The sequence below is a fragment of the Gallinula chloropus genome, assembly GCF_964237585.1.
Source record: "Gallinula chloropus genome assembly, chromosome: 3".
NCBI lineage: Eukaryota > Metazoa > Chordata > Aves > Gruiformes > Rallidae > Gallinula > Gallinula chloropus.
In genome coordinates this window covers 61051985-61123561 of record NC_140087.1, presented here as the reverse complement: position 1 = coordinate 61123561, position 71577 = coordinate 61051985, and the positions used below count along the sequence as shown (strand labels likewise).

The 71577-nt window shown below is 43.2% G+C and overlaps 2 protein-coding genes across 4 annotated transcripts; one reads left to right on the top strand and one right to left on the bottom strand.

Annotated features, from left to right (window-relative positions):
• Window positions 1–22382: 22382 nt before the first annotated feature.
• On the bottom strand, window positions 22383–44046 carry DTL (denticleless E3 ubiquitin protein ligase homolog; the record flags this gene model as incomplete). The annotated part of the gene is made up of 15 exons (XM_084261017.1): window positions 22383–22451; window positions 23954–24816; window positions 28857–28995; window positions 30743–30832; window positions 34453–34565; window positions 36552–36656; window positions 37648–37751; window positions 38692–38765; window positions 39432–39544; window positions 41125–41190; window positions 41655–41775; window positions 41867–41928; window positions 42252–42350; window positions 43628–43753; window positions 44001–44046. 15 exons carry the CDS (start codon window positions 44044–44046, stop codon window positions 22383–22385), a joined length of 2190 nt encoding a protein of 729 aa, XP_084117143.1.
• Window positions 44047–44418: 372 nt separating this feature from the next.
• Window positions 44419–68484, top strand: INTS7 (integrator complex subunit 7; the record flags this gene model as incomplete). Of its 3 annotated transcripts, none has more annotated exons than XM_084261251.1 (20): window positions 44419–44509; window positions 44749–44878; window positions 46150–46296; window positions 49152–49289; window positions 49739–49785; window positions 50280–50479; window positions 51918–52040; window positions 54480–54597; window positions 55149–55283; window positions 55813–55910; window positions 56525–56764; window positions 57466–57603; window positions 58295–58501; window positions 61775–61969; window positions 62702–62805; window positions 63181–63249; window positions 64325–64415; window positions 65628–65726; window positions 66559–66744; window positions 67588–68484. In XM_084261251.1, the coding sequence occupies 20 exons, from the start codon at window positions 44419–44421 to the stop codon at window positions 67873–67875; spliced, it is 2844 nt and encodes a 947-aa protein (XP_084117377.1). In that variant the 3' UTR covers window positions 67876–68484. The 3 variants fall into 3 exon arrangements, with proteins under 3 accessions (XP_084117377.1, XP_084117378.1, XP_084117376.1); XM_084261252.1 differs by having other exon boundaries at window positions 64325–64445; window positions 65670–65726; XM_084261250.1 differs by having other exon boundaries at window positions 64325–64457.
• Between the last annotated feature and the right edge of the window lie 3093 nt (window positions 68485–71577).

Below are 71577 nucleotides of genomic sequence, written 5' to 3'. Positions count from 1 at the left end.
CAGACACCGTTGCAAGGCCGCTCACTGCAGACCTTTCCCTCTTCGTGTACAATAAAAAGGTGAAATTGCTGAAGGATGAAGCCTTTTGCTAATTTCAGTTTCCAGGCATCTCTGAGTTAGGAAATGAGTCAGATGGTTATTATTTACACATCTGCTCTGCAGTTTCTGCTGTCTTAATCGTTTCGTTTGTAGCTGGCAGTGTTACCTTCAAAATAAAGGCTTGAAAGATGAGCGGCTGATTGCAGCCCTCACTCCTTTGACTACAAAACAACAGGTACAAGGCTGGCAACCATATTAAGGTGTAGGATGATGTACTTTTCTGCAGTGTTTAGAGGGATTCCTCAAGTGTTCAGTTGATGAGGAGAGTTAGAAGAGATGCATTTAGTAATGTAGGAAAATTCTACAGCAAGACCATGTCCCAAGACCTCCTACAGCCCCTGTGCGTGGATGGACCCTGAGCCCTGCCAGCTTCTGTGCTTGTGGAGCTCAGGAGGAGTCAGAGCTGGCCCACAGAAGTGGTCCAAAACTGCTACTCTGTCTCCCAAGGGTTGGAGAGCCCTGCTGTAATGCATCCATTCCATGACTGTCTCTTCCTAAACAAAACTGAAAAAAACCACACCATCCTCTTTTCTGGTACTTTAATGGGCTCTAATTTGGACAAGTGGACTCTCCCACAGCATGATATCCTTTACAGTCCAGTCCCACTCATGGAAAAATAGAAAGAGCATTTCACAGTGGCAACCATCTATGAAATATTTCCTTAGTATTCATAGGTCTGTGGCAGCCATCACCATGGTATCTGAATACCACAAACTCTGTGCAAGCCAAGCCATAGGTTTAGAAAGCGTGGTGTATTTGGGGGCTATCTGACATTCAAAGTGACTCACAATGATGCTCAACTTGCTTGTATCATCTCCTTTCTTTATGCAGCAGTTTAGTAGCTCAGCGACTTCTTTGCTTGTGCTATCAAGTTTTCCGTGATAGAGGTGCAGGCTTTCCTACAGAGATTTCACGTTCACCCACAGCTGCTGGTGCTGTAATTGTTCCTTTGATAACACGTGCTATTAGTGCCTTGTTTTCTCTCTCTCTCTCTCTCTCTCTCTCCCATAACTGTACTAGATGTCACCTTTCACTGGACTACTGCCCTTTCTATATGTGGTTTACTTCAGTAACCACTAGACATTCTGACTGCACATATCTGTATGATTTTTTTATTATGCTTTTTTTTTTGTATCAGCTGCTAACAGGCCCAGTGAAATACAGGAGCTGGGGTTTGAATCCAGCATGAAAATCCGTAAAAATAAGTTGTCCCTGCCCTAGTTAAACAGCTTACAGTGTAAATAATAAAAAAAAAGGAGCAGCTGATGGGAGAAAGTTAAGCCATTTCTGTACCACTACATTTCTGATGCTACTAGCATTTAGTGTCCCTTTCAGAATAGCTGGCATGATGAGACTATGAGAGTGTAAGGGCTGGTTCCAGGTAGGCTGAGAAAAAGGTGGAAAAATAAATTAATCAGTTAGCCAAAGAGCTTCTCTTTATTGCAGCATGTACACAAACTGTAACCCAAGTGTCACACCATCATTAAGCCCTAGCCACTTACCTACTTCATTAGTTCAAGGATTGTGGTGCTTTTAATCTTTGTGATCTGGGTCATCGTGGGATTCAGGTTAATGTCTGAGTCAATGTGGGGCTTTAGTTTCCTACTCCTGCCACTGTGTGTTTTGCAGTCTGGCTGTTCTCACTCGAGTCCAGCAAATACTAAGGAAGTCAGATTTTGAAGTTTGGCTTTTTTTCCTTCTCTATTAGTCACAGCAGTTAGATTCTTTCATTGGTTTGTCTCTAGGTTGTTTAAATGACCAATATCAAGTCATCAGGGGTCAGAATCCCACCATACTCAGCACCACACAGCCCGTTCCTTCCCCAGCTCCCAAAGACAAAAGCTTGAAGTGTTTCAGGTAAAAGTGAGTTTACTTGGCTGGGGTTGCGGATTAGTTCCCTGAGCAATGTTTTAGAGCAGCCTGGTACCTACCCCATCTGCAGGGAGGACATTGGTGAAGTGCAGGCAGCTCTCCAGTGCCCTTCTCATGCTTCCCCTCTGAAAATCCAACTGCTCGTGCAGCTGACACAACCAGCAGAGATATAATCCTCAAGTTTACCAGCCCAAAGAATTGCAGGAGATCTCCCTGGAGAGTCAGACTGTAGTTAACATATACAGACAGTTCTTCATACTTATTTTTAATAGAAGAGCTTGGGCTTTCAGGTCCCTCTTCAAACTACTGGTGCCAAGTGTGGCATGAAGATATACTCAGAGGTGGCAGCAGTCTTTGCTTCAGATGGAAGGTTCTCCCCCTTTTTCGCCTCCAGCTTGTGACTGCCTCAAAGCAGAATGTGTTGATGTGTGTACAGGGGATGAGGAGATGCTGACTCCCATCAGGAAGTGTGGAGGAGTTATTCTAGTAGTGAACTCCTGCAGTCAGGAGTGATCATGTGGCTGTTCCTAGAGAAGCAGTAGGGAAGATAGATGTATGCACCTAAGTACCTTATCCAGTTTTGTGGGGTGGCTCTTCATTTCTAATTCAAATATCTGATACATCTAAATGTGCAAGAGCCTCCCCACTTGCATGGGGAAAAAAATATGGTCTGTACTTATGAAAACCTCTTTGCAATGGAAAATAGGCTGGTGAGGCAGTCTGGTGATAAACCAAAAAATTATACCTCTCTCAAAGTGTATTCATTCCCTATCTTCCTATAGGAAAATGCAGGAATAAGCAGCTAACAGTATTGCCTAACACCCACCTGTCCTGCTGGAATAACTGGGCTCATGTTGGTGATCTGCTGTAGCCGGTTTGTTAACCCATCTGATGGGAAAGAAGAGGAAGTGCCTGTTGGAAGGAAAAGTGGAATTTAGGTGATCGTACCCATAGGTTCAATCTGAAAGTCTGCAAGAGGACTGGGAAGAGTCCAGCTTGGAATCAAACTTGGGAAGAGATTTGGAAGCTGTGGAAGCACACACAGAAGTGCAGCAGGGAAGGCAAAGCAGGGAGGGGGTGATGTGATAAAGAGATCCCCAAGGAAAAGTCATGGAAGAAGTGATAGAAGAAGTCACAGAGAAATAAGTTCAAGTAAAGGTGACTTTAGTTGGGAGTTATACCTAGTGGACACTGAGGTTTTATTAACAAGAATATTATTTTTGGGTTTATATATACACACACACACACCCACACACACATATTCTGCACCCTGCATACAGAGCTATAAAAAATGTATGCCAATATACCCTGGATTCCTGGGTGCAACTGGACTAAACCATACCAGTATAATTGCTTCCGTGCCAGAAAGGCATTATGCTGCTCTGTGTTAGCATGACTAAAGTAGCAGAACTGGAAAGCATGGATGAATCCTTGAAGACCTTGGAATCTCGTTTGGAGTCAGGCGGAGCTGCTGGTCTCGTTTGTATTGCATTGCTTTTCGGGAATGGTTTTCTGGTTGGGTTTTTGCACAGGGATGTTTCCTTGCTGCTGTATAATCCCTCTCAGAGAACCGCTTGCACTTAGCAGTGTATGCTGGTTTCTTTCCGAAGGTTTTCTTCTTTAATGTGCAGGGCTGCTGAAGCTTTGAAGATAAAGCCTGGATCACTTTTTTAATGAGGTGTGGAAAGCAAGCTGTGGGAATAAGTGGACTTGGCTGGACTGTAACTTCCCTTGATCCCTGGAGAGTTTTGACTGTCCAAGGGATGCGACAGTTTGATGTTAAGAATATCCCAGAAACATGAAGTTCCTGAAGGAAATACTAATCAACATCACATGCATCTTAAACCCCAGCAGCTCCTGAGATTTCAAGCATTTACACCGTCCCCCTCATTTCAAAGGAAGTAAGCCTGAAGAGAGCAGTCAGATGATTCACAATAAAGTCCATAAACATTGTAAGGCAGTAAAAATATGTTCTGAGCCAATTAAGAGTGTGAACACTCATAACCTGTCTGAAATACTGTAACTTCACCAAAATGTATGGGGGAAGATTCTGAACTCTCTCATCCTCTGGGAGAGGCAGAATGACCGCTCTAAATACCAGGGAAAAGAATAGCAAAGGAACGTCAGCCCTTGGGAACGACGAGCTAGATCCAGAAAATATGAGAGGCATTTCTACACACATCAGTAGACGTTTCTCTGAAGCACTTGAAATGCTGCGTCTGTTTAAGAGTTACCTCAACAGCAGTCAATGAGATATTGGTGTTGAAATTTGGGAATTACTTGGGAGGATTTTAGATGGCGGGGGGTGTGGAGAATCCCTGGGGACTTGAACATATATGTGCAACCATCTTTCTTTGAAGTGAATGAGAAATGGCCTTGTTCTGTGGTCCAAACACTGCTAAAAGTGAGTGGACCTTCTCTTTGCTCAAAGTGAGAGGCTCCTGCTTCTCTAAACAGGACAATTTGGATTCTGCCTGGGAGACGCGGTACGGCTTTGCATGCTCGGTGTCTGCTGAGTGCGCAGCTGGATACCTGCAGAATGCTGGGTGACCACAGACTCATTTCCATGTATACTATAGCATTCCTCCGGGAGGAGAGGCTCTTAATAGGTCTGTTCATAATGGACATGTAAGCATGCAAGCTTTATTACCTCTGCCAACTCACCAGGAAAGTATGCCATTCCTGCACTGACGGATATGTAACCAGGGCTGTTTAATTATCATGTGGCTGCGCTGCCAGAAGTGCTGGCTCACACTGTCCTTGGGCTTTCACTGATAAACACAAAGCAGGAGACTCTTGCTCCTCTGAATTACTACTGGTATTATTGCAGCTGCTGAAGAAAGGGAAGGGCAGGCCGGGAAAGAGTTAGGCTCTTTGCTCATGAAGAAAGTTGAGGAGGCACTGATTTTAGTGCAAATCTGTGATTTATGAATTCTGTGCTGCAGCACGTATGACATCTGAGATAACACGATGCTTACACAAAACCCCACATTTAAAGGATTTTCTGTAAAGACTGTCCATTATAATAGTTTAAATGGTAGGATTTAGACATGGAGTGTTTTTCTCCACCTCTTCCCATGCTTGCAAACTAATGCTCTGAGACAGGCCTGCAGTGTTGCCATTTCAGTGCTGTGCAGAAGTCTGATTACAGAAAAGCTATTACCAGCTTGAGAGAAAAAAAAAAAAAACAACCAAAAAAAAATCAGCAAAAGAAAGTTGAGGGATTAAGAAGGGAAAAAAGAGCACAAACCCCAGCCAAACCAAAGCCACAGGAAATGGAGTCTGAATGCAAGAGCAGGATCTAGACAGAAAGGGATTTGGCAGGAGAGGAATCATTGCAAGGACTTCAAGGAGAAATACAAGGCCCAGTCCTATAAAAACTTGTGCTCGTGGTGAGTCTGTACCCCATGAATGAACACATTTGCATGATGCTACAGTAGTTTGTAGGTCTAGGATGTTAGAAATATACCATCTATTAAAAAAGGGGTTGCAGCACTGGAGAAGGAAAAGTCTGGAGCAGTGTAGCGCACTGGGAAGAGGGATTGCTTGCTTTAATCTCTCTTCAGCTGGGCAGCAAGGCTCATATCCACATAAACAGGTAGCATCTGTTCTTTTCCAACTGGGTAGGGTGTTTGTTGGGAAAACAGTGCCTCTGGTTGTGACAAAAAGAGGTACGTTTCACATATGCTTTTTTGCCAGTTCTTCTGTTTCCATCAGGATACTCCTTGTGATGCTGGAATGCTTCCCAGCCTCCTGGAGATTTTGGAAAGCCTCCCATTCAGCTGCCATGTAGAAGGCTTTGAACTTAAAATGGGAACAGCTGAAATGCACCCAGCACTGGGGAAGGAACACCCTGACAACCCTCTCCCCCATTCTTTCTTCTCCATCAGGACCACCAGGAAGCTGGCAGTAGCTGTACTGGGACCAGCAGCACTGGCAGGAGCTTTACTGGGACTAGCAGCATTGGCAGCAAGGAGAGTGAGGTTTGCAGCGCAAGGTGGAAACTTTTGAAGACAGAGGCTTGGATGTTTAATTGGAAGCCAGTGTCTGAGTAGGTTTTAGGATGGAATTTAATCTCTTTGTGGAAAGGGAGGCACTTGCCCACAGGAGGGGTTTAGCTGTGCTGGATGTGATGAAGTCACTGGTCCCAGAGGCATAAAAGTATGTGGGAAGGCTGCAAAGAGATGTAGTCCATTACTGTGGAAAACCAGGTAACATTAGGTAACCTTTTCTTTGTAAAAAAATCAACAAACTACTTCCCCTTCAAGGAACAGAAACACAGATGAAGAAAATGCCACCTGTGCATCAGCTCTCCTCTGGCTAAAGAGTGTCTTAAGTCAGGAGAAAAAGAACTGCAAAGCACTTAATTGCTCGTGTTTTATCAGCTAATTTAGCTGTGGCACACAGTAGGTAAGTCTTATATCAGTGTGGGCTGTGTGCAGCTAAATCTGGCTCATAAAACAAACATAACTTTGGGCAGCTACTCAGCAAAGTCCTGTCCTGCTTCATCCCATTTGGAAGCCTAATCAAGGCACTGCTATGGGACCTGTTTATTTGTTGATACGTCTGATGTTTGCATATAGGGTCTGAACGAGAAAGACAAAGAAATACCCTGGGATATGGTTAATATTGCACTTGATACACCCAGTGCTATGTTTACCTATCACATTTGAGATCCCCTCCTCACTACCCTTGGGAGCTGCAGAAAGTTACTGGTGTGGCTGAGCACGATAACCCACTTTCTTCACTTCCTTCCTTATGCTCTTGCGTAAAGCTGTGGTCCCAGCACAGAAGAAAAAAGAAGGCATTCTTTTGTTTTCTCCTTCTTTTTAAAGGCTTTATCAGGCTTCTTCCCTGCTGTAACAAAGTTGTGCTTTAGTTCTGTGGGAGAGACCGTCGTGGTTGCATGGACACCAGTGGGCTGCAGCAGAGGGTGCAAAGCATGGAGCCTCACAAGCCGGCATGTAGACGGTCCCATACATACCCCCTCCTCAGGATGGAGGTTAGGAAGGCAGATTTCAGTGGCCATGTAGAAATGTATCCCATCAGCTTATGGGGATTTCCTGGAACTTCAAAAGTGGCTGCTCTGTAATAAAGGGTATCTTGCTAACAAGGGGCTTGAGCCACACAGGAAACTGAGGTGTCACAGGGCTGAGTACTGTATTGTTGGTGGGTTTGTGGGATTTAAAGCATCCAAGATGAGAGATTTGTTCCTCTATAAAATACAAGGGGGAGAGTGGAAACATCTGAGTGCACAACTGTGGCAATTTAAGCAGTTACTTTTCCAGTTTTTACACAAATACAGCTACCCACACTTTTCCCCTACAGCGAATTTGAGAAATGAATTATTCTAGTTTCATTTTTAAATCAGCTTGGTTCTCCTGGTCAGAAAAATGCCTTGTTACTAAAAATTTAGACCTTGCACAGACATAATGAACTAATTTACAGATGGGAGGTACTGATCTTTAAAAACTCATCCTTAAAAGTATATCAAGCTTACTGACTGAAGCCTAGTTTAGGGAATCGTGCTCTAATCTGTCTTTTCCTTCAATAATGTGGAAAAAAAGAGTAGATTTTTAGACTTTTGAAAAGTTTGACTTTTACTTTACTTGATAACACCCAGTGGATCCTGTCCCAAATATCTGAGTATGGGAAGATTATTTCATAAGTATATTGCATAACTTGGCCAGTCCCAATGCACTGCCCTGTTTGTATCTCACCCTCATTAGCATATAGATGTTCCTGAAAGAGCACACACACCTCCAGCCAGGGGCTGTACCGCTGAGCTGACAAACGCAAGGCTATCCAGGAAAGTCGTGGACTCACCTTCCGCTGTGCATCTTGAGGATGCATCTTGCTCCATATCATTTAGGAAATATTTAGGTACTTGTTCCACCTCACCCACCCTGGTCAAGCAACTCTGGCACGGTTCAGATTCTAAAGCAACTCAGGAAAGGAATAAAAAATTCAGTAAAGTAAATAAGTTCAGCAGATTATCTGGATTGTCTTTTTTTTCCCCTCTGGAATCTCCTTTTCTAGTTATTCATATTTGTGTAGGTATACAGCACTCAGGAGGAGCAAAAACCCAACTCTGCACTGAAGAGACCTCTGAAAGAGAGCAGAAGGCAAGGTAATTCACTAGGAGCAGCCCCCAGCAGAAGCTGCAATGTAGTGCTCTAGCTTACTGGTGTTTAACTGTCAACAATGTGCACAGGCCAGGTCCTGATAGCTGTAAGGATATCCTTCTGCTACACCGAACCAGGAACTGTTTGAGTCAGTGGCACTGATTATGCTTTACGTAAATGCAGTAATACCGCCCAATATATCGTGAGGGAGAGGACGATCTATTGAAGCAAACGATGCAAAAGGAGTATTTTTGGGCTATTACCCAAAGAGGAGAGCCCAGCTGTTGCCACCTCTGGACAGATGTGCCAGAAGTGCCCTTTGCTCCTCCAGCACATCTGCCCAGGCCATCATGCTGTAGACCAGCTAACCTCACCCCCTCTCGAGGCTTTGTCTTGAAAACAAGTATTAGTGAGGTGAGAGGTCTGAATTCTTGTATTGGAAAACCTGCATAGTTAAGGACTTTCTAAAGCATGTGTTCTATCAGTTTCAAAGCATCTGAAAGATCAGTGATAATGGATTTATGAAATTATATATTGTGCCAGTGACCACTTAGCTACTTCATATCAATGGATTGTTTTTCTCTGTCACAGGAAGAACATTTGTTTTTATCCAGAGCCAAAACCTGAAGTCATTATTCATGTTATTACTTAGGCAAAATTCTCATTAAAGACTTAAGTGTTTGGCTCAAGGCTCAGTATTTCAAGGGAGAATGTATTTAGAACAAAAAACAGCAGAAATGTCTTGTAAACACCCGACCATCTCTTTAAACTGATTCTACAAACACATTAAGTCCATAGTGATGCAAAGAGAGAAAGTTAATTCAGTCATAATTCCCACCCTTCTTCCGTGCCAAGAGATGGATCTGTTTACTTCTCCTCAGGATGACTCTGTTTACGCTCTCCCAAGCTCTCCTTAGCACCTCCCCTCTTACCACCTTCACCAGAGGTGAGCCCTGAGCCCTGATAGCCTGCTTTGCAAGCCTGCTGCGATGCTTAGTGCCCTGGCTTCTGAGAAGATCTTGGATACCCTGTAAGTAAAACCAAAGCAGAGCGATAGACCCTTTCAAGTGTGCCATCAGCGAACAAACAATGTGGTCAATGAGGGAGCCTAAAATGAAAATAAGCAGCATACAGATTTTAAATTGGCCTGAGGGTCCCCAGAGAGATGTTGAAGGGATATAGAGCTACCAGTAAGCACCGCTGATGTGCACTGGGCATACATATTCTTTGCTAACTCAATTAGAGAAGTCGTATCTGTATAAATACAAGCTGCCAGATGATTCTGCAGGTATGTTTTCAAATTTAATTGGATATTTAAAAATATGAAAGTGACTTACTTGTAATATATTATACTTTCACCAGCCTGTAACTATATGACACAATTCCTTAGGGTGGGAATTATTTTTGCTTGTGGTGCACATGTGGATGACAATTAAAAATTTAGTAATGTATATGAGAAGAACTGGAAACAGCTGTTTTGTGCTTTGCTTTTCTGAAGAGTCTTAAAACTTGCTTCTGCAGACTGAGACTACAGTAGTTCTACATTTGTACAGGGGCAAGCTATCCAATTTCAGAGGTCAGTTTTCAGTGTTAGAGTTTCCTCATGTAAGTTACACCACCTTCCACCCTGAAAACACATTTTCCCCTCTTCATCCATAAATCACAGTGTAAGAATGACGTTATTCTCTGAATTCTCAAAATTAAAGTGGTGATTAGGAAGAGCCAAGGAAGGAGCAACCTAAGTTTCACTTACTCCAGCTTCTCGATAGCAAAACCAGAGAATGGTTTCCCTGAATGTCCAAACCAGCAGGAGGAGGAAGCAGCCTAACTCACCTTTACACATACAGCCTTAAGATTCTGAATTCACATCATCCAATACGATCTATTGCCCAATAGCACAAAAAGGTGCGTTACTATTCCATGGTGTAGCCCCTATGTCAAAACACCACTAGCTGAAATGACACTCTTGCCTGTTCAACCACAGATAAATGTTTATAAATACTCATCTAACTTCAACTGTACGAATACGAGCAGATATCAACCAGTGGTGCACAGATGTGAGGCAGATTCGTCGTTCACATAAAAAGTGCATTTGTTAGATAATCTCCTACTCAGAACCATGTAAAGGCCATCAGCTACGGTCAGATGAGATTTTTTTTCCTTTCCCGTGTTCACCAAACAGTAGTTTCACATCTGGACAATTGATTTGCCCATAATTTATTAACTCAGACAACCCTTGCATATTTCAGGTGTTTCAAAATAAGTTTTTTCTATGTGAGCTGGGGTGATTGGGTACCAGAGAGAGATTAATGGCCTTCAATACACGATTGCCATATCTCACATACACCACATGTGGAGTACATAATGTCCTTTTAGTCCCTTTTTTAAGTCACAAAGACAAGTGCTCAGGGCTGTTAAAATGTTAAAAATCCCTGCCCATAACACATAACTCTGTCTCTTTGTGGAGCTGTTTGCAGAGTCTCCAGTTGCTAGGTTTGGTAACAGATTGGTGCTATTTGCAACATCCAGATCCATGGAAAGGGATTTTCCCAGTTGAGCCAAGATGAGCCTTTTGGAAATGGGGCACTCGCTGCTGGGGCTGCACAACTACTGCACAACAGTGCCGGGCTCCTGGCTTCGCTTGGCCTGGGAGGACAGTGCCAACGGCAAGCGGTAGGCCTCTGGATGTGGAGAAGGCAGATGAGTCCAGAGTCGTCCCACCTCAGCTGGGTCTATACCACCCAGGCAGCAGGCAGCCAGCCTATAGCTCCTCAGCATGCTGTGCTCAGCCTTCTGCTCTCTGTCCTCGCCGCTGCCAGAACTTGTGGAGCCTGTGCAAGCACCACCAGCTCATCCAGGAACAAACGCGGCTGGCATGCTTGGGCACCGGCTGTACCCCAGATACTTTTGCAAGCTTGCAGGAGAGATAGTAAGTGAATTTAGCTTCCAGGGCAGCCTCTAGGTCACCCATAATAGGTCACTCTTAACAAACAGTGTTGACACCGAGCTGGAACGGCAGCGAGTGAATGAAATTTAGCTCTCTCCTATTTGAGCAATGGAATTTATTCCCAGCTCTGACCTTGTGCAAACTCTGTTACCATATTTATCACACGGAAAGAATGACCATGGTCACTGCCGGCAGCACAGGCAGGAGGCCTCCTCAGCAACAGAGGCTCCGAGCGCCGTCTGCACACCGACGACCTGAAATCACCCGGGGGTGCTGGACGAAGGAGGGAAGAGTGATGTCCTCTGCTCTCCCACCTGAAGAGGAGATGCCACGCAAGGCTGCTGAACCCCTGGGTGCCTCTGGGTACAGCAGCGCACTACCCAGAGCTTCGCCTCAAGGAAGGGGTGAGGAGAACTGGCCTGCAGCGCTGCTCTCTCAAGCAGTGCCATTGCAGGCAAATATGGTGGGCCAAGGAGCCTGTAACCTTCTGTTAACCTTCATGCTTGAAATCAACAGCTGCATCTCTGACACATGGGTTTGTGGTGAGAGATGCTGTGTGTTCACTCTGTCAGATTCTCAGGGGGCCAGAAGGAAGGGGGATTTCTGCATGAAAAAAAAAAAATCTTCTTTTCAAATCCATATCTCCTCCTGCATGGGCAGGGGTGAATTAGCTATTTGTACAGAAACAGCCTGTTCCTGCCCTCCCTTCTCTCCTGTGTGCCCCACTCAGCTGGGAACGTACTTCACTAGAACTAGTGACTGACTTCCCCGAGCATACAGGAAGCATCATGCTAAAAAAAGAAAAACAGATCGTGCGAACAGAACTAAACTTCCCACAAGGTGTAACTTTTCTCCCTTTGTTACTTTTAAATGCAGATACATCACGTTAAAAAGACGCAGAGGAGGTATGAGCGAGCAGGAGAGTGAGCCCTTGGGACCTGTCTGCTTTGCATTCGGATATCCTGAGCCTAGAGAGACATTTGTGCTAAAGGTTATGTCAAAGTAGCTCAAAGGAGAGGCTTATTCTTACTTAAGGATTTTTGTTAATCAGCTGTGGCACACCTCAAAACATTCACCTCCCTGGGCTTTATCTGAAATAAGTCTGTGCTTTTCCAAGCGCCGTGTTGGGAGGAAGGACACCCCTATTTTGGTCAAAGGGTAGGTTCTGGTAGTAGCAGTGTGAATAAAGGCAAAGCCCAATGTGGAGGCACAGCGCTGCTTGGCAATGCGCAGGGAGCCAGACCAAGTCAAATGGCCTCCCAGGAACGCCTGGATGGGATTTGCTGCGGGGAGGGATTCCGTGGCCCAAGCCCACTTCTTTTGGGTGGCTTGTAGCAGTGCCACAAGAACACGCAAAGAGCAAGAGGGGTTTTTTTACTGATTAAGCACATGTTCATATAGAAGGTATGATTATTCTCTTTTCTGGGTAGCTTCAGCAGTATAATAAAATGTCCACCATATAGAAACCATACTGCGAAAGCAAACTCCTTTTTATGGCCTAAAGATGTTGAGTGGATGAAATATTATTGAAAGGTGCTATTGTCCTGATCCTTCGTTTCTCCTCCCTTCTCCCACAGTGAGACGTCAGAAAGGAGAGTTCACAGTGAAGCATTTTTTTGGCATTCCCAGCTCTGAGACAAGATGCCTGTGGTTACATTAACTCTTCGGATTTGAGGGGGCAATACACTTTCTTTTCACCAGTTAGCCTGGAACTCTGAAGTACATCTTTGTAGATGGCCCTCTGCACAATGGTTTTCAAAGCGTTTTGCAAGTGGGAGATGCCACTAGCATTAGTTGAAATAGAGAGGAATAATTTCATTACAAACACCAAAATGCCAAATAACCTGCGGAGAACTTGCTGCTGGCAAGAACGGGGTTCATTCAACTCAAGCTTCGTGTCCTGCCGGCATCTGCAGGTATAGGGCCACCCTGCTGCCTCAGCTCCTTGGGGCAAGCTGGGCACAAACCAGTACACAGTGCCCGAGCTGGAAGACCTAATGACTCATCTGCTGGCTCGCAAAGCAAAACTCATTATCTGCGATAGGTCTGAAGGCAGCCCATCGCTTCCCGCTATTCGCGATAGATACAGGAACCCAAGAGGCTACCAACAAACTGCAACCACGGTAGTGGAAAATTTTGTTGTATATCATGGCCCGGTGAGAAGACAGTCTGGTGGTTTTTTCTGTGGATGTTTCAGTCTTTCTGTTTCAAGGTGGGGCTGTGTGATGCTGCTGTGCTGGCTAGCTGGCTGCTTGCATCGCGACTGTGTCGAAGCTGCCCAGAGAAAGCAGACCTGCCGCTGAGATACAGCTGAGCAAGATTAAACTGCTCTTTTTGTTTGCACTGTTTATCTTTTCCCTTGCCAGCATACTTCCCCGCATTCCTCTGGTGCACTTTAGAACAAGTAAATCTTTTGAAATGATTTTCCAGCACAGAGAGACACCACCTCAGGCAGTCATCAAAAAAGCCAGGATCAATTTAAGTGAGGCACGCTGGCAAGGAAGAACAAAGGTGAAGCTTTTTGCCTCGAAAAAGTGTGAAGCTGACTTTCTCAGTCTGATACAGAGGGGGATTTTATGTAGAAACACACACTCAAGCACAGTTGTGTAAAAAAACACAGAAGATGTTCAGACTCCACAGGCAGCACTTTCCTGCTAATGATGTGGTACAAAGGGTTTGAGGCTTAAATCTGACAAGAACGTAAGAAAATTTATCAACTGCTTTCCTGCCTTTCTGTTGGCTCCACACAACACTGCCATCTTCACCCCTCTTGGCACCGATTCCCCCCCTACATAATGTGGGCCTTCCCCCTTACTCTGGCCCTTAAAAATGCTTTCATAAGAGGTGTTGTAGGTCTCTAGTATTTAAAGATGAATATTGATTGTAGAGGTATAAAAAATACATTGGTACTTAGAACTGAGCTGGAAAAATATGCTTCTAAGGTATCATTATTTTGCCATGATGGGATACTGCAGAGACTTACACATTAATGTTTGATTTACCACAGCACAACCTCAGTGGCAGAAAATAAGCAATGTGCAAGTGCATCAGCACAGGGCACTGAGAAAAGAGCGAACGCTTTCATGCATTGATCTTTCTGATGATTTGATAAGTCAGCAAGTTCTGCCTTTAAAATAACATAGAAGAGTTTCAGAGGCTTCAATTTTTAGATGGCAGTCCTTCCTGAGGTGAAACTTCTCATTAACTCAGCCTTCATAGTTTCCTTTGGTGAAGAAAGTTTCCAGTTTGATGACGACAATGCCTGTACTGGATGCCCGGCCAGGAAGGCAGGTGACAGCAATGGAAACCCAGGAACTGCCATCAGTGGTACCTGGGCTTACAAAGACCCTCTGAGGAAACGAGGGCTCCACTTACCAAACCTGTTTGGAAATAAGTGTGTGGAAAATAAACAGCTTTGGTCATGCCAGGTTTGGTTGGGAATGCTTCCCCTTTCAACAGCTATTCAAATGCCAATCTATTTTTAGCATTCCAGATATTTTTACAGCACAGTTTTGGCATGCATTTTCATACCATAATTTGGAAGGACTGAGGTTTTGCTTTTACTTTTTAAAATGAAACCAGAGGCATAATGCAATGCCCTCTTCAGCCAAGAGCCTGACAATGAGTGTGATTTGCCTTGTAGTGTGGGAGACAGTAAATACAATTAGAATCTAACACCTGAAATACAGTGGGCAACACCTTCCGTTAGTGTAAATGAGCAGAGCTGCGATGTTGGTGGAGCCTGTCTGATTTATATCTGTGGGAGCCTGGCCCTTTGCCTGTGCAAGTCATGTTGGCTGTGGCTGGCACCTCCAAAACCAGCCTCATTTTCTGCTCCTGGATAGAGACCTTCCCCTGGCTGCCCCACAGGATTCAGCGGATACATGTCCCAGGCTCAGAGCTAACCCATCAGGGATGTGCTTTCCCCTTCTGTATGAGCCCATTCCTAGCAGGTCAGCATGAAAAATCGCTTGTCTCTGCAGCTCTGTGCAGGGCCAGATCATAATTTTGGCTCCCTACAATTACCCCCGCTCTATTTAGTGACGTAAGCCTTAATGTTGAAACGTTCACTGGTGCCAAAGGTCCTTGGAAGACAAACTCCTGCTTTCAGACATCACGGCAGAGCCTGGCTGGAAGCTGAGGGGATGAAGGCTCTTCAAGGATTCAGGCACTCCTGAAGGTGGGAACCAAAAGCGCTGATTTCTGATCCTCTCTCGTCCAGCTCAGGCTGCTGTGGCTGATGCTCCCCTACTCAGTTCAGTAGGAAGATTATAATTTTAGGGTTTTTTTAGTCTTTTTTTTTTTTTTAAATTCACCAGGATATAATGTGAAACAGGCAATTTGGATTGTGAGCTGTTGGTAGGCTGCCTGTCAGTCACGAGGGATGTGTTCTTCTGCGGTCACTGTCAGCTGAGCAATTGCAATGGTTTATTTGTGTTGTATCACAGCACCTCATCCCAAAATGGGAGGCTCTGTGCTCATGTTGACATGTTGGGTGAGCCACAGTGATTTGATGGCAACTCTTAAACCTGGTCAAATTGAATTAATCTTGCTGTGGTAGCGGGGTTCGCAGCACTGGCGGATGTCAGAGCAGAAAGGTGCTTTTCTATAAGGGATAAATCATTAGCAGTGTCAGACCACACTTGGTAAACAGACGAAGAAGTTGAGGCACAGCTAAAGATACCGCTGTACGACCAGAGGTGTTCAGGAAACCACTGCGTGCTCTTGCTTCGTATAATTAAATAGCTGCCCTGCTTCAACCAGAGGTGGTTAATCTCCAGAAGCAGATGAGCCGCTTTGTTTGTAAAGGCAGCCTGCAAAGGGCTTCGGGTAGATGCAGAAATCACACTGCGTCAACAAGAATAATACTCGAATCCTAAGAGCTGGAGTCCTGGCCAGGAACAACACATCCTCAAGTGCACGCCCTTATGATCAGGAGGATAATCTATTGATAATCCAGTTTTTAGGAAGAGCAGCTGGAAAAGCAGCCTGAGAGCAGCAGAGGCTGCATTCTGCTGGGCCGGGTTGGTGAAAGGATGTATTATCACAGCCCTCGGCACTTCATCGTTGAGTGGGATACACAAAAATAACCAGGAAAGTTGCAGGCTGTGCTGAATGGGTTGAAAGGTTGTGGGAACATGTTCTGGCACACCCTCGTGCTGTGGTGAGACACACAAGAAGGGGGAAGGGGAGGGAGCAGTTTGGCAGGCCCGGGCAAAGGGGAATATACTCTTGTTTCCATATAAACCCTCATCTCTCTTTCCCTCGGCGTCATTTTTGCTTCCTGGAGTAGAAATATTTTCCATTGGTCATTTAGGGTAACACTTTCCTAATGCATATAATGTGGAAATGGCTCAGCTGCAAATCTATGGCCCTGCTCAAATACTGGGAAAAAGGCTTTAGCGTGTTACACAATAAAGTATTTGTAAACACAGATGACTTGAGTTTAAGAGGAACTTTGGTCAGCTGAAACATAAACCAGTACAGCATGACAACAAATGAGCCAGGCAGGCAACCTGCCCATGGCTCTTAATAAAACCACCAACAGCTCATGAAAAAAAAACCCCAACCACCGAGCCCCGTCGCTGGAGTGGGTAGGAGAGGGGGTAGCCCAAGAAAATTGGGATAAAGGGCCACTTGATTGGCTACCTGTGATATATAGTAAGAAAAGGCCCATAAAACCCAGTCATTGTGCCCCAGTTCATATCAAGTTAGCTGCCTTGCTGCCAGAGCAGCCAAGCCATGAATACTAATGTTGCCCTCAGCTGCCACAGAAATTGTCTCTTTACATAAGAGCAGCGAAGACCTTTTGTCCTTAACTCGCTTGTGCCGGGTCTAAGCCAGGAGCTCCAGCTGCATCTGCAGTCACACAGGCTCTGCTTTAGTAGCGCCGAACTCCCAGCACTGTGTTTAAAACTCACTCTTCTCTGCCTCCCTGGGGAGAAAATGAAAAAGGAGGCTGCACACAGGTTTCTGGTAGGGGCGGTCCCAGGGTGGTGTCCCTGCTGGGCGCACAGCAAGCAGATCAAAGCACAGCCAGAACTGTGTTTCTCTGAGCACTTTGGGCTGTGTGAGCACAGTGGGGCGACACACCAGTCCTCCCCGAGGGGTCGTGGGGCAGCGATGGGGACAGGAGGTGGTGGGAGATGGTACATGCAACGCGGGGCTGTGCTGACGCTGGCGGAGGCACGGGGATGCAGGCACCACCTGAGAGACCCGCTGGGGTTAGGGATGCAGTGATGGTGGGACGTACACCCTGTTACCAGGGGCCTCTGTGTGGTGGGAAAGCGGAGCAGCAGTTTTGTACAAACGGAAGTTTTTCTCACTTGGCAGGAAGGTGAGGGCTCTGCCACCAAGCACCAGTTCCTTCAGCCTGGGACGGGCAACGGCAGCCTGTCAACAGCCAAACCACAAGTTGTGGTACGTGCTGCTAGAGCCGTTCTCAACACCGCTGTTTGCTGTCTGGTATGGCTGAGGGTGCTGAGACAAAAAAAAACCTTAAGAGACAAAAAAAACCCTTAAGAAATTAATTTTCATGTAGAAAAGTTTCCCTGCTGCCTTCGTGCTCAAGAGTATCCCTGGGTTTATGTAACACCATTCACTCAACATTCTTGCATCACTTTCTTGAAGGTTCGCCTACGTGGTGGAGGTACTGCAGAGCTGTTGCTTCACAATAGCTGCTTCTGAGCAACTGCTTCTGAGCAACCCTGTGCAAAACCAGGCTTACTCTGAAACAAGGAACCCTTACTGCAGATGATCAGTCAAAACTGACTCCTTTCCACAAATGGATTAGGTTAAATCAGACAGGGTGAAAGAAGGGTGTTCACAGAGACAAGGATCAGCAAAAGCCTTCGAATTCCGATCAGCAACAGCCTTCAAACTCACACCTCCTCTTCCTCAGGGTGAACTGGCAAGCATGGACAACTGTCTCATGGCACAGAGGAAAAAAACCTAGAGTATATAGATAGGAGCCTGATCATAAGGTGCAGGATAGGCTTCCCAAGCCCTACTTTTTCTTCTAAGTATGTAGTATGCCTGTCAAGTTTAGTTTCTCCTGTCGGTTGCATCTCTTATGCAATGTACTTTGTTAATTTAGTTTTATTCTTTCATTGATTATTTTTTCCACTGTTTACTTATGCACTCATCAGCTTTATCTCTCCAGTCCTGCTTCTTACAAAATCAGATTCCTTGCAACACAACACTTCCAAGTTTCACGTAGCCACCTTGCTGTGAACTACCTGCAGCACATCAGCCTGTTCAAGCAAACCAGGGCTCACTGCATTTACTGGTTACATGGCGTTTTCAAGAATCCAGTGGATCTCTTGATCTCACAGTTATCCACACTGTCACTTCCTCCATCAGTAAATCCAGGAAAATCAGCAGAACAAAAATAATGGTGACACTGAATAATTCAGTAATACACTCCGACCATAATTGCTGAACTCCTGTCAACACAGCCTACTTTGCTGTCGTTGCAGCTTACAGCCTAACTGGCTTTACAGTACTACAGACTATTATTATCCTGTTTTTTGGACACTTAGCACCTTTTGCAAGAACAGGAATTGAACAATAAGGTGAGATTTTACTATAATGACATTAAAACCAGAAGGGTAAAACCCCACCCAGAGTATACTGATATTTTGTCACACTTATAGGTACGTCAATGCAAGAATGATTTGCTCTACACAGTCAGCTTAGACTTTGCTGCTTGTGTCCATCTCCTCCTCTGCTGTGCTCACAATGGGATGTGAGAGCACACTTAGATGGCAAAGAGGCATTTAGGTAACTCACGAGCCAAATAAAAAATCCAGATGTGGTGCAGAAGTGGATGCCTGAATATACTGTACCTAACAATTCAGCCATTCTTCTTTAAACAAAAGGGGAGAAGTTAAGTCACAAAGCCAAGACCTTGAGGTGAAGGAAACACACAGATGGGCTTTGCTTTAATATGAGTGGAGCTCCTGTGGCACCTTAATTTGAAGGAATGAAGTAGATACTTAGCTGAGTCAGGGAACTGAGTCAACTGGATTTTGGTTTTCTTTGTAGTTAGTTTCCCCAAGGGATTCTTAAGTCAGTGCTGTTACCAGAGGAAATGCTCGCCAAGGCTCGCTGACCATGCAACCATACAGATCCGGGGAGTGCCCCTTCAGTTTTGCCAACCCAGGTTAGCTCAAATCACTGTCAAACCACTTTGTGCTAAGTTGGCCCACTGCTCATAGCTGAACAGTGAGGGGCAAAGCTTTCAACAAAGCAGCAGTAACAACTATTGGGAACAGAATCCCAGGATCACAGACTGGTTTGGGTTGGAAGGGACCTCAACGTTTGCCTGGTCTAAAGTCCCCTGCCATGGGCAGGGACACTCTCTACTAGCCCAGGCTGCCCAAAGCCCCATCCAACCTGGCCTTGAACACTGCCAGGGATGGGGCAGCCACAGCTTCTCTGAGCAGCCTGTGCCAGGGCCTCACCAGCCTCACAGGGAAGAATTTCTTCCTAATGTCTAATCTAAATCTCCTCTCCTTCAGCTTAAACCCATTGCCCCTTGTCCTGTCACTGCACTCCCTGAGAAGTAGCCTCTCTCCAGCTTTCCTGCAGATCCCCCTTTTGGCATTGAAAGGCTGCTATAAAGTCTCTTCTCTTCTCCAGGCTGAACAAGCCCAACCTGTTCCGTTATAAACTGCTGTGGTCATTCCTAAGTCCCACTTGGCAATTGGAGGGCAAACACTGAGGACAGACCCTGGGAAGTAGCAGCATCTGCATGGACAAACCTGCAAGATACAACAGGCAGGATTTACATATATACATAGGATTTGGGAAGAATACTTCAAAAAGCTTAATTTGACCATAAAACACAGCAGCACAGAGTGCAGCTTCTGTAAATCCTTTAGAAGAAATGGTGATTCAGAGGTATAGCTTCCTGGCTCAAACCAAGAGCTCAGTTCTTCGAATGCCGAGTTCAGAAAGTGTCTCCGGTAAAGACAGCACTGATGACCTTAAACCACTCAACATACGATTTTAATCGGGAATCCTTCTATGCATTTGCAATCATGATTCTATCACAGTAAGGTCAAGGCAGTTGGACACAGAAGAATCTAAGTTTCAGTTAATTCTCCTAGGCTCTGAACTAGGTTGGCGTCAGTTTAAGATGAAAGAAATTATGCCTGGTTGTCTATAAAACAAGTTGTTCCACTACACAAATACTCTTTGAAATGAGAAAATCTCATATCCCTACGGGATGTTATTCATCCAACTAGTAACCCATTAATGTAAATCATCACTGGGTAGCCATTTACATGATACAGGAGATAATGGTTTGGCTGCAGAACATTCCTGGAGGATGAAAATATTGTGAAAGAAGTGGAGGAACACGAAATCCTGTTGTTGAAATGTCTGACAACTGTCATGTACTTCAGGAGTGTCCACATCTCCTTATTCCTCAACCTGTTAATTTACAAACTGTGTGTGAGAATCCTGTATGAAAAACTGGCTGTAGCTAAGGCAGGTTGTACCCTACACAGTTGCTCTAATAATTAAGACAGAATTCAACCCCAAATCTAATTTAGGTTGTGTTTCTACTACTTCCATCTACCTCAGTATCCAGAAGTAGGTTAAACTAAACCAGACTTTTTTATATTCCTGTCTTACCTAAGATACTAGGTCTATTCAGATAATCACATTTTAAAATCCTCTTTTTTTAAAAAAAACCAAACACCCAAGAACTATTAAAAACAAAATGCCTGAAGCACTACAATACTTTTCCTGCTTTCCTAAAGGCATCTTCCCTAAGCTCAAGGGATGGTGGCCTGTATATGGTGTTCAGTAAGCAGGAGAAAGTTGTTCTGGCCCTTATGCATACCTGAGTGCTCCTGCTGAAAAATGCAACTTGAGGATGACTGCTTTTCTTCTCTTGCTAAAGCACACTACACATTTGCTTTGTAGCTGTAAGAGACCTCTCACAAAAGCCAGTTTCTCTTATGTGTTTATTCCTCAAAAAATACAATCTACAACATAGAATACAAATCAGCATGTTTTCCTCTAATCCCTTTCAGCTACTCAATGCTGCTGTAAAGTCGGGGTGAAAATTTCAGCCGGAAAGCATGAGTTAGCTGCATCACATCCCCTTCAAAAACCTCAGTTCTGTTGCAGTAGAATAAAAAAACAAACCCTAACGGGGATTCAGAGGTTTGGTTTGGTCGTTGTAGTGGTTTTTATACAGTTCATAGGAACTGTTATATCAGAAGACGGAGTAAATGCTCTAACCTAAGATACAATCTTCTACTAGCTCCCCCTGGGGAGAGCTTGACCGAGGAGTTAGTATCCCTGTCCAGCAGGACTGTGATCTCTTTTTGGTGACCTTGTTCTTTCAGCATCAGTGACAACTTAAAACGCCAAAATATTTAATATTATTATGGAAACTCCGTCAAGTGCTTTCTAAAATGTCAAGTGCCCCTTCCTCAATTTACAAACTACTACTTTATAGATACTGTACTACAGAAGTGTTATAAAGTTGTGTTATAAAGCCTGTATTACAGGAGTGTGATAAAGCAGTTATTCATGCCTTCACTACAGGCTGAATCTGTAAGAGGTCACCGAGCAGCCAGCCGTGACAGGACACCTATTTGGGACAGATCTAAGTAGCTTTTCCAATGCACCTTGCCAGTATTTCGGAGAAGTGACAAGCTGTTGGCCTCAACAGCTGTAGTGCTGATGGTGCAAGGAAGCCAGGTAAGTTGGCAAATACACAAGTTTTCAGAGCGGGAGAGGCAAGGGGATGGCAAGAGGAGTACAGGCCTAATGTACTTGATTACACTTTGTCACCTCTTAAGGCCATAATCACCATTGGGTATTTTACATCCGTAGTAGTCATTGTGGTAGAAGAGTAACCACTGAAGTGCCATTCAGCACGAAGATGCCCAGATCTACCTCCAGGAAGTTTCTCCACACACATTCCAACGCTTGCTTTCCAGGAGAGCATACTGATTTACACATTATTCTTAAGTAGAGGAAGTTACAACGGCAGATTAGTCACATAAAGGGAGAAGCTGTACGTGCCTGTCAATGCACAGTGGAGCTGTTGCTGTCTTTGCACCATAGCAATTGCCATGTAAAAAACTACGTTTCTCTTTGTTAAAAAACAAAGAAGATAAAAAAAGCATCATGCAAAGTCAGTGAGAGACCGTGAGTAAGATGACTGCAACTGTTGACAGCTTTAAAAACAGAAGGATAACCCCCCAAGTTTATGAACAATAAACTTTGTAATCCCAGCACATCGTCAGCGTTGCTCAACCTGGTCTTGATACCACAGTGTCAACATCCATCAGGTGCAGCCGCGGCACGCCGCTTCAGTCGTTCTGTGGCTTTCTGTGGAAGTATGTGCAGATCTTCCTCATGGAAACTGAAGTGGTTGCAGCCTAGAAAGAAACAAACCAAACCCAAACACAAATCAAAACCAACAAGAAAGGTTTCTAGCTTAACAGCTCATATCCTGCAGGAGTCTTAGAGTCGCCCCTCCATCATGGCTCCAGTTTGTTTAGCTTCCCAAATAAGATAGTAAATGAAAGGTTCTTTGCTATAATCTGTTTGTCTCACAGATAAGAGGCTTAACTACCTACAGGAAACACTGGCTAAAACCTAGGGCAGTCTTACTGCCGTAGGAAAAGCACTCTGGCTGCAGGTTCAGTTTCCCTACAGCAGATAAGAGGGCTGCAGATTTCCAGGTTATAGCAGATCAACAGATGCTGCTGGTTATTCCAGGCACCTCCTCAGGCTTTGAGGACAACACAGGAGCATCCTGAAATCTGAACTAGAGCATACTGTGTAGGAAACGCAATTGTTCTTTAGTAATCTTTCTTCAGGGCAAATCTTTCTGTCTTGTGTTTAGACATGCACAGCATAAAGCACAAGAAGATTTAGGTTTACTATAACCAAGATTTCTTGGTACAGCCGCAATCTGAAGAGCGCAGCTGCTGTGTGTAACTTAAGTGGTGGCTTGCCTGCTTCACCTGTGAGAAAAGTGCTACAAGAGCTGAAATCAGGTAAGATATGGGATCCTTTTCCAAAGTAAGCCACAACAACTTCTAGCATCAGATATTCAATTGAGAGTACAACTGAAATTTGATGAATGAAAACTTACCTAATGTTTCCTGAAATAAGACTCAAAGACACTGTAGGACTCAGAATCCAGTTTCAGACACGAGTAGAATTTGGTTTGTTTTAAAAAAACATTGTTACTCAGTTTGCATGTTAAACCCTCATGACCACTTTTCTAGCTGCTTTATAAGCTTAACTTTCAGATCCTAGGATGAGCTCTGTGCCAAGGCTTCTCATACATCAGAAGTAGGATTATGTAGGCCAAGTCCTGTCCTCTGACTCTTTCACAGTTCCTTTGTTTCCTGCTAGTTTTCAACCAAAGGAACCAAAGGCGTTATTTAGCCCCATGGTTCTAACATGGGTAACAAGCTCTTTTGCTACCTGAGCTAGAATAAAATGTCATTCTTTCTTCCTATGCTAAAGTAGCTTTCCAGTAACATAAACAGGTGGAAGTGATGGTGAACACATAAACAGTAGATTTGCCAGGAAAGGTGCTGTCATTATTATGTTTCTCAGAGTAGAGCTGTATTTCAGATGATGGCTACATCCTTTGAATACCTGACCTGGGACTGGGAGGATCTCTGAGCTCCTGCATGCCCTAAGTCCCTTTAAAGTGAGGGACATCAACATCCTAAAAATTCTCTTCCTGCATGGAGGGGATTAGTAGATAACAGCATTAATGCAGCTGCCTTATTAGGCTAGAAATCATCCCTTTTGCCCATAACCAATTCTTGGAATGTCCAAGCAGGAGAGAGCAAACAAGGGGAGAGTGGTGACTAGGGTAACTTCTTTCATGACCACTGTCACCGACTGTCCTACTTACCGTTTTCAGCGCAGTGGCCGCTGCCACAGCCTCTTGTCGTTTGGCACTGGGACTGCAAGATGATGGGGGGCTGTTTGATGCGCTCTGGCTGCCAGCTCTGCCGGTCCGGATCTTCTCTCCCAGAGCAGATAACCAGTTTTTTCTTTTAGGTGAACTATTCTCTTTATCTATTACCTCAGTGTCTTTCCTGCACGGAGATCTGAAAAGATGGGGGGGGCTCTGAATTCCTGGTGGATTAATAGAGCTTCCAGGAAAGGAAGGTTCTTCTGGGCTGCGGCTGGAGCCTTCCTGGTCATTATCCAAGTCAGTCAGGATGAGAACACCTTCATCACAAGGTTTTTGGTCTGCAGCCAAGTGACACAAATTCAGCTTGGATTTCTTAGTCGCACGGTCCAGTTCAGTCACACAGCTACAGGCCTGCAGACACTTCTGCCCCGCACCATCCTCCTTGCTGCAGTCAAGCCTTCTCTTGGCACGCTTTTCAAACTGTGAGTGTGGGGCTTTGGGAGAACAAGTGGCTTCCAGGAGACCTTGCGTGACTTCTGCCAGGGCTTTTCTAGGAGAAGGAGCCTTTTTCCCCACTTCTGGAGGAGAAGAGCACGGGGTCCTTGTAACCCAATGTTTAATGGACATATTGGAGGAAGGGATCAGTCTGGGAGAAGTGCATGGGCTGGCTCCACTCTGCTTGGCTGGGGTGCAGAATGTGGCTGTCTGGGTTTTGAGAATGCCTGTCGGAGTGTTTGTAGACAGAGGAAGGTCTCCAGAATAAATGGGAGCACAGGCAGCCAGCCGTGGTGAGGAAATGCATGGGCTGCCCACTGTGAAGGCCTTGGCAGGAGTAGTCTGTGGGCTGGATAGAGGTCCTGGTACAGGAGAAATAAGTGGTCTGATGAGGAACACAGAACAGCAGAGTAAAGACAGCTCTTTTATAAACACCCTTTGCAACTAGGAGATGAATTCAGCGCTGCCCCTGCTTCGCAGACATACCCTTTTGAATTAAGAAACTGCATAAATCCCTCTAATTTCAGTTCAACTCATTAAGTACAATACAGTACAGTCATGCAGTGTCTGACATGCATCCCTCCTGTCATGTGCACGCTTCCATGAGCTACAGCCAAGGGACTGACAGACAGACAAACTAGATCTGGAATCTCCCAAGTTTACCTAGCCTGGCTGGGAGCCTTGCAGTGTCTCGCTCAGTCAGGTCTGCACTGAGACGCTGCCCGAGAGCAATGCTGGTCCCCACCAGCACCACTACTTTAACAGGCAAGTAACCGAGCTGAGGGACAAAGGGAGCGTAAGCAGGTCCTGCAGCCAATTACAATACCAAAGAAGCCTTATGCTACATGCTATAATGCCCTGCTCTATGAACAATGCTCCTAGCCAGATGTCAACAGTCGCATATTTTGAACGTGAGGAACAACAAAAAGTGAGAGCAGGGAAGGACACACTCTCATTCTCTTGCTTTCTTGCTGGAGGATTTTCTGTGATGCTCTGTTAGTATGGTAGGTATTTACCACACCCAGGGCAACGTGAGAAATCCTTCTCCTCCTGAGCAAGGACTTAAATTCCACAGAAAATAAAATCTGTTACTGTAGTAAGTTATTTCTTGAAAACAGACTATTCCAATACAGATATCCTACAGTGGCTTTTGAGCTCACTAGCCAAGATATAACCCCTCCCTGTTTTTAGAAAGATGTTTTGAATACACAGCTTCTTGAACCAGCAGTCATAGGTAAGGGCAAAAGACCCTACAAATAACAGGTGAGGAATCATATATAGCAAAGACCTTGGTCTGCAGTAATAGAGGGGGGTTTTTTTAAATCATTTTTTCATTACTGGCACCCTCCTAACAGAGGACACGTTAGCAGGATTGTTAGGTGCCTGCTTTGTAATTCACCTAACTTGGCAGTGGCGCAATTAAACAGGATAAAATCATAGAGTCATAAAATGGTCTGTGTTGGAAGGAAGCCCATAGATCATAAAGTTCCACCCCCCCTGCCACAGGTAGGGCCACCAACCTCCAGGCCTGGATATACACAAGGTTGCCCTGGGCCCCATCCAACCTGACCTTGAACACCTCCAGGGACAAAGCATCCACCACCTCTCTGGGCAGCCTGTTCCAGCACCTCACCACTCTCCCTGTAAAAAACTTCCCCCTAATATCTAATTTAAACCTTCCCTCTTTTAGCTTTAAAAGCACCTTAAGATACTCTGCTCAATTCCACTGCTGAGCACAAGAGCTCTAATCATTTTCTGTACACCAAGGGTTTAAACTGGACTCCCTAATTCACAGCATTAGCACCAGACTATAAAGCATTTCATTTGAATAATGAGAAGGGTAGTGTTAATAACCTGCCATTTTCTTTAGGACACTGGGCTGTCTTACAAATAACGTCGTGTGTGCACCTATGTGACAGTTGCCTAATATAGCACATGAAGCCTCTTCTGATCTTTCCCTTAATTGTATTATCCAGTATCCAATATACAAGTACTGATGCATCAGAGCAAAATTCAACTGGATCCTGTGTTAATAGATCCCACTACAAAACATTCTAACACACAAAAAAAGAGTTAAAGGCTCCTTTCCTGACATAATATGCTACTTCATAACAACTTGCTTTCAATCTGGACTAAGAAAAAGTAACTGCTGGTATTGGTTCTCCTAATCTTTACCTCAATGAGCACTTAAAAGACAGTAATAGCTTGGCTGGGTAATTAGTTGCACTTAAAAATCTAAGCTCCTAGACATAGAAGAAAGTAGCAGACTCAGCAACTCTCGATCCCTAATGACCACCTACAAATTCATCCAGCAGAAATACTGCATGATTAGCAGGGTATGACCTCTTTCACTCCCAAACCAGTCTGAGTTACACTGTGGAGGCAGTGAACAAGGGGAAAAAAGCTATCCTGGGAGTTGGATGGGTGTCACAGCAAGCAGCAAACCCAAACTTGAGAAACAGGCCCAAATCTGAGATAAAGAATACAAAGATCAGGCTCTTCTCTAAGACTGGGTGTGTTATTCAGGTTTCCACAAGGCCAGTTCCAAGCTGTTTTCATGTATGCTGCCACTGCATGTAGTACAACACCATCAGTACCTGCAGTCAACCTGCAGGTTATTTTAGGTGCTTCCTACCTTTTCTGCTGCAAATCTTCTGGAGTGGTATTATTAATGTCCAGATTTAAGAGTCACAACCTGTCCATGCACAGTCCTGCTCCAGAAACTTGGTTACTCAAAACCATAGAGAAAATAGTGCAACTTGGGGAAACCACAAAACTAATTTCCAAAAGGAAACTGTGCTTGCTACACTTGATGATACAGGTCAACAGTCTATACAAAACCTTAATCTCACAATTTGTTCCACATAAATGGGTGGGAAACTACCTAGATCTCATCCCAGCAGGTCCGAAACAGCACTTAGCTGCCAGCCTTGAATCAGGCTCTGCAGATAACTCCTATACCCTAACAGCACGTGCTTTGTGTTCAAGAGCCAAGGTCAGCAGGAAGCCTGCTGTTGTGTTTCAGTGTCTGTGTACTTCCTCTTCCCTCCTGTGTTGCTTTAATGCAGCAAGAGCAAGGAGAAATGAGTTATTTTTCTAGCGTAATTGGGTGTAATTGCCAAAGCTGAATTGTAAAGTTTCAATGTACAAGCTACTTTAGGTTTCAGGCTTCTGAACTAGGCTTATGCTGACTCCTCTTTTGCCAAAACTGGTGCGCAATGTGATTTCTGAGCCCTCTCCGAAGCAGAGTGGGTGCGCACAAACCACTACAGAGCAGACCTGGCACTCTCCCTGCTATTGTCCTGCAAACTTCCTGCAACAGTGTTACTTACTGGCAAAAGGTTAGAGGTAATGTTATCCCTTTAGTGGGATTTGGAGACCTTCAGCCTTTATTTGTGTTAGCCAAGGTGAAATTCATTTGGAGGGTGGCTAGGAAAAGATAGGTGGAACACAGGAAGCCACCGCACCGGCTGCTGGGAAGCCATTGTATTATTATTAAGTTTTGGAGCTGCTCTACAGAGCAGCTCATCTCATTTCACTTTTGGAGGGGGGTATTCTCCTTTCACCTACTCTACTGTAACAAAATCCAAGTCAGGGGCACCTTTCTTCTGTCCAGCGAGCAGCTTCTCCACAGAGCCCAGATCTGCCTGCTCGCTCCCACAGCAAGCTGCATAGCTTGTGTGATTGCCCAGGCTTTGTAGAAAGCTCCTGCTTTTGTTAACTGGCCCTAACGTGCGAGTAGGTTAACGCTACTGGTTAACTCCAGAGTGTTATCACCACATCATGACTGTCTACACACATTTTGGAAGTACTTTCACTACATGGTTGTCAGTACCACTGTATGAAGCTGAAGGAGATGCAGAAATATTGGTGGCAGCAGCAAAGGAATGCAAGCCAGAATTCCACTCCCGGGCAGTGGGCAACAGTTGGGAGGCTGTCGATGTGCCACCAGCCCCTTTGCTGGCTAGACTAGCAAACTGGGAAAAGCAAATGATCTTACTGCTCCCAGTTACTATTCAATATAAATGGGGAGAAAAAGAAAAGGCGTGACTTGTTGCTACAGTGCACACACATACAGACACACAGACGACATCTCCTTCGGCTGTTCAGTTCCTGAACCCTGCCAATGCTCACCCATCAGAGCTGGCTGCCTGACAAGGTGTATTAATGAACATTTTCTTTCCAGTGTGGTCAGACAGACTTCGGCATACTTCAGCCAGCTTGCCTTATTGGTGGCAGAAGTATATAGAAGTACAAGTGTTGCCTGGCTGTATGAATTGTTGCCTAATATAAAAAACCCAGAAGACTAGTAAAATAAGCCAAAGGCTTTTGTTGGTACAGAGAACAGTTAAAATTCAGAAGCCACGTTGCAGAGCAAGATAGCTCAGCTCAGGGGCCTTACCTGCTCCCCGATGTTCTTCTGGTTTCTTCTGAGTAACCCAGCCCACCAAGCTGATTTTGTTTAATGCTGATTTCTCCTCCTCAGGTTGACGTCGTAAGCGCCAGATCCTTACAGTGTTGTCATCAGAGCACGTGGCAATCTGCAGCATAAATGAGTTGGCTGTGAGTAACCAGGACACATCCTATGGATCACCAGCCAAGTGAACTAGAACAGCAATGCCCAACACCCCGTGTCAATATGAAAGAAGGTGGAGCCGGGCTGAAGGAGTACAAGATTTGCCCATACAACAAATGAAACAACCCAACTCCATTTGATCATGACTGTACCAGACAGCACTGTTTGCTTTAAAGCGGGCAACACCCCAGCCTTCGTGTCTCTCTGCTGTAGAAATCTCAGCCAACAGCTACCGCTTGCCTTGCGTAGCTCCGTGACAGACAGCACTCTGCTCTGGAAGGGCCGAGGGCATCTTCTGAGGTTTCAATCACTCGGCAGACAAAAACAGCCCTGCTGCTTTTCACACCTGCATCTAGGTCTGTCTCTGTTACTCAGGAGCTTTCCTGCTTGGGAACCAACATTTGCAGCACACTGGGTAGGGTGACACTGGAAGGCTGTTGCACCAGCGTTAAGCACTATCTCTTCACAGTCAGATGTCAGCAGTGTCTGGCCGGGAAACCAACTCTGCTAGAAACATTGGTCTAGATTCCCACTTCAGCATCACACAATCCAAAAGGATCTGTGGAATCTCCTCTGAAGAAGCAGCAGCAGAACCCACCTACCCAACATTTTATGGCTCTCTTTGGACAGATTAGCTGGTGATTCACAGGGGAATCAGCAGCAAGCAAAAGGAAATGCTGTGGCCAAAGTTCATAGTAATCTGGATGGCAAAGTGCCTCTGCTATAACCTCTGTGACACCAATATTGTCCCTATAGAAAGCAACTTTGCCTCTCAAATCACTCTAAGCAGTTCCCTGACCTGTCTTAGCACCACATTTTTTACTTTTCTTAATGCTTTGGCATCTGTAGAATGGTTACCTATTGCTTACCTAGGTCAGTAACAGCATTAAAGGATGTATAGGTCTGCATTCATCATGATCAGGATGCTGGACTAAGTCAAGATCACAGATTTCATCTAAAATTATGATTCTCATATTTTTGCGCATCTTACACAACAATTCATCCTGTTTGCCTGCAAGACTCCTACCCTCCTATATTGTTTTTCCAAAGACCCAGTGCTATAGTGCAGGCCAGGGAAGGTGGCTGACTTGCTTAACACTGTGGGTGAAAGAAAACCTGGCTATTTATTAGGACACCATCTAGGACTCCTAGCACAGTTCTCTTCCTTTTAGTGATACGTAGTGCATAATTACTGACCCAGTTTCACTGTAGGTTTTTGGGTGTACACACAAACATGTCACAAACGCAGCTCAGATTATGAAAAAAGGTCACAATGAACAGGCTCTACGTGGTTTTGAAAGGGTATTTGAAACTTCTTGCAGCTCTGTGCAAGACTGGTGGACGTATCAGTGGTCAAACAGGTAAGTATGGAACCACAAAATAAGCTTTTGACTTATGAAAGCCCTGATTAAATGGGTTTTATTTGGTTTTGTCTCTTACAGGTATTGTCACAGTCTCTCGTCAGGAGAGGTGTCTGTTCATTTGCAATTTCCTAGGTTTTATCAAATAGCCTAAATTATTTGAAATTATATGTTCTGATACATACAATGTACTTGTGACAAGGTTTGTTTACTACCCCTCACCTGCCCCATTTTTAGAAATTTACTTAAATTTCCACCCAAATAAACAAATACTGCTGCAATTTCAAAAAGCAGATGTTGCTGCATCCCATCTATTGTTTCATAGAAAAGACAATTTTCCAGAAAACCAACCTTAGTGAAGTCTGAAGGACACCAAGCAATGGAGGTAACTTCTTGAGAGTGACCAAGGAGCATCCGTGGAGGAAGGCTGGGCTCAGAAACCTTAAAAATTCCATAGAAAAACAAGTATATGATCAGAAGCCTCACAGCCTAATATACATGGCTAAGGAAAGACCCCAGAGCCCACCTGTAAAGCATATGAATACTTTCCATCTTTCCTGTGTGAGACAGGTAAACCAAACATTCTCAGCCTGTCATCATGAGGCAACAACCGATGGAGCCCTAAGGATCAGATCATGATTCATTTCTACAGGGGAAGCATCTGGTCAGCACTGAGATCACGGACTGGTCACACTGAGATGTACTGACTTGCCTGGAAAACTTGTTCAGTTCCTGCTACACACAGGATTTCTGCCTCCAGAGCTGTCAGCCCCAAACATGACACAAGTGTTTCACTGTATTAAGTACCTCTACCTGTTCTAGGCAAGATACTTAAAAGTTTGGGAAGCTCATGCTTTGAATCAGGATAGGCAAATATATTCTGCTGCCTTTCTACAAATGTCCCAATCACATGACAATGGTTTATTAAAGAATAAAACCACCACCACCAAACTCCTATAGATGAACTTTCACTGGCTTCAGAATTGGCATTTGTGCAACTGACTGCCAAGAGCCTGTACCTCCTCCAACCAACTAGCTGGACCAGAGTCCCTCTGAAAGGTTCATTAAAAAGCTCCCTAAGTCACTCATGCTCATTAAACTGATTTCCATGTCTCTTACATACTTCATAAAAACCCTTCTCCTGTTGTACAGTGTTTCACTACGAATCTTTGATTACAGCTCCTGTAAGTGACAGATACAGCTGAAGCTAGCATGAAGTGGCCCAAGGAACAAATCACACACACACAGAGGGATTATATCCAAGTTCTGCATCCTTTCAGCAGGCAATCCTTTCTGGAGCTATGAGTCACCATTATTGATGTGACATTATAAGGGGGACTTATCAAGCGGATTTGCATAAATGACTAAGTGAATGAACAGCTCCTTCAGTGTGTGGGCAAAGGAGTAGACATTATATACGGATTTCAAACGAAGATGCAAGACACTGAGGAAGGCTTCTGATTTACACATAAGTTTTTCTCTTGTGGATCACCTCCTACAACAGCCTTCAAAACTGCAATTGAATAGAACATCCAGCTTCAGCTCTTTAAAACTATTCTGATACAAGCAGGTTGATTGAATAGGCCGCTTTTTTTTTTTCCCCTGGCACCCCAAAAGCAATCACTTGACTAAATATCCATTAAATGCCTTGGTCAGAGTATTCCTTTCTCTGCCAAAACATGCAATACCATGGAAACTAAATCCCTATTTAGGGAATAAACAACTGGAGATCTCAGTGCAGAGAACACCTTCGTTTACATTTAATAGCAGTCTTGTTATGCACACATCACAGACACAGTAGCAGTCTAGTAGCCACTGCTGAAAGGAAAGCGGAAGAGGAGAATTATTCTTGCTGGGACACACTGGTTTTACACAATACTAGTGTAAATCAAACCAACTTGTATTGTTGTGAACTGGAGGAGGATACATAGTTAACAGCTGTGTCCGCTGCGTTTGGCAGAAGAGAGTCGGCCAGTCTGCGCATGTTAAGTCAGGATTAGCCCCAGCACATGCTGCTTTTTGCCTGATTTGACAGGATATTGGTGGGGAAGCTGGAGCTATTGTGGAAAGGTTAAAAAGACAAACTTAGGAAATACAACTTTATTAGTTACTCTATTCACTGAAACAGCTGCTGCATCCATCATCAAGGTTCAGCATAAAATGGGGCATATAGCTTTATGCACCACATGATAAAGAAGTGCTTACGTTCCAGTGCTGGGACAGAGCAAAGGGTAACTTCATATGATCACCTCAGACTGGTCTGTTCCAGGGGATTCAAAGGACAATGGACCTATGGAAGTGTATGTCTATAAACGATTTCTTTTTAATTATTATTACCAGGAACGTACCTCAGCTAGGCACCATCTTTGTAGAGAGAAACCTCTCTGCTCTCTGGCTTTTATAATATGAGTGCTGTTCAAGAGTCAGGTCATTAATCAACAAACTAGCAATTTAAAAAAAACAAAGAAACACTGACACAGTAAAGTGAGTGTTCATCGCCTGAAAGCAATTTATATATGTAAGGAGATGGAAACAGCGTGCTCATGGGGAGTAACTTCTAGCCTCAGTATTCCTTGGGAACTGCTGACCCAAACACAACTTAGCATTGCTGCTAAAGTTTGTCAAAGAAGTAATCAGGGTGGACAAGGTCTTGCTCCACCTTTCATTCCTCTCTAGATATGGAAAGCTAGCACTCTGCATTAAGTTCTTTCCAACATCAACTGCTAATTGCTCATGCAATATATAACCATTTTTTTTTTCCATGGTGCATAAATCCTCATCCCAGGAAAAAATACACGATTCAGAGTCGGCAAAATCTCACAACATTTAAAACAAATTAAGAAGCTTCTGGATATTAAAGATCACAAAAGAGGCAGTTTTGATGGAAGTCCCACTTTCTACCATGACTATGGGACTACTTACAGAATATGATCTGTCACCCCCATGTGACAGCAACAGTACACATATCATTTTAAATGTGCTGAAATGCTTCAACTCTGAGATGTAATGACATCCTTGAATGGTCTCAACTCAGACCCAGCCTGTATTCCAAGAAAGTATCAAAACATGTGAGCACGGTGCACAGCCCAAGTTTGCACAGGTATTTTTGCTGAACTCACACTGAACATGAGGCAGGTTAAAATGACTCCTCCTGGCATGGGAGTAGCCACGCTACCGCGCTCATGCTACTTCTGCATAAGCAACATCGATGCTTATAAGCATTCTTCAAATCAGAGACAACACATGATCAAACGACAATCACAACAGGCTGGTCATCCGCTCTCAAAATTTTGCAATGTACTTTCAAACTCACTGTGGTGGGGTAAAAAAGTCATCATTCCTTAAAGACTACCCCAAACCTGAAATAAGCAGTCACCTGTGGTTTCTGTCTATCCTACTTCAGGTAAGAAGTCTATTCTGTGGCCATGTGGCTGTCAAATATGGGGAGCACAATTTGAAGCACGCTTTTTTCTGAGGTCCCTGCTATTAACTTGGTGACATTTGCATCTGCCAAGTGAGGAAGCCTCTCTGCTGTCAGATGGTGCTTTTGAATTTTGCTGAAGGCTCTGGCTGAGCCTCACTGCAATACAAAAGCTTTAACTACTGTAAATTAAGCACAAGAAAAGGCTATGTCTGAAGCAAAAGCTAGAAAAGGGGGAAGTGAGGGAAAGAGTGCCCTTTAAAACAATTAAATTGTTAGGTTTCTGGTAGTGTGCTTGTTTGCTAAATATGAATAGACAACTGTCTGTCTACTTGTCATAGCTGGCTGAACCACCAGGATTGAAAGAGGATTTTAATGCCCATTAACACCAGATTAGGATCAGCAAATTTGCAATAAACAGCAGTGATGAGAGAGGTATTGATGGCAGGAGGTTAGCTCTGTTTTACATTAAACAGTTACATCTAGCCCTGGCAGCAACATGCTCTGGGCACACCACCACCACGCCAGGAGCTAACCCCACACTGCTGTCAGTAGGTGTGGGAGGCAGGGAGTGTCCTATGTGAACACGAAAAGCAAACGAAGGAGCGGAGCAGCTCCGGGTTGCACACAGTCGCCTCACCTTCCAGATGTAAGCGTTACAGTCACTAGAGCCACTGATGAGGAACTGGTCATCTGGGCTGGTGCTAGATTTGATGTAAAAGGTTGAATTCTGGTGCCCACTGAAAACTGCCACTGTGAGGAGAGAAAAAAAAAACACAAAAAGAAAAGCAAAGTCTGAGTCACTGCACAGCAGTGCAGGTGGTTGCACAAGCAGGGCTGATCTTACAGGCTTTTCCTGCCTAGCCACATATCCTCTAGAGAAAGTGGCTGCACTGCTCCCTCGCTCTGGGGCTCTGGGGCAGCAAGTCTATATTAAGCCCTTCAGGCTTCCCAAAAGAAGCAGGTTTACCTGAACAGCTCTCTCCACAGCACTAAGAAGCAGTGGCAGTGTCACTAGAGCTTTAGCTTCAACTATGTCACAAGCAGGCCAACACACTACCTGGGCTGCCCCATTTATCTGGTGAAGGTTCTGCCTCTCTTCTTCAGCCACTGCTATCAGTCCCACTGTGTTAAACAGGGGCAGCCATGGAGAAAGCGGATTGAAGGCTGTCTTCCACCCAGGAAGGAACGAAGGCAATTACTGCTCCTTCCTCCTGCTACCAGCATCTTTTATTTTGTCAACAAAACTTGCATTGTGTCAGCCAGGCTGGAGGGCCTCAGTAGTGTTTGGTAAAGCCTTGACACCATCACCCCGAACGGCTGCTGTTGGAATAACAGGAGGGCTGGAGGAGTCCACAGCCAGCACAGGAGCTGAGTGTGCATCCAGAGCACTTCGCTGTACCATGTCCCACCCTCTCATCGGGGTGGAAAGGCTGTTTCCCACTGTAGTCCCAGGTGGTGCTGGCACCCCCTCAGCCAAACCTGTTTTAGTAGTGCTTTTGGTGAAGGAGGCGACCCACAGACCAGCAGAGAGGTGATTTCATTGGTCTGTGAGAAGTTGCGAGCCCTCAAACGATCCTTATGTTTTGCCCACAGCTCTCAGCACAGTGGCCACAGGACAGCGAGTCCTTTCCTAAGCCAGACCTCCCAGCAACTCCTCTCAGAGTGAGGATTTCCTCACATACCCCCACCACAACCTAAAGCTGCCTACCTACCAGACAAGCACAGCCGCAGTCGGGAGGAAGGCACCAACCCGCGGGCAGGCGCTGCCCTCTGCGGGAGCAGCAGCACATGCAGAAGCCACACGTGCTTCATCCAGATGGATGAATCCAGATTGCTCCCTGGCTTTTATCAGCTGCACACAGAAGGCAAGAGCTCCATGAGGAGGCTGAGGGCAGCATGCCCTGTGCTGAGGGGACAGGCTGGTGAGCCTATTTTCACAGCTCAGCGGTGACACCCAGGGTGAACCTCAACAAATGACTTATATTTACTACTTGCACCACTTCTCGACTTTGGAAGCAATCCCACCCACCAGACTGCCTTCCTGAAGAGCAGACAGAAGGACACATTGTTCCTTTACTTTCAGTTAACCCAATGACTGAGAACAGTCAATGGGACTTAAATCATGCGCCTGGCTGGAATGCACCTCACAAGTTTTGCTGCTTTCTGAGAAGCAACCACTGGCCTGTGAGAAAGCAGCCAAAGTGCACCAAAGTTTGCAGGCCCTCTTGTCAAAGTAAAGGTCATCGATGCACAGCTGAAGAAATCTAAAAAGCTGAAGCATCTCCACAATATGCTGTCGATGCTCTCTCCCAGAATCTGCGGTAGAAGCTAAATTTAAAGGACACTGTGAAATATACAGATGTGACCTTTCTATATGGATTCATATCTAAGAGCTTGAAAAACCAGTGACTGACAATAAGCAGAAGATTCGAACTTGCTTCAGGTGGGCATCAGCTGGACACTAGCTGTTCTTCACCACTTCACAAACAAATCACCCTTAATGTCAACCTGGGTGAACCAGTATCTGCACTTATGTCAGTTTTGTGCTATTAATTTTACATGGGTGGCTTAACACAAAATACAAACAGCCCAGGTAAGAACCTTCTCTCCCAGTAAGCTGTAGAGCATGGAATAGGTTTCCTAAGCCTTCAAGTGGTTCTAAGTCACAGGGAGAAACTCACCTTCCTATGCTCTGGAACACCTATTTTTTGCAGCTGTTTCCACAGATATACTTACCTGGTGTGGTTCTTAAACTCGTCATATTGAACATGTAGATACTGTCATCAGTGCAGTTAGCAAACAGGTTAGCACCAGTGGAATCCAAAACCAGGCTAGAATATCCTACAAAGAGAGAAGTTCCTCGTAACTCCACAAAAAACCCCACAACATTTTTGAAAACAGGTGTTCTCAAAGGAATGTCTAGAGAGGCAAATTTGGAAAGGATCTCTATCATGCAGGAGACTGTAATTATAAAGTTTATTTGTTTGACAGAGCACTTGTCAGAGAAGGGAAGTTTCTAGTGTAACATCCACACTTCCTCATGAGGTTTCGGGGTGATATTTTAAAGAGGAATCTCCCCTTCAGAGCCTGCAAGCTATTTATTTAGTATTTTCAAATGGTTAACAGGAACTACCAAATGTAGAAACAGAGATTAAAAATAAACAGAAACTCTCATGCCCTGGTAGAATAACCCATCCTCTAATTTGCTAGTGATTTAGGTTCAAGTAAAATCTGTCCCTGCAAGCAAATTATTTCATAACCAACTGCTTGAGGATTTCCTTTGTTCTTGGGACTGACACTGACCATTACCACGTCAGACAGTTGATTAGACAAGTCTTCAGGAATTAGTGTGTTGCATCAGAGCTTTGTAAGGCATTAAAATACAAAGAAGCACAGAGCAACATGAACAAGAGTGCTATTGTTTTTGATAACAAACAGCTTAAAGTAATGCTCCACTCTCAAGGTTATAATGTAAAAAAACTCAGTCCAGTCTGTTGTCTGCATGATACAATGTGAAGAAAGAGTTTGATCCGATTTCTACTCTTGCATCAAAACGACGCATTAAGTTCTACATCAAGAGTTGTATTATTCCCTCATCTCCATTTCTGAAAATGCACTGATGAAGCTTATGCAAATTTTTATCATTGGTGCAATGATACAGAAGTGGGGCACTTGCATGCTTCCACTGGAAAATTTGGTATTGGCAACCAAAATACCCTCGAGTAAGCTTATCAGTCTGATCAATAATTGGTTAAAAACAATATGAGATTGTACTGTGAGTACATCTTAAATTCACTTTGCATTTTAAGAAATCCCTTTTTCAAGAGCGTACCCAGCTTGCGAGTGCTCGTCCCAGGGTAGCAGAAAGACCTGAACGGCACCGGGTCCTGACGGTAGGCTACGTAGTTCCTGCGCAAGTCCCAGACTTTGATCACCCTGAAACACAGAACACAAGCGCCTTCAACATTGCTTTTGCAGTGCTGGTAGGGCCTTCGAAGAGCCCAGGAGGACAGGTTGCTCGTTGCAGAGGAGTGTTCAGTGTGAAGGAGCGCAAGGGGGCAAGAGTAGAGCAGAGACATGCTGAAAGCAAACAGTTGCTCAGCTGGTTATGGATGAGGAAGCAGCATTGGCTTCTGTAGCTAACACAAGATACAATATAAGCCCACAAGTCAACTTTCTTCAACTAGTAAAAGGAAATACAAGGAGGCCTTTACACTCCTGACTCATAGTTTTAAAAATTAAGTCCTTCGAGGTTTTTCTTGCTCTCAATGAGCAGGCCTTTCACAAGCTGCAGGCAGAAGAGTCTAGCTTCTCTGCCTCAGAAAGGCTCTGAGCACATGGAGCCTACTAAGGAACAAGTTCTGAGAGACAAGATAATTGCCATGCTAATCAATGAGACAGTTTGCTTGAGCTCCAAGATGCTGCAATAGATCTGGCACTTAGAAGAATGTATCCTTTGTAACTCAAGGCAACATTTTCTCAAGCATGCCTACACATATCCAGGCACCAACCGCCCACATGCATCCCTAAACAGCTCACTGTCTAACAACAGTCTGTTTACTTGAGGTCCAATAGGTCCATAAGACAGAGACAGTTAAGAACTGCTCTAGTTCTGCCCTGTAGCTAAGACACAAAAATGAGCATTTACCATGCATACACAGCTTGTCTCAGCACTGCCATCTCCAGTAAGGAAGAAAAGCAGCATTCAGCTTTGCCAAAGCAAGCTGGCAGCAGAGCTCTGCTGACTCTACCTAGTAGCAACTGTAGCTTTGTGGGCCACTGTGTGATCCTAGGAAAAAAAATCGCCCAGTGTTTGTGTGCCACTAAGGAGAACATGCAGAACAGACAGAAAAGCAGGTGTGTCCTCCCTCCTTACCCATCAACAGCTCCCGCAGAGATGAGAGTATGCTCGTCCTGTAGCAGCACCACAGTTACACTCTGCTGAAAATCCTTAATGGAAAAGAAGCAAAAAAACCAACCCATAATTTTATTTTCTTTCAAGGTCAGCGAGACCTTGCTGCTTAGTCCAAGGCCAAGTAAATACTGAGGAAACCTCCTCCCAACCAGGCAGGAGAACCTGGAAATACCGGATGCCATTTAGGACACAACAATCCTTGGAACACTCCCACCAGTGAAACTGCCACTGCATCTGAGCAGCAGTTTGAGATTATACCTTTCAGGTCAGAGATAAGAGAGCTGCCTTCATCACAGGGTTTAATAGATTAAGAAAGACTAGATCTTCCTCTAACAAAGCATTCATTTATGTGGTCAAACTAGGAAAAAAAAAAAGATTTTAAAATTACAACCCTCCTTATGTCCACCCACAAAAAAGGAAAGTTGGGCCACTCCTTTCCTCTCCAGGGGGAAAATAAAGAAAAAAAAGTCTTTTCACATTTCATTTGTACAAAGATGGCTTTGATGGCACATGGATTGTTAGACGACTAAACAATGTCTAAAATTAGCCATGACACAAAAAGCAACCTCCACAAAGATAAATGGAAGCATTTGCCACACTGAAGCCAAATACTTCTCAGGGTAATTACTTAGGAAAACTTCTATGAATAACGTTGTCCTCAGAAGACAGGCCTGTGCTTCATTTGTTCCCCAGACACCTACCACTACTGGAGCAAGTCCTCTTAAGTTCTGCCTCTTCTTTGGTTTGGAAGGGGTCTGCTTGTCAACCACATTGTGTGCTCCACTGATTTGATTCACCTGCCTATAAAATCCATCTGAAAAAAAAAGACAGACTTCTCAGTTAAGAGTTTCTATGCCATTTTGCCATCACTTTAATAAAACAGGCTGCAGCTTGGAAAAGATCCTAAAAAGTGGCTGAAACTGACCTTTAAAATCATTAATGTATTCTGAAAACAAAAACTGTTAGTTACATACCAAACCGATGAGAACACAGCAGAAAACAGAGCATATATTGCCAAAAATTGGAGAGGTCAATGTAGCGTGGATACTGAAGCTAGAACTGGCCCAAGAAGGCCAGTAAGTTGGGGAAATCATTACCCCCCTGGTCTGGTCTTCAGCAAACATACTCACCTGGAGTGTTCAACCCATTTCACCATGAGCTGCACTCATAGGTAGCTTTCTGGTGTTTTTCCATGCTACATCGTAATTTTCTCTTAGCCTTTTGACTGCCACTTCTCACTTTATGAAACTTACTGCTTTAGCAGCGCAAAGAGACTTTTTGGACTTTTTTTCCTACAGCTTCCATTTCAATTGCCTGGAGCCTCCCTTTTCCCCACTTGCCAGTTTGAAGAGTCAGGGAACCTGAGGCAGTTGAAAGAGTGAGACATGTTCTGGCAGCACAGGCTAGAAAACTGCTGGGACAGAGCAGGGAACTGAAGCACTGCTCCTGCGAAGACAGACTGAGACAGTTGGGCTTGTTCAGCCTGGTGAAGAGAAGGCTCCATGGAGACCTTCTAGCAGCCCTTCGATACCTAAAAAGGGACCTACAGAGAAGTGGGAGAGGCCTGTTTATCAGGGAGTGCAGTGACACAAAAGAGGTAATGGCTATAAACTGAAAAAGGGTAGATTTAGATTAGACATTGGGAAGAAATTCTTCCCTGTGAGGCTGGTGAGACCCTGGCACAGGCTGCCCAGAGAAGCTGTGGCTGCCCCCTCCCTGTCAGTGTTCAAGGCCAGGTTGGATGGGGCTTTGGGCAGCCTTTGGCTAGTGGAGGGTGTCCCTGCCCATGGCATGGGGATTGAAACTGCTCTTTGAGGTCCCATCCAAACCATTCTGATACTATGATTTTAAGAGGCACAAATGCATGACCTGAGGGGAAGGAAAAGTTCCAGGAAACAGAAAGAGAAGAACAGAATGAGCTCACCCTACATCTAGTAGGTGTCCTCACAATACACTCCCAGCACTCACAAGCTCCTTTGCTTCTGCAGCTGCTGCCTTCCTTCCTACCTTGGCAGTAGTCTTCCCGGCTTTGCTTCATCACTCCGACTCTGACCTAAGCACTCCCACCCAACCCATCTATCTCCGTGCTGTCCCACAGGAGGATGTATTCTGAACCCTCTATTTCCTTAACAATACACAGGGCATTACCACTGCAGCATGTACATCATGCTGCAAAAATATGTTGCGAATTAGAAAGACATATCAGACACAGCAGAAATACCTGTTCTACCCTTTCATTGTACTAAAACAGCCTAAAGACTGTTATCTGACTGTCTTCTTACAGAAGTGTTGCCTCTATTGTAATCGAAAGCATTAGTCCAACATGTACACCCAAGTACTATTGTGACATGAGATATTGAGCTTTTTTGATACATATCAAACAAGTTCAGTTACCTTTCTTACTGCATCTGGTATCCCAAACCATGATGTTTCCATCTCTGCCTCCAGTACAGAAGACAGCTGAGAGAGAAAAAAGGAGTGCTGTTAGCTTCCAAAACTACTGAATGCAGTCCAATGCCATCTATGTGCAGCTGGCTCTTCTGCCCCAATGCTTGGCACGTCAGTCACAGAAATACAAAAATCAGGCTAGTGTTCTGCCATGCTTTTTGACACGTTTCTTTACTCCTCCTGCCCTTTCTTTAACACTAATCTGGAGAAGAGAGTACATAGATATTCATGTATAGGAGTAAGGACTAGAAGATTTCAATTTCATGTCTTAAACTTGCTCAAGATCAGACATGAGCATCGGGGCACTGCGAAGTTCCATGAAGTTAGGTTTGCTTCACTGGCTAGGTGGCTGCTCAGTCTGCCTTCACTATTTGTAACTGTCAGTTTCCAAAGCCCTTTTATAGCCTCCAACCAACCATGTGCCAGGGGGAAAGAGGAAGGGAAAAAAACAGACAACAGGGAATATCAGCATTTACCTTTCTCAAATCTAGAAAAAGCAACTGACTTGAGGCTACACTGGTGACCTTTGCATATGCCAAGAAGCTCCCCGGCTCTCACATCCCACATCTTTGCTGTCTGGTCTCCTGAAGCAGTGACCTTCAGAGGAAAAAATAAAAAGCTTTAGTCATTTTCTGCACACGGTTGCCAAAGCATTAAAAATAAAGTTAAGTAGCAAAAGACTGCTTACAATCCTGTGTTCCCCGGGTACCCAGGCAAGGTCAAATACAGCATTGGAGTGAGCCTGCCATTCTAACATAGAAACAAAGCCAAGATTAGTTCAGCGCAGCTGCAGCATGATATTTTGCAGAAGACTAAAGAACATCAGACACTGAAGTCAGTAAACTTGTCAACAGCTTGCCTTAGGCATGAAAAACAACACAGAACAATTCACCTGCCACTGCTGTTCTAAGAGCACACTCACTATGCTGCTTTGTGAAGGAGACTCACCAAAGTACCTGAAAGGATTAAGTACTGCCCACATCTATGTTTAAATGACTCGGAAAAAACTTTCTTTGTCTCCAGTAAATCACGTACTTGTCACATCAAATGAAGAAGGCACTCCGTATATTTACCCTTAAAGATGAGTTTGCTTGTAGTTTGAGCTTCAGTGTCATAGAGTCTAACAAACCCATCTTCATTTGCAACTGCCAGCACGTGTTCCAAATTCGGGGCTGAAAAGAAAATTGAAGCGTGTTTTTGTATCCTGTAGCTGATTCACCATCATACCCTTTATGAAGGGTGCAGGCACTTTAAATAGGGTACACAGCAAATAGATAGCTCTAAATAAATGGCATTTACATCGCAATTTACATGTTTAAAATGCATAAATATTGGCAAGCTTTATTCCATGTAGGAACTACTGTACGTGGGCAATCAAATGGCTTCAGGAGCAACTTCTGAGATCATAGAATGTCTTAGGTTGGAACGGACTTTTAAAGGCCATCTAGTTCAACCCCCCTGCAGTAAGCAGGGACACCTTTAACTAGATCAAATTGCCCAGAGCTTCATCAAGCCTGACCTCAAATGCCTCCAGGGATGGGGCTTCCATCACCTTGCTGGCCAACCTGTTCCAGTGTCTCATCACCCTCATCATAAAGAGCTTCTTCCTGATGTTTAATCTAAACCCACCCTGCTCTAGTTTAAAACCACTGCCTCCTTGTCCTACACTCCCTGATAAAGAGCCCCTCTCTGGATTTTTCTGCAGGTCCCCTTCAGGTACTGGAAGGCTGCTGTAAGTTCTCCCTGGAGCCTTCTCTTCTCCAGGCTGAAGAAGTCCAATTGTCTCACCCTGTCTTTGTAGGAGAGGTCCTCCAGCCCTCTGATCATTCTTGTGGTCCTCCTCTAGACTCGCTCCAAGAGGTCCATGTCCTTCTTGTTCTGAGGGCTCCAGAGTTGGACCCAGTACTCCATGTGGGGTCTCATGAGAGCAGAGAGGCAGAATCACCTCTCTCCATCTGCTGGCCACACTTGTTTTGATGCAGCCCAGGATGTGAATGGCCTTCTGGGCTGCCAGTGCACATTGCTGGCTCATGTCCAGCTTTTTGTCCACGAGATAAAGAGATAATGGCCTCTCACCAGCTATAACAGGTCTCTAGTTGTAGTTTTCCTTATCTGTGCCACCTATCCTCTACAACCTCCAGTGTTTTCTATGGATCCAAGTTGGAAAAGCAGGAAGCTGCCTTGGAGAAACAGATAAGCTCACACCAAATCTAGAAGGGAAGTTTTGTCCTAAAGATCCAGGAGCTTCCATGCTTACTCCACTCATCATGTACTTACCATCCAGTGATCCAATTCACGCCATACCTAGGTGCAAATACACTATTACCAGCTCAGTTTCAAGTAAGAAACCCTGAGACCAACTCACAAGATGCTTTAAAACAGAAAAAGCCGACTGCCAGCGGTACCCGCACCCCGGCCCCCAGAAGGGCCCTTGTGAAGGTGACTTTACCTGCAGAAAAGGCGCAGCCGAAAGGAGGGACCAGCATCCCCGTTTCCCCGTAAGACAGGTGGTCATCTTCTCGGCTGCACTGGTAGCCATCCAAGAGATGCTGCAGGGGCAGCTCCGCAGACAGACCTGCAACGGGACAGACGAACCGTAACCGCACCGACTCTGACGCGAGGAGTCCCGAGGTGCCCACAGCGGCTGCGGAGGCGACGAAACCGCCCGCTCCGCCATCGGGGCGAGGGAGCGGGCTGCCTAACCCCGGGGCTCACAAGACCACGGCTGCGGCAGCGGGCGGCCCGGGCTCCCGCCGCCCGGGGAGGAGGCGGCAGGGCTGCAGGGCGGGACGGGCGGGGAGCGGCGGGGCCGCGGGACTCACCGTGCGGGGCGGCGGAGGCGCGGCGGAGCAGCGCGCGGCACAGCATACTCAAGAAGAACCGGCGCGCGCGGACTCGACTCGTGGCGCGAAATCCCGCCACCGACCGACCCGCCAAACGCGCCTCGGCCCCTCATTGGGCAACAGGCGCCCGCTGCGCCCCGCCCTCTTCCTCTGATTGGGTGGCAAGCCCTCCAGACCACTCCCACCCACCGGTGGTTCACCGGGGCGTAGAGGCCGCGAGGGGACGTGGCCGGCGTACACGGCTGGTGTGCGCATGCGCCTGGGCGGAGCGCCTGTATGTAAATAGCGTGGCTAGCGCGGCCGCGCCCCCACACTAAGGAGGCGGGAGGGGAACTGGGCATGCGCCGTATCGCTACGGGGAGCAGGAGCTGGGCAGGTCGGCGCTAAGGAGAGCGGGATGGCTGCCGGCGCCAAGTCCTTCCTGGCCGATGCGGGCTACGGCGAGCAGGAGCTGGACGCCAACTCCGCCCTCATGGAGCTGGACAAGGGTGAGGCCGGGCGGTCTCGGTGTTGTCGCAGGGCTGGGGCCGCCTCCGTGGTGGGGCTGCTCTCAGGGCCGCTGGCGCCCGCCTCCGCCTCATGGAGGGTGGGCGGCCTCTCGCGTCCCGGCGGCCCCCAGCGGCTGGGAGCTTCGTGTCGCACCGCTCAGCCCCGAGCGGGGCGTGGAGGGAGCACCCGGCTTCGAGGGTGCTTAGGTATCCGCCGTAACTATCGCTGTCCTGTTTAGGCCTCAGGTCTGGCAAACTCGGGGAGCAGTGCGAGGCCGTGGTCCGTTTTCCCAGGCTCTTCCAGAAGTATCCTTTCCCTATCCTCATTAACTCGGCGTTCCTGAAGCTGGCGGATGTTTTCAGAGTGGGGTAAGTGGCAGCGGTCAGTCCTTGTCCATTCGAATCTCTGGCCTGGAGCGAGGCATGCTACGTTGGAGTGTTGCTGTGTTGGAGCCCGGGCAGCTGTGGGGATTTTCTGCTTGCCTGATAATATTGCAGTGGTACCTACTCAACTGTGGGCAAGCTGTGCTTAATTGAAGGGCTATGAAGATGATTAAGGGCCTGGAGCATCTCCCCTATGAGGAGAGGCTGAGTAAGTTGGGGCTGTTCAGCCTTGAGAAGAGAAGACTAAGGGGGGACCTAATTAAAGCTTATAATTATCTGAAACAGGGGATGCAGGGGGAATCAGCCAGCCCCTTTTCAGTGGTCTGTGGGGACAGGACAAGGGGCAATGGCTGCAAGTTGGGGCACAGGAAGTTCCGCACCAACATGCGGAAAAACTTTTTCACAGTGAGGGTGACAGAGCCCTGGGACAGGCTGCCCAGGGAGGTGGTGGAGTCTCCTTCTCTGGAGATATTCAAGACCCGCCTGGACACCTGTCTGTGCAATATGAGCTGGGGAGCTGCTTTGGCAGGGGGGTTGGACCCGATGATCTCTGGAGGTCCCTTCCAACCCCTACGATTCTGTGATTTTATGAAGTTTGCTTACCCCATCTTTAGTGGGCTTAAGTGGCTGTGAGTGATCAATGGCACCATTCCTTTCCATCTGTCCTGATTGGAGGGTTCACTTGCTGGCCAGTTTAAGTGCACTGGTGTAAATCCTGCTCCATATGTGCAATCAAATTAATAATAAATAGGTGATTAGTCACATATGTGAATTCTATCTCTAAAGATTGTTGACAGCAAAGCCCGAAGTATAGCTCTTCTAGGTGTCTGATGCTTGTGATGGAACTGAAGCTGCTTTGTAATAGCTTGCAAAGTTATCTGTTGTTGTGGAATCCTCAATGTTGGCTCCAAGGAGGAAAAGAAATTTACTCTCAGCTGGCATTGGCAACTAACCTTTTCACTGTTACTCCTGGATGTGCTTTTATAGTAGACTTATGTTCCTAAATGTGCACAAAACATGTATCTGCTTACATTGCTCACTGGTATCAACAGGCTCATTTCCCTGTAATTGAGCCTAAATTTGATGCTACCTGTACAAGAAAATAAAACCAGTGTGTCAGTAATCTCTCTTTGCCTGTCTACTTAAAAGTTTATGGAGGGTAGACCTGTCCTTGTTTTAACTTATTTTCAGAGGTTTTAAAAATGTTTTAATTTTTGTTATATAACAGACTGATAAATAAACGTGTCTTCTAACAGAAACAACTTCCTGAGGCTGTGTGTGCTGAAAGTTACTCAACAGAGTGAGAAGCACTTAGAGAAGATCCTAAATGTGGATGAGTTTGTCAAAAGAGTTTTCTCCGTAATTCATAGCAACGATCCAGTTGCTCGGGCTATTACCCTTCGGTATGTATTGCATAAATTAACTTAATTCAGATATCTAGCTATTAATATGCTAGTCTGGTGTCATGCCCTAGCTCAAAAGGGAGGGACAAGTAACTGAAATTTGTGATTCCCTTTTGTTGGAATTTGTGAGACAACACTTTAACCTCCATAGGTAAACAAAGACTTGATTCTATAGCTAGGCTCCTGGGTAAATAGTTGGGTAGTAGAAAGGCTTAAAAGAGTGGGAAAGGGAGGAGAGTGATAGAGAAAGGTGAGGGAAGAAAGAGAAACCAAGGAGGACAGAAAGAGATCTTGATTGGCCACTGATCCAGGTTCCAGTGTCGATTTACCCAACGTGATGGGGTGTCCCTGGTTTGGAGGAGGGCTTCTTTCTGGATTTTCTTCTTCCTGGGTTCACTCGTTTTCCTCTTTTTGAGTGCAGCTTGTCCAGAAGAGTTTCATCTCTGGTTTCACCTCTTCTAGGTGACATTTAGTATGATTTGGGTGGAAAATGTCTTATTTTTAGTTCATTAGCATCTGTAGAGGTGTCAACTTTAATATTGATTTCATGGTTAATGAGGCAAAAGATTTCACCCAGGGTGCTGTGACTTTTGAAATTCTGCATAGAAAACATCTATCTGTGTATCCCATATTCACCCAAAACAGCCACCATAAGGCCCCATCCTTCAGTGTTTATCAAGACTGTTTGCCCTGCTGCCACAGCAGTGGTTAAACTCTTAAGGTCAAGTTCAAATAGTTCTGTATCAGGGGTTTTGCATCTTGCAATCATTTGAAATGCTCCTTAGAGGGCATCTTCACACCTCTGTTCCCTTAGTAGGTTTTGTCTGTTATGATTGTACACATTCTGCTGAGAAAACAGTGCTTTGTTCTGGGGGTCACAAAACAGCTTGAATATTCAAACTATTTGTTCAGATAATTTCTTCTCCCAGTTGGTCCTTGACATTGGGAATAACAAGATCTGCAGCTACCAGGAAGGGAGAGTAGGAGAAATCTTGTACATCGCTCACAGAGCTAAAAGTAAAGACATCTGTTGTCTTTAAAGGGATGAATGGTAATGATTTGTGATCAGAACAAGGTTATTAAGAATTTATGATGGTGAGAATTTTGGGGATGTTTCTGGGCAAAACAGAATTGGCAGTGTTGAAATTTTGTGAACTTGAGAAAAAATGAACCTTTTATGTGCATAGCCAAGGCAATAGCTACAGCTATCATATTTTGTCTATGACATACTTAGACCAGAACCAAAAGGAATGTGCTTCATTACATGTCACAATAACTTTTAAGCAGAAATTCTGTTAAGTTTTTTAGGCTTGCACCTATTTTTCATTTATCATTGTCCCAGAAGTTCACTGCTTGTTGAACTCTGATCAGCGTTTTCTATGGAAGTGCCATTATTGATTGCTTTGGACTTCCTGGGAATCAGATGGGGAAAAAAAAGTTATGATAGCTTTAATGTTGTTGCCCAGCTGCTTTGGTGTCTGTCTTTTAACACTTCCCAGCATGATCATCTTAACTTCATCTTCCAACTCCTGTGGAAATGAATTCAAATGTGACAACAGCACTCTTCTTCCTCCTTTTGTATTCTTCTGTTCATCGAGAATGGTTACTGACTTCAGAGTTGAAAGATGGGAGGCATTAACAGGGGTTTGATTAGCTCATAAGTGCATTTTTTCTTTTGGCATTTTGAGTTTGTGCTTTCATGCTCTCATGTTCCAGATTTGTAAATACAGTATATCAATATCTGTAATAATCTGTAAATACAGTATATGTTTTCTTGTATCTTCTCTTCATTATACTAACATCAAATTACAGTTGTTGACTGGTTTTGAGGGCTATCTTTACAGACTTCTGGAAGCCCCAGAAATCTGCTTTGCTTGAAAAATTGCTTAAATGGCTAACCAAATCATGGGATGCTTCAAATGTTAAAAGGGCTGTTCAGTTTCAGATTAAAGCCTTCAGTTGATTTGGGTTTGTCTTAAGTAGTGTCAGTAAGAAAGATCTGCTAAAAGAGAACTTTGTCTGTGGAATTTTATTGCTAACTGTGTAAATACTTGCATAGAACTCTTGCTAGGATTGCCATCAGTGCAAATCTGGCATTTTTTAAAATGGATTATGCTTTAAATATGCCTGAAAAGTATCTTTGAGATATTCTTACTGTTGCATAGATTGATTCGCTACCTTTTTAGCAGTTACATAAAAGGTGTTGCTCTATTCCCAGCAAGTTCCTTATCTCACATCAGCAAAAGATGTTAGAAACCAATGATGAAAGTCAGTTATTTCTATGTTAGACTGGGGTAAGAATCAAGAGATTTTGCCTTTCTTAGCATGTGATTATAATTTGTGACTGTTCAGAGATTTGTCATGTAACTCTGCAGGCTTGTTTGGAGAGAAGGACAGAAAAGATGGAAACAGTTCTCTGAATACTTTTTTCTCTCTAAACTACGACTTTTCTGAATTTATATCCCATGATAAATACCTAATGTGTCTGCAAATAGCTCATAGTGCTTTTTAGCATTAAATCTGTTGTGTTGATACTTGAATGTAAAAGCATCCTAAATACTCATTCTCAGTACTTTAGTTCACTCTGAATTTTAGAAGAGTTCCTGGTCAGTTTCTCACTGTACCCATTTCAAGATGGAAGGTATCAAAATTTAATTAAGTCAGTAACATAACCCACATGACAAAATTTGTTACCTTTTAGTTATATGCCTATTTTTAGCATTTGTTTTTCTGTAATAGACATGAAAAAGTAAGTTTATATAAAACCAGTCTTTTAACCAGTCCTTTTTTGCTTCTGTTTGGCTTCATCTTGCATTTCTTAATTATCATTGTTCTTCCTGTAATTATTGCTGTAGCATGTTGGGCAGCATGGCATCTATTATTCCAGAAAGGAAGAATGCACATCACAGTATTCGTCAGAGTTTGGATTCCCATGATAATGTGGAAGTTGAAGCTGCTATATTTGCTGCTGCCAACTTTTCTGCACAATCAAAGTAAGATCCAAACTTTTTTACATTGGGGAACGGAAATTCCATTGGCAGGGACATGCACAAAGCTTCTTTCTGTAGTACTAACATGTCACAGAAAAACATTTAATGATGTGTAATAACAGTATTGAGAAGAAATCTAAATGAACATTTAACAGTTTTTCTAAAATAGTAATGGAAAACTTATAAATATGAGAATGCAGAGTATAACAGCAGATTTAATTGAGGATTACAGAAATTAAGGAATAAAATATAGTGCTTGCTTGTTGCTTTGACACATGCTTGAAAGCTTCCATTTAATTGATCATGTCTATGTTGCAAGGTGTTCTAAAGTGACTTAAACCTTGGTAAGCACAGTTAGTTTTCTGACAGTCTTTTGTTAAAACACTATTCTGTAGTTCAGTTGAGTTTTAATTATCTTTTTCATTTCATCTGTTACTTTCTTTTCTCTACAGGGATTTTGCTGCTGGGATATGTAATAAAATCAGTGAGATGATTCAAGGTACATCTGTATACTGAATGATAAAAGGGAAAGGCACTAATTTCCTTAAGTATTCCTTATTGTCCACATGTAAATATCATATATCAGAATGCTGTTGCTTTTATACCCAAATGATTCTGGTCTTTAAATTAGTTAACCAGTAATCTGTCTGGCTCTCATGTCCCCTTAAAATAGAAGTTCTCAAAACACTTGTTTTGTAAAGAATAAAAGATCATCTATAGCATGATGAGTAAACTTACACAGGCTGTCTCGGGTTGCTTCAGAGGAGTGAATTAGGTGTGTGACCTGCAATGCAGCAAGAAGTAACCTTCTCAGAGAACCATGAGACTGCTTGATATAACTGCTGTTACGCTGCTAGCTAGCAGATGGGTTAGTTGAAGATAATGCTGGTGCCTGCACAGCCTGCATTCAGCAGTGGTAGTGACACAGACATACTGTGTGCCGCAGTACTGTCAAAAGCTAGAACAAAGGACTAACTGTCTGCCTTGTTGCAGGTTTAGCCACACCTGTGGACTTGAAATTGAAGTTGATCCCTATCCTACAGCACATGCATCATGATGCTAGTCTGGCCTCTAGCTCCCGGCAGCTGCTTCAGCAGCTGGTGACCTCATATCCCTCTACAAAGATGGTCATTGTTACTCTGCACACATTCACTCTGCTTGCTGCTTCTTCTTTGGTTGATATTCCAAAACAGGTAATTCTTCCCAAGTCATTCCTTGTGCTTTGTATTTTAAGAGTCTAGCTGATGCTGAGAACAAATTGTGATGGATATGCCAGGGTGGTTGCTCCTACGTGCTCTAGAGACACAATATCTTGAAAACTGCTGCTGCTTTCATATTTTTTGCCCTCTGGTCCTGTTTCCAGATAACCCCATCGAGCACAGGAACCCTTCTTTTCAGATCATAACCAGTCTGTCTGTAAATGAACAGGGGCCATAACTGACTAGGATCCATTAGCATTTAGGAAAGCAAACACCCTGATTTTTTTCAGAAAACTATTTCATCTTACCTGTAGAACCCAGGCTTCACTTTTCCCTGCCATAAGCAGATTATTATTTCAGTGGCATAGAGTGCATTTAAAAATTTTAAGAACTCTGAGGAATTTAAATCTGGTACTATAAATTAGGGCTGTGAACCCTCTTGTGGGAAAGTAGTGATGAGAAGATACAGTGGTTTTATGTTTTGATAATGACCTTTGTGGACATGATTTGTATAGCAGGTTTGAACACAGAGACACTTGAGATTTGTCTAGCTAATCCTTGTAAAGTAGTCATGAAAACCTATTTGCTTTCTTTCAGTCCTGTACAGCTATGGAAAGCCAGTGTCTGTTACTGTTAGACTAAATAGCATTGATCTGTCTGAAACGTCTTGGTACAGCTAACTTCTGCATTTCAGAGGATGCAGATAGGGTACTGTTTGATAGTACTGAATCTAAGCCAACTGAAACAACATTATTACACTTGATGTGCTTTTTGGGGTTTTATGGCAATAGGCACAGTGATTCCTGCAGCACAAGGCCAATGCTCCTTAAAAGTGATGTAGGTGGAGAAGAAAGCCATGGCTGGCATGCTTCCTGCTTTTTTTGTGCTGGCTATTCCAGTCCGTAAATTTTCAGGAAATGAGCATGGCAAAGGACTTGTATCACTTAATTTGAGATAAATACTTTGGAGGATGTTGCTAGGGAATGGTTTTGTTGGGACTTCAGGGTTGTTTTTGGAAACTGCTGGGGCATACAAGGTATGTCTTTGTTGCTGTCAACTGCAGATTGTGCAGATACCCAAGTTAGCAGCAAATGCTCAGTATGTTTGCTAGCAGCATGATCACAACAGTTTAAAGTGTTTACTGAGTTTCTTGTGTGTTTTATGGCACTTCTGTGAGTGCTGAAGCAGGTCTCAAGGCTTTGTTTGAAGGGTGATATTCATGCACCCTTTACAAGGAGACAGCGTGGTATAAATCTGCTGTCAGACTACTTTAGCTTGCCATGGCATTGCAGCACAAGCATGGGCTTTTCCATGTGGCAAGGAATCAGATGAGGCAAGTTATTTCTGAGTATGCTCAAAACTTCTTCACAAGTACCCTTGAAAGGACATCCTTCAAGTAGATTCTCTCTTAAACAATGAATTTACTTTGCAGATCCAGCTTCTATTGCAGTACTTGAAGAATGACCCCAGGAAGGCTGTGAAGAGACTCGCAATCCAAGACTTGAAGTTGTTGGCCAACAAGACACCACATACATGGAGCAGAGAAAATATTCAGGTTCATTCATAATCAACTTTGGCATAAAGATGTAACTTTTCAATTAGTTGTAGAATTCTTTTTAGAGGAACAGCTTGGGAGGAAAAGAAGGGAAGAACATACATTTCCATATCCTTAAGTTGTTACTCTGCCAAGCAGAGTAAGCCAAGTATTAATTAACACTGCATAGAATGTCTTGGGTTGAATGAGCTTACCCAAAAGTTGGAGCATTGTAACTGAGGAAAGGCATGTGTCATGCAGCAGGGCTTTTTACAGTAAGGAAATAACTCTTTCAGCTGACAGACTCATCTAAGACATCACCTGAATGCTTATGTTGTTCTTACACTGAGTACGTATTGATGCTCTTGTGTAACAGTCTGTTGGGGTTTGTTGAAGCATGTCACCCAGCAAGGTATACTTGAAAAAGACAAATGTGATTTCACTTAATATTTTAGGATTAATGGCTGTTTTCAGTAGTAGCCTTGTGACTCCTGTTATATGAATGAAAGCCTAGAAAGTGTTTATACTGCACCTGTGTTATTTGGGGAAGCAGTTGTTATATTCTAGCTGAAACCAGGACAATTATAGATAGTGCTGTTGCGTATGAGTAGGTTTTTTGCCCTGGTCTTTCCCCTTTTCTGGTAGAAATGACTATAGAAAAACTTCACATTAGATTAATGGGAAAGTAAATATTTCAAGGATTTAATGGCACAGGCTTACAGCTGTACTGTTCCTGGTCTTGCTTCATTGGTTTTGCCCCTCTTGGAATCTTATTTACTGTATGCTGTTGGTGTATAAGGCAGCTGGGAGGAAGAACTATGTGAATTTTTGTTAATTAGGTGAGAAATAAAGCATGCTTTGCTTTATCTCTGATTGGTAAGATTATTTGGAGTAAGAAGAGGGTTTTTTTTTTAAGCTGCTCTATTTATTATAATGCATTAATACCAGAAATGTATTTCCTTGAGGAATTTTAAGGAATTGATTAAATGGTTTATGGATTCTTTGCAGTAAGAATGCTATTCTGTACCATGGTGCTTGGTTGGTAGCTGTCTTAATACAAATAAGAAATGTTGATAACATGGACTTCATTGTTATGTAGTGTCTTAAAATATGTAGGAAAATGTTCCATTGATGTAGGAACTAAACAAGTGACTAGAACAAAATGGACTGAAGCTTGTTGCTGCTTGCTGAATGGTATGCAGAAGTAGTGAGAGTTTTTCTGACTTCTGAAATATGAAGTCAGTGTTTGGAGCTGGGTAACTCCACATATTTAAACAACTTGGTAATGTTTTATACAACAGGTACTTGAACAGACCCTCCAATTCTCACAGCAAAACCTGCTGCTCTTACTTTTTTTGCCAACCAGAGTTTCAGTAGGGTTAGCTTCAGCATTTTGGGCCTGTGTGTAGGTTGGATAGGAGGCTTAGCTTTTGAGTTTTGGAGACTTTACTGATTTCTAAAATCAGCTTTAGAAGTGGTTGTTGGCAGTGTTTACAGCAGTCTTCCTGCTGATAGCAAAGGTAACTGGAGTAAAACAGTGTCTTGGGAGATAACAAGACTCATCTTCTACCCTAATCATTGTATCATCGTCTGTCTGATGCTACACAGTTCAGCAAATTAGCCAAGTACTGCATTGGTACAAACTAAAAAATGTATTGACAATTAAACCCTTACACTGTACAAGGACATAGATATGGCAAAGAATGCTGTTGGGGTTTTTGTTCTGTGAAGGTGTGTTTGTTTATGCAGTTGCTGGGTGTTCAGCTTTGGTACTCTCTGAGGCAGAGTATACTTACATTTTCCATTTGTCTTGTTGCTTTCTCATGTTGACTAAAAAGGCCTCCAGAGCTAGTGAACGGCTCAGTTGTGGACAGCATTGGCATAATGGGTCAGAGAAAACTGAACTTTGTTATTCCAATTTGGAGGTGATGAGTCCTGAGAAGATATGACAAAAGCTTTGAAAGTATGACAGAACCTCTATTATAAATGAGGGAAAATAAAATACACTTTAAGCTGTTTATCAAGGCATTTAAACTGTGCTGTATATGATGACTGTTAAAAGAAATGGCACTTGAAACTTTGCTCTCAAGGTGTATGCTTACATAAAACCCTGCAGACTGTCGTAAGGCAGAATAATTAGTATACCTCTAAGAATGGAGAACTGTCTTAAACTTCAGCAATAGTTGATCAATGAGACCTCATAGATTTTTTGCCACTGATTTTCAGTTAAATTACTTAATAGGTATTCCTTAGCCTGAGACACACTGTCATTTTTCTGGACAACAAGTTCTCAGTGTACGAAGACTGATACTTCAGGATATGACATTTTATTTCAGTATATCGTATTTTCTGTGGGAAAATCTTTGACTTTCAACTTTTCAGACAAGTGCAACTAAACATTTAATACAGAAAGCTCATGGAACTTCCTTCCCTCTGTATCTTTCTCCTGATAATCTTTAGGCACTCTGTGAATCTGCTCTTCACACTCCTTATGACAGCTTGAAACTGGGCATGCTGTCTGTTCTTTCTGCGTTATCGGGGACCATTGCCATTAAGCAGTACTTCAGCAGTGCTCCAGGTAAGAAAGCTAGGTTAGATGATCTCTGGCATTTCTGATGGGTTGTCTAGCTACTCATATTGTCATCTGGGCACTTTGTAGCATTTTCTTAAAACTGATTTTGAGCTTCAGAACACTGGCTGAGAATCAGACCATGTTTGTTGTATCTAAACATAAAATGGGATACCCTATACCCATAAATAGTTGTGATCCAGGATTTTGTTCTGGGTTTTATGAGGAAATAAAGGATCATAGAACTGTCAAGGTTGGAAAAAGACCTCTAAGATCAAGTACCCCAACACTGCCAAGTCTACTGCTAAATCGTAGCCCTGAGCGCCGACATGCCTATTAAATACCTCCAGGGATGGTGACTCCACCACTTCCCTGGGCAGCCTGTTCCAATGCTTGACAACCCTTCAGGAATAGAGGGAGAACCTCTGTGTGTTCAAATAGATCCTTTAAACATGTGAACAAAATCCTAAGTCAGTCTTTTTTCCAAAAGTGTACTTGAAAAGATCTGTGATGTAATTATGGACTGTGTTTTATGTCCACTTTGCCTTGTCTTTATTTAGGAGCATCAACTACAACTGTGAGATCATTTGATTTAGTAAAACTAGCACAGGAGTGCTGTTACCATAATAACCGTGGCATTGCAGCTCATGGTGTGAGAATTCTGACTAATATATCAGCCTCTTGTCAGGAAAAAGGTAAATGAAAACCAGGACAATGAAATGTGTCTGTTTAGTCAGGCTTATGCACTTAACAAATATTAACTGGTCTTGTCTATGAACCTGTCTGTAAGTGTCTGCTCCTTCATGCTGGTTAGGGAGAATGGAGACTGTGACCTAGTACAAAATTCTCTGTAGAATTTTATGAATGGTTGGGAGGATTCCATCTTTGTCTAATTTAAACAATTACTGGGCACAGCAGAGCTTGTGCTAAATAAATGCTTGTACCTTTACTGTAAGACTAATGAATTATTGTCAGTCTTTGAACACACTTTGAATAAAGTCTATTGCAAAAGAATAATGAGGCATTTAGAAGTCTTAGTGCAAAGATTTATGTGCTCTACAAATGTCACAGTTGCTGTGACTGAATAGTTAGCTGTAATGTGGAATGGCACTATTGTTTCTAATCAAAGGCAGAAGTGTTAGTAAGATACTTGACAGTGCAAACATTACACCAATTAATGGTCAGAAAACAACAGAGAACTAACTTACTGTATTTTTATTTTAGATCTTCTGCCTTTGGAGCAGGATGCAGTTTTTGGCTTAGAGGCTCTTCTTGTTCTTTGTAGTCAAGATGATAGTCCAGGAGCTCAGGCAACCTTAAAGGTAACATATGTCTTCCCCTAGGTGCACCAGACCCTTTCTAGTGGAAGTGTAACATACTGGGAGGAAATGAAGGCTTGTCTATGTTTTGAATGTAGTCATTGTTGAGAGTGGAGGCACAACTATAGTGCAGTTCCCCTCATCTCTAAAGCTGGTTGTTGTAGGTGGAAGGGAAAAAAGCATTCTTTAGAGGAACAGCTGTAATAAAAGCACAAACATGGGGTGGAGGTGTCTCTAAAGGACAGAGGATCTTGGAGAGAATGGGCTTTTTGGAGATGTACAACCCTCTTAAACTATTAGAGTTTAAGATGGTTACAACCCTCTTACACTATTAGTTTTATTTTCCCACTTTGTAAGCTGCTACTACTAATTTTATTTAGTTATTTAGCTGTAGATGGTGGTGGTATGAGAGAAGATAACTGGTTCTTGAATTTGATATGTTTTTGTGCTGTGAGGTCAGGGACAGAGGCTTGGCCTCTTAGAAAAATCTCCCATTTTGTAGAGTACATGGTTCTGAAAATACCAGATCTACATTCTGTAATTGTAAGTGTATCTGGCTCTTTCTAGTTTTAAGTAAACATTGTATTTATTGTCCCTGTTGATTGTGTGCATTGCAGATCACGTTAACTTGTATGGTGAAGCTGGTCAAGTGCCGTCCTCACCTGAGCCAGTCAGTAGTTGAATCCCTGCTGACCCAGTTGCACAGTGCCCAGGATGCTGCTAGGATTCTCATGTGCCACTGTTTGGCAGCTATTGCCATGCAGCTGCCTGTCTTAGCAGATGGGATGCTAGGAGACCTCATGGACCTCTATAAATTAATTGGACGATCTGCTACTGATAAAAAACAGGAACTGTTGGTAAGATCATGTGGTAAATAGCCTCTTGTGGATAAAGTCTACATATAAACTACTGTGGATGGAGGTTATTAAAAAAGGCAGCTAAGCCATTTGCTGTGTCCAGGTTGATGTGCCAGTCTATAGTCACGATTTTCAGTTTTGCTTTAATGTTTGGCTGCATCTGTCCCGTGTTAAAATCTCAGATGGAGCTGAACCATGGTTCAGTGTGTTCCATCTGACTTCCCAGCAGATGGCACTGCTTAGGCAAAGCTAGCTGTCGGAGCTACTGGGGAGTCTGTAAGGTACTGGTTATAAGAAAAAACAAAACAAAAGGACAGCTCTATTTGTGTGGTGCTCTGGTGCATGTGACATTCAATATACTGTAAGATACAAAAATGCTTTTATAACATCTGCGTGGAAATTAATTTGAAGAAACATTGCAAGCTTCCTGTTACTTCATTTGGAACATGTAAAATATCTTTGTTAAAAGCCACAGTGAAGATACTTTAAATGAAAGTGACTTTTCATCTACAAGAAATACTTGGGTTCTTGGAACTACTCAAGATACACACTTGAACTGAGGAATGCCTTAGTCACTTATCCTCTACGTAGTTTTGAGTCCAAAACCAAACAGGTAATTTCTGTTAGTTTAGGACAGGGAAGTTTTTTCTTGTTTATTTCCTGGAATATAACCTTTTCCTCACCTTTCCACCCTTCATTAGGTTTCTCTTGCCACAGTGATATTTGTTTCCAGTCAGAAAGCTTTATCCTCAGAGATCAAAACTGTTATCAAACAGCAGCTTGAGAATGCCTCCAATGGATGGACAGCCTACAGGATAGCCAGGCAGGCTTCCAGGATGGTAAGTGAAAATACCTGGAGGAAAATGGTTTGGTGGTGTTAAAAGGATGTGAGTGACGACTTTGAACTGGAAGAAGAAAGTAAGGAAAATAGTAGGATTAAGAGTAGGAAATGAAGGGGATGGGAATTTAAAAGGAAATTCAGTCTTAATTCCCTGGAATGCTGATTCAGATATATGCCATTTAGGGCAGTCATCCCATTGGGATGGTCTTTCACTTGTCTTTTTGAAGCATTTGAGGAGGAGCTGATGACCTGGTACTTTCTTGAGCACATGCCTGGCAATCTGTAGTTTTGACCTGCTCTTTAGACAGTGATGTAGTCCTTCCTGACGTGTGCTTATCTTCAATGTGGAGAAAGGAATGAAAAGATACTGCTTCCCCCTTTCCCATCAGTAAAATCACAGCTGGGATTAAAATTATGTAGAAACCCTAGTTATGAGATGCTTGGGGTCAAAGTAAATTTCAATATTGTTTCTCATCTTGTTGAATTATCTTGTGTTATATAAGTACTGTACTTATATGGGCTGATACCTTCATAAAAAAAGCGTTTATGAATTTATTATGATTGCTATGATCAAATGATTGGAAGAAGCTTATTTTTAAAGTAAGAGTATTTCTGGAGATGTTACTGTTTTGTAGGAACCCACCACCTTTTTTTGTATCCCCTCTTAGAAACATTTTTGTCATTAACAGGGCAACCATGACATGGCCAGAGAACTGTATCAAAGCCTGCTGACTCAAGTGGCTTCAGAACACTTCTACTTCTGGCTGAACAGCTTGAAGGAGTTCTCCCATGCAGAACAGTGTCTGACAGGCTTGCAGGAGGACAACTACAGCTCAGCGCTTTCTTGCATTGCTGAAGCTTTAAAATCCTATCACAAAGGAATAGCATCTCTGACGGTTAGTACAGATCTTGCTGCTGCAGTGATGATGCTTCTGTATGCTGCAGCATGTCTCTTTGGTCTCTGTTCTTAAACCCATGAAGAGTTTCTAAAGATGTCTGACACGTTTGAGTAGACTGCAGGAAATAGCCAATTCTTACACCCTGCTTCAGAGAGAAGATATTATAGCCCAGCTAAGTGTGATTAGCTAAACTTCTCTTTTCTTCCTCTTAATTCCTGCCTTGATCAAATCATATATGACAGATCTTTAAAAGTTACAGTATTTAAAATTTCCACTCCTTGTCTTGACTAAGTAGATGGTGTTATAATAGTTGAGCTTGAAATGGGCTGTTATATTCCAAAAATAGAGATAGATTTAAGTGTCTTTTTTTCCTCCTGCTGAGTTCATGTTGCTGATGCATACAGCAGTGTGATCCTATAGAACCCTAACAAGGCAACACCATTTCAGAGGAGGGAGAACAATTCAATCTCTTATGTAAATTTGATAACAATAGTAAGAAGCCATGATGTGATGTCTGAACATAAACAAAAGCTTTAATGAATATGGACCTTCAGTTCTGAAGTTACTTCTTAAAGACTTCAGCTTCACACAACGCCACAGTTTTCTCATTAGTTTCCACAAAGAAATCAGTTTTCTGTCTTTTGAATGAAGCAGCTTTTTCAGTTACTGAACTTGGTATAAAGGCAATTCAGATCTTAGTGTTTAGTAAAGTTCAGGTATTACTGTTTATTAATGTCCCAAAATAGACAGGAGGGATGTAGATTTTATTCCTTTGTCCTCTGAGAAAGCTTTGTAGTTCCTGAAGTTTTTGTCCTGTTTGCTGGGTGAAGAAGGCTTTTAGTTCAATGTTTCCAGACTTCTCTAACTTCTAGAAAACACTTGGGCAGGGTCCTCATCTAATTAGATGTTAATATTTAATACAGATAGGAAAATAACTTGCTTAAGTCATTCTGTGATTCAGTAATTAGCCTTTCCCTAGAGTTTAGTTTGTTGTCCGGGGGGGGGTTCTGTTGAGGGATTCCTGTCCTTACCACTTTGTTGCCCACTGTGCTTTTCATGGTGCAATACTTGGGGGTGGCTGTGGCCCAGAGGAGTAAGTACTGGTTTTGGAGGGCTAGAGAAATTGGGCTTTATTGCTGTTGTTGACTTGCTGTTCCTCTGGGCAGATTCCTAGCCATGCCCGAGTGTACCAGCTGTAAAAGGAGCCACCCACTGCTTGCACCTACAGAACTCAGCTTCTCAAAGTGGAGCTAAGTGCCCTAGAGTGCACACGACCTTACTGATGAGGACTTCTACTGTCTCTTCCCTCTGATTTCAGTGTTACTGTTGCTACTATTTATGTAGAGTGTGACTCAGCACTGTTGGTACTGCAGATGATCAGTGTGTATGATGAACCCTGTGTAGCTGTACACTTTGTAGCTAGAAGACACTGCCAGGAAATCTGTTGCAGATGTTCAGTCAGCCCAGTTTAGCAATGGTGAAATAATCAGCCTCTGATCTTGTGAGAAAATTTCTCAAGTCCTCCTTGCTGTGCATGTAACTCTCTTGCAGTGCTGTATGCAAATTGCTCTTTTGTGTGAGTTAGTCCACCCCGAGGGGAGAACAAGTCCCCTTACTTTATGGATGAGGGCTGGGTTAGGACAGGGCAGAGCACATCAGCCATGGCCCCTGTCTTGCTGTGTACTTAAATAGTTAGCAAAAATTTTTGAATAGGACCAGCTTATCTTTCACTGCTGGTCATCTAAGTGAACATACAGAACTTGAACAGAGCACTAATTGTAACCATTAAGTAGCACTAACTCTAAATGTGCTGATAAATGGTGGTGTTAGAAGAACTTGGCTGAGCCAAAGAACTCTCTGTCACTTTCAAAAAAGAATTGTAGCTCATTGCTCATGGCTACATATGGGCAGCAGATAAGGTAAATTGCTGTATTAATGAGACAAGCTTATTTCCAGTTTTACAAGAGCCAAGTACAGTTTGTGCTACTAAAAATGTCTGGATTCTCTGATAAAAGTACTGGTACTTTACTCTTTATAAAAGCATGTAGTCTCTGTAGAGCAATTACATTGCACTGAGATCTCTTCTACAGAGGGTTTTCTGAAACCACCCATGTAGAATAAACTGAACAATTTCCATTCAAAAGAGGATTTTTTTTTTATGCCCTTAGAGAAGAGAAAGCAAAGGAGTAGATAAGAGGGGCAGGGTGGCTCAAGTGATGAAATAGTCGTATTTCTTTGCTTGAAATCTAGCTTGGTAGTTTAAAATGGTTGCAGTTGGCTGATCTTTCCTTACTTTTGTCAATAGTGGGCCAGTTCTCAGAGGGCACAATGTTTTGTTAGAAACTAGATTGCTCCTGCTGGCAAATAAATGGTTTTTAGTAAGCTTTTTGGGATGGGTTATAATGTCTTGCCTCTGGAAGTGACTCTCTGTTGAGGAATAAAAAAGCCACTGGGTAAGACACGTGTGAGCTGAACATACTTCATTCTCTTTTTTTTTTACCCTTAAAAGTGCATTTTACTGAAAATCTTAGACAGTAGAAGAAAACTAAATAATAAATACTTTAACTAGTATCAAATATCAAGTGCTGCTTTTCGCCCCCTCCTGGGTTGTCTTAAGCCTTCACAGATGCTTTTTTAAGTCAAATAAGCTCTCAGGGAGCAAAGTTTTAGAGAACCATACTTTCTAAATAAGAGCAACATGTCTACTCTCCTGGGGTTCTGTTATTTACTGTTCTTAGCTGTCGCTGAACTGTATCCCTGTCCTCATCAAATAAAAGATTCAGGGCTTTTGTAATGTTCCTGTCCCTTTCACAGTTCAAAAAAAATTCAAAGGTTATCTCCCCTCCCCCCTTGTTGCAGATTATTAGCCAATTCTCCCTCCTTCCTGATGCAGAGGGTGACTTGTTCAGTCCTTTGTGTGTGTTTGCTTTCCCGTTCAGTGTGCTTTCCCTTATGGCAAGGGCTGTCTGGACTAATGTCATCTGAAGCCTAATGGCTTGGCCTTGGAAAAAGAGGAAATAGAGGTGCCTTAACAGCTTAAGTCACACTCGTTACAAGGGTGATAGGCCTGGAGTAAGGTTTTAGTATTACCTGTGTCCTTTATGTTCAGTATGATTTAAATTGAGCGAATTTGTTAAAAGTCATTTTAAAGTAGTTTGGAATTGAACTGAAGGGCTCAGTTGTCTGAGACAGGTCAGTGACATTGCAAAGTTATGTTAGCATGTTTGCTTTTGACCTAGATTGCCAACATTCCTGGTAACTGTGTTTCAGGCTGCTAGTACACCACTTAATCCTCTGAGCTTTCAGTGTGGATTTGTGAAACTCAGGATTGACCTTCTGCAAGCTTTTTCTCAACTTATTTGTACCTGCAACAGCCTGAAAACAAGTCCCCCACCAGCTATTGCTACCACGATTGCTATGACATCAGGAAACGATCTCCAAAGGTGTGGACGTATCTCCAACCAGGCATGTGTTCTTCTGCTCTTGTGCAGTTGTCTGGGATAGATTTTGCTTTTCAAGGAAGATGTCTGACAAAACTGAGAAGTGGTAATGATGAGTTTTGCTAATTAGTGGGCCTTGGTTTTCCCTTGTAGCAATAAAAATGTCTGCCTGTAGCAGGCAGTTTGAAGCCGAGCATGTATGAATCTCATGCATGCAGCTTCCAAGGACATGCTGCAGGCTTGAGCTTACAAGGTGGCTCACTGCATGCAAGACTTCACACAGCCTGTTTCAAAACACCCCAGGTAGTGTGATTACACTGAGGAATATATACTGCAGGGTTGTACTGCAACTCCTTTTCATGTGTTGCAACTGGCTTCGTGCGGGGTAGACTATAGAGACAGTTTGCTTATGAAATGCATGTAGTATACAAGAAAGAATCGGTGGGTAATCTTGGAAAGACAGGGGGGATTGATTTATCAGTAGGGAATGGAGGGAGGTTGTTGGGGTTTTTGTTTTGCTGTAGTCCTTAACCAAAGGAGGGCCTGTTGGTGCTGTTCCAGGAAACGTGTCAGTTTGATGTGTAGATAAGCCTGTCACGTGGGTAACACTATCCTTGTGAGGAAGCAAGAACTTAATGTGTTCTTGCCAGAGTATGTGGTCTTATTCCTTCAGTGTTGTATGTTGTAACATAGTGGTTTTCTGGATGTGAGAGGGTTTTGGTTTGTTTTTATTTTACTGATAACAACATTTCTATAGATGAAGCACTCCATGGAGGAATTCCGTAACCTGGCTACGCGGTATGGAGATCTGTATCAGTCATCTTTTGATGCAGACTCAGCAACTCTGAGGAATGTAGAACTGTATCCTCTTAATCTTACATTTTGGCCACTTTTCTCATGTGGACAGCATGGAGATTAGCAGTCTTTTCTGTGAAGATTGGCACATGGTCATTTTGAAACAGCTGATACCATAAAAATTAGGTACCGATCTCTTTAACCCTATTTGGAAATGAACGTTGCCATACTACTGTTTGGAATTACTTTATGAATAAGTTGTGACACAAATTGCAACAACATAAAACTTGGGATTTTCATGTTCCTGCTCTGTTTACTAAAGGAGTAAGGACTGTAGGATTACTTCACAAAAGCTGGAGAAATGAGGATAAGTGCCAGTAAGCAGACTGCATTTCTTAGGTCCCACTTTTCTATGTCTTAGCTCCTTAACATTAATACCAGACAACAGCAGAGCTGCCTGTTGATTTCACATGCAATCGAAGCTCTGATTTTGGATCCAGAATCTGCAAGGTAGGTTTGGTAGTTAACTTGATACTCCTTTGCTGCTTGTTTCTAAATCCTTGGGGCTTTAAGCCTAGGAATTTAAACGATGTTCAGAGTCTTAGTGCATTTTTCTAACACTACTCTGGGTCAGACTTGAGGACCTGTTGGTGCTGTGCCATACCTGGCATGGGTGGAACAGTTTCATGTACTTCTATACTCATTTTGCTCTTGAGTGTTATACTGGACTTGTTATAAATATAGACTTGCATTAAAATAAACAACTTCTATCATCTTCAGCCACCTATTTTAATTTGTCACTCTGTTAACTCCCACGCCTGCTGCTTGGGCTTGTGCACGTTAGTTTTCTTCAGTGTAGTGAAAATCTATGCTAAATAAATTTTAAACTTTTAGTATAAAACCATCTCCTGGTGCTCGTAAGAGAACTTATCACTAGAAAATCACCTTGAAATGCCTATGAATCAAATCACACTTCAAAACTCAAGCTGAGATTAAATGGAACACAGTGTCAACAAACATCTTTTTAATTGTGGGATTTTTTTTAATAACTGAAAATAGAAGCAAACATCTGAAGTGGCTGTCCTACTCATGAATTAAACATTGCCTAGAAAAGAGGTATTGATCATATGTCAAAAAATATGAAGCTGTGAACTTCAAAATGAGGTGTCTAGGAGATGGAATTGTATTCAAAAGATGACTTTATAAACTCACATGTTTAGTTTTAACTCTGGCATTCTTGCTTTTCCTTAAGCTGAGACTTTTAAAAAGAAACACTGCAGGCTTAAATAAAAGGTAGGGGAGTTAAGCATGCTGAGTCTGCCAGACCTGTAACTGCTTCAAGTGAGAGATGGTGGGGACAAAGTGGTGGATAAGCTGTTGTTAAAGGGACTAAATGTAAGGTGCAAGTTTCTAGTGGGAAAACTATAAAAAAGGCAAGCCGTTTGAAAGACAGTTATTCCATAATGGTTTTTAAGTTATAACAGAGGATGGGCTTGCTGGGCCTATTTGGGTATGAGCCTCCCAGATTATGAGGAGGAAAGTATGTTAGGTATGATAAATTGGTTGAGAGGGGTTTTTTTTTCAGTTTCCAGGAATATAGCTCGAATGGAACAGCACATGTTGAGAGTGAATATGAAAGAAGAATGATGTCTGTATTTAATCATGTACTGGAAGAAGTAGAATCCCTCAACAGGAAGTATGCTCCTGTGTCTTACTTGGCAAGTAAAAGTTTTAAATGTATATTCTACACACAGAGGTTCCAAAGACTTGGCAACTCCATGTATTTCTGGTGGTCAAGAAACTCAAGAGCACACTGTTAATTAACATGACCTCTTACTGGCACAAACAGTCCCTACAGAGGCTCATTACTCTGAAAATGCTTCATAAAAGGTTTTTCATAGACATCTGTAACCTTACTGGCCTGACTAAAAATGTTTTAAATTCCAATACACAGAATACAGCAGATGCTGACAAACTAAAAGCAGGGTTATGTCTGTCAGATCTTTCCTCGCTTGCATTCAAGTACTGAAGGTGCTCTCTTTGTTCATGCTGTTCTGAAGGAGTTTCCCCCCTACCCCAGGCTGCTGGAGGGTTCAGCACTAGCCTAGCTTTGGTTGCTGGGCTGCTGGCAGTTAATGCTGCTTTGTGAGTATAGCGTTTCTCTTATCAACACAGGTCATCAGAGAACACAATGTAAAGTGTGCTGAATGCAAACAGTGAGCTGATAATGCACTCCTTTGCAGGGCTAGTGTGGTATGGCTTCCTCTTCTACTGTTAGTGAACATCGTAAAGCTGAAGTGCATGTTGGTGGGAACAAGGTAGTTAATTTGTCATGGCTGGCATCTGTTTGCCTTGTTTCTAAACACAACAGTCCTTACTGATTCCAAGTAGGAGACTGAGTTTTATAAAATGTGTTGAAGGTGTGCCTTATAAACTTAGTTGTTACTGGCTCCTTATCAGTGCAGCCTGATGACTTCAGTAGTGATGCCTTGGCTCATCTGAGCCAGAGGGACAGTGTAGTGCAGTGGGGAAAGGAAGAGTAGGCAAGAAGCTCAAAAATTATTGCCCTGTATTAAGTTGTGGTAACTGCCAGTCTTGTTTACTGTGCAATTGTTTGAGAGTTTGTTCATGAGGCTTTTGTGTATGAGTGTTTCAAGCAGATCCTGCTTTGACTCAACACTAGGACTGAAATGATTTCACCTCCCTGTGTTTTCCAGAGCAGAATACAAACAAGCTAGTCACTGTCGCCATAGTGGCTGTTATCCTGTAACTGTATCAGTGTGGTTTTGGACAGTGAGAATGACTGTTTCAGGACCTCAAGTGCATGTCTGATTCTATTGCTGTGCTATGAATGACCTTTTCTTCAATTTTTTGTCTGTTTCTTGCAGCATACAGCTTGTCTGTGCAATGCTGTCATTGCGTTGCTGAAGGTACCCCTTTCATTTCAAAGGTACTTCTTTCAAAAGCTGCAGTCCACAAGTATTAAAGTAAGTACTGTTCAGATGCAGCCCAGAGCTCTGTGTTGTGAGGAAAGCCTTACTGAGGGCATGGAGTGGTAGCGTTTTTAGGGAAGGAAGATACTTAACTGCAAATAGCATCTGGGTTTATCTGTTAGGAATAACTTGAATGTGTACCTATCATTAAGAAGTGCTAGGTTTTGGATTAGGCAATTAGGATTCAGTTCTTTGATTGCCATGCCTTAAAAACAAAAGCTAACCAGAATTTTTGTTGATTCTGAGTTTGTAGAGTTCAATATTTTAGCATTGGGAAGGTAGTTTCTAGAAACTTGTGCTGTTTTTCCTTTAAAAAGCAGGGTTTCCTATTGTTGGGGCTAAGCCCCATCTGGCAGCAGAGCACCACAAAGCTGCTATCTCTTGCTCTTGCCCCCCACCCCCATGGCTTCCATGTATCTTGGAAGAAAATGGTAATATTTATCAGCTAAAAATGGCTGTGACCTTCAGTGGTCATATTTTTATTTACTCAAGTGCTCCTTTTTTCTGGGAAGTGAGAGTCTTGAGGTTTTACAATACTTGCTCTTACTATGTTTTACTTCTGTGCTTAGCTTAGTATATCTGGCTATTTAGTAGAAGACTTCCACTGCTTTTGAAGTGCAATTAAACTCAAAGACTACCTCTGGTATTGCTGCTGATGTTTATTAATTACTAGTAATGAGTCTCAGAAGTTCAGTGTCTTCATTTGCTGGTTTCCCTACAAAACCTCTCCTCTGAAATTTTTCTGTAAGTTGTTCTGTTTCATCCTTGACTTGTTTGCTTTTCTGGAAGCATAAACCTACATTTTTGGTCTGTTTTCATGTTTCAGCTCGCTCTGTCCCCATCTCCAAGGAATCCAGCAGAACCTATTGCAGTACAGAATAATCAGCAGTTGGCCCTGAAAGTGGAAGGAGTGGTTCAGCATGGATCCAAACCAGGCCTCTTCCGTAAAATCCAATCTGTCTGTCTAAATGTCTCTTCAGTGCTGCAGAGCAAATCTGGACAAGACTATAAGGTATGGATAGAGTAGAGCCAGGAAGACTCTTTAGGAAAATACATCAAGAAAGCTAATCTTTTGGCTCTGTAGCAGTTTTCAGATTGAAATGAATGGGTTCTTCCATAATCCTCTTACGTGACAGTTAATTTTCAAGCACTGTCCAGAGCCAGACCTAGTGCCTGGAAGGGATTTGGGATTTTGAAGTCTCCTGTGTGCTGATAACTTTTTTGTGATACCTTTTCCAAACAAAAGAGGCGTTGTGATATTTGGAACAAGTCACTAGTAATCTGCCAGAGAACAGGAACATGCAACCTAAGTATATATAATATGAAACTCCACAGGGGAGGAATAGATTCTCTACCACATAGTTGCTAGGACTTTATACTCATGTCAAGGGGGTTTTATTTATGAAAAATCAGTAGGACAGGCTGTCCAAATTAAATAACACCTGAGAAGATATTAAACTTAAGTCAACAGTTTGAAAAATTGTCTAAGACACTTCATAAAAGGCCTGTTATGGTGGGCTTGGGTTGGCTTTTTGTTTTGTTGCTTGAGGAAAAGGGAAAGCCAGTTGCTTCTAAAGTAGGACCTAGGAAGTACATAATGTTTTCCTGACTTGTGTTACTCTGGAAAACTAGAACCTCAGGGAGAAGACGACTTGTTAGCTACCTTGCTTTTGTGAAGAGATTAAAAACTGAAAAATTAATGAAAAAGCATGTCAAGCTGGCACAAACATGCACATGCATTGGTTTAGGAGAACTGAGGACTAAGATTTTCCTCCTCTCTGAACGGAGAGCAGCAGCTGTGTAACATTCAGCAGACCTATATCAAATGGCATTTTAACCTTCCATGTGTTCTCAGATTCCCATTGACAACATGACCAATGAAATGGAGCAGAGGGTGGAACCACACAACGACTACTTCAGCACTCAGTTCCTGTTAAACTTTGTGATACTGGGCACCCACAACATCACAGTGGAGTCCTCTGTAATAGACTCAAATGGTATTGTCTGGAAAACTGGGCCTAAAACAACTATTTTTGTGAAGTCTCTTGAGGATCCCTACTCTCAGCAGGTTCGCCTTCAGCAGCAGCAGGGACAGGCTCCATCGCAGCAGCAGCAGCAGAGAACAGCGTACTCACGGTTTTAGTTACCAGAAGTGACTCTGACCTGGTCAGTGGTCTTAGTTGTTCTTGGGTGTTTTTTTGAAAGGCCTACAACTTCATCCTTCTTCTGGAAAGCCAGATACCAATCTGTTGCTTTTTAAATGATCTGGGGGTAAACTTGAACTCAATTCAGTAGAGGCAACTCTCTGCAAGTTTGGAGTCGTGCTTTTAATGCACAAACCTCTACCTGATCTCTTCGTTTCTGTTTACAAACCTGTTGCAACAGGTTCCAGAAACTTTGATAGCAGGGGACACTAAGAGCTCTTTGACTAGTACTTCCTATTTTTGAAGCACGTAGGTCCTGTTTGGCTCACAGGACATCAGTAAACACTGACTGGTTAATACTGAACTGAGTGTAACACCAAGTCTGTATCTTTCAATATGAAGGAATTGACAGGAATATCCAGAGCTATCTTTTTCTGACATTTGTATTCACATTCTTAGTATTTGGCCAATGTCTGTGTATTGCTACACTTCATCAGGACAATTTTATGCACAGGTGTGAAAAACTTGCAGCTCACTCCTCAGAGCCAGTCATTGTAGAGGGAGGAGACTGCTTGAGGGCTTGCTGTCGGGGGTGGGGGAGTCTTACAAAAGGCAAATATTTTATAAGTGGGAACAGTGACTGTTCTTTGCTCATAAAAGAAAGATTGGTATGTTATTTTTAAGTCTTCAGGTATCTATTTTGGAAGCCTTTGTTAAAGTGTCCTGTCTTACAAGAGGGGAATTAACTTGCAATCTGTTGTTCATTTTAACAGCTTTGTTTTTTAGAAAGTGCTTTTATATACCAAGGCTTTGTAATTTTGTATACTCTAATTTAGTAAACTTAATTGTTACCTTTACAGAGTAACTTTAATTTTACCAATACAGAAACTGATTTACAGTTTTGGAAATAGGCTGCTTTGCATGTTTCTGTCATGCTTCCTTTGAAGGCTGAACTCTGCCTGTGTTGACTCTCAGGCAGATGCCCTAACGCATCCTTTACCTACTACTCATCATCTCCACTTAACACTGTGCAGGAAAGTAGGACCCACTTGAATGGGGTGGCAGAGGGATGGTACCTTTTACAGGCTTCAGTTTGTAAATGGCTTAATCCCTTTCACTGGAGCAGAAGTCTTCAATATTTTCTCAGTAAATTCCTAATATACTGTTATTTCAGGTCAGTTTCACGGTAGAAGCTGACTAGAGTTGGCAAATCCTGCTTGCTTTATATGCAGAGAATATGATAATGAATTGTCACAAGCTTAGATTTCTTTGGCAAGGCTGGATGAAGAATTGTTCTCACTGTTTTTCCTGTAACAGTTGCGTAAGAAAAATCAACTTTCTTCCTCTTGGCTTGAGACTAAAAATGTGATGATGGCAGATTTCATCATACTCCTGGTCAGGCTGCAATCCGAAGCAGAACAGATAAATGGGGTGCAAAATGGAAACAGAACATTCACAGTACTTGTGAAAAATTCACCAGCATATTTAAACCTGATTTTTATTTTGTGCATGAGGTGTACTAGCACTGCCCTTCACCCTGGCTGAGGAAAGTGCTGGTTTCTGTCCCCACTTCCACGGTTGTATACCTAAGTTGTGTGTGTGTATATACATGGTTATGTATGCATCTAGGGTTATGTATAGTCTAGAAAGTTATGTATGGTCTGGAAAGGTGTGTCACCTAGTGCTGTGCATGTGGTCTGTCAGAGTGAGAGTCTGAACTGTGGTTGGTTGGATTTTTTCATTGAAGTTGTAGATCAGTGTCTTAACCACAAAACACTCATTGTAATATACAAAAAACCCCTACCAGTCCAGATTTATTTTATCCTGGATAATGAATGTGTATTTCTCTGTTATTGACCAATATATTGCTGTAAACTTGATGGCAGCATTCCAGGACTAGTCTGAAATTAAATTTCCACTTAGGGGAGCAGACTTTTCTCCTAAGTCATATGATGTTCACAGTGAATAGCCAAACTTTTACTAGCTTTCTTCTGAAAACTAAACAAAACAAAAAAACAATCCAAAAACATCCAGGGAAAGCCCTAGCCTGGCCTGAGGTCTGCAAGCCAGTAAGATAGTAACCAAAGTCTGAATCTGGATGCTAGGTATGGAAGATAGGGAGTGAGGGCTAATGCCTTCTGGAAAACAGCAAGTACTATTTATTGGAAGCTAGCTTGTCTAGGAAGATGGCTTGCTGTGCAAATACCTGGATTTCTAACATCCTGAAGAATTTTTCATGCTGGCTTACTTGCAGATTGGTTGTATGTGTGCACTGATCAGGAAAGACCCTGGACCTGTTATTAAATTGTCCTTTTACATAAGCACAGTGGCTTACATTAAGTGGGGTTTGGAGTGAGGTTATTCTTTGGACATCTTCTGTTTTTCAACCATTGTGTATTTTCCCAATACACTGTGAAATAACGCTTGGCAAACAGGAACCAAGACCTTCTGTAGAAATCAATGACTCAAAACACCCAGAGAAGTGAGAAATGCCATTACAGTTACAACACTGTACAGAGAGCTGCCATTGGAGCTATCAGCTCCTTGACTATTAATAGAAGTGGGGGGTTTATCTTGTTTGAACCCTGCATTATTTCTGGTGCCTGTACTCAATGTGCAACAATGAATCTTGATAGTACTTCTGTGATATGGACCCAAGTTAAATATCTGTGGTGTTTCTCCACAAAGAAAGCAGTGACTGGATCACTGTGCATAGCTGCACACCCAAAATGGGAGGCTATGCAGGTCTTGTTCACTTGCTGTCAAAAGAAAAAAAATACTTGGTGGTGTTCTTAAGGCTGCTGCTAGGAACTGAATCCACAGAGGCTTACGCAGGCAGCTAGGTCATTATCTAGTTTTAATGATTATGATATTGCTTCATCTAGCTTTGATAAATTCTTGGCTGGGACAGGAAAGAGATGGTCAAATTAAGATGACTGGAGGTACTTGTAATATGTGCAGTTCTGCATTAAGCCCATAGTAATTGGTGCTCTGGCTTTAGAAATTAACCTGCCTTCTCTGTGGACGCTCAGAAGTACTGAGTCCTCACATTCTTGTGAACCTGGGAGCAGGCATACCAGAAAGTGTCTCTTCTGGATTCCTGGCTGATCTCTTGCTCAAGGCAATGTGAAACTCTACAAGGGCTACGGAGGGAATTTCCTGTTAAATTCTGCCTTCCTCAAGTTTAGAGTGTAATCTCCTCTTAAGGTAATTTAAGTGTTTCATAAGTGACTCCCTGAAGTTGCACACATTGTGGGTATTCATGGTATCTTCAACTTCCTGGTCTTTTTTTTTTGTTTCCTTGGACAAGCACTTGTTTCACCTCAGGACTGAAATGCCTTACTGTTGTGAAGCTTTTTGTATTTGATAGTGGATACATGTATATCTTTGGCTTAAATACTGTGAAACTACAGGAACTGAATGAGTCTTACAAGCAAGTTCAATAGTTCTTTAAACGTGTGAATTTTAAAAACTTTAGTTCTTCAGAGATTTCACAATTTTAAAAGAACTTAAGGAGTTGATAGGATTTGAATGAATTGCAGTGCATTCCAAAATCTCTTTTGAATTATGTCTATTGTGTATGTATAGAGAGAATATATATACAACACAGTATGGAAGCATCTTGCCTTCAGCTATGTTTGCTTCTGGCAGTCGTCTTTCTGCTGGCCTAGATGCTTTGCTGTCTCCTTGGTCAGCATCTT